This window comes from Homarus americanus, unplaced genomic scaffold (assembly GCF_018991925.1).
Source record: "Homarus americanus isolate GMGI-L3 unplaced genomic scaffold, GMGI_Hamer_2.0 scaffold41027, whole genome shotgun sequence".
Classification (NCBI taxonomy): domain Eukaryota; kingdom Metazoa; phylum Arthropoda; class Malacostraca; order Decapoda; family Nephropidae; genus Homarus; species Homarus americanus.
Genome location: NW_024745073.1, coordinates 6,794,538 through 6,866,626, shown reverse-complemented (window position 1 = coordinate 6,866,626; position 72,089 = coordinate 6,794,538). Strand labels below are relative to the sequence as shown.

Here is a 72,089-nt window from a genome sequence, read left to right as displayed (position 1 = left end):
TTATTATTATTACACACATACACTTGTTACTCTGTTACGCTTCACTAACCCTCAGACTCGGTGATGGCCTCTTAGGTGATAAACCTTTTATTTTAACTCGGTATTGTCTATTCAACAAACATTCAGTTTCTAATAGCAGAAATAACTAGGGTTTATACTAATGTTATTACCCACCAGATGTGTTGAGGTGACGAGAGAGAGTTGTGTTGGAGGTGAGGAATCGTGGTGACTTGACTACTGGTTATGATTGGTGATGTTAATGTACCTGATACTGAGCGGTGATGGTATAGGTGTGGTGATGTGACGTACGCCAGTAATGGTGACGGTATGGGTGTGATGGTGCACGGTGTGGGTGTTTGTGTGATGGTGTACGGTGTGTGTGTGTTTGTGTGATGGTATGTGTGTGTGATGGTGCAGGGGTGGTGAGACAGAGGCAGGACACTGGCATGACCGGGTATGAACAACACCCTCCCCTTCCCGGTCAAGAACAAGACAATGACCTTCACCCATCCTCCACGATACAAAAAACAACTCACCTCCCACCACAAACACACGCCAGGAAATACCCCACCACAGCATGACAACAGGCCTACCACACCACCACCATCATTATCACCAACACCACCACCACCTCCTCCCCACAATAATTCATGACTGAAGGGTACACATTAAGTGACTCTCAATCATGGAAGTCATCGCAAACGAGTCAATTGTTCTTCCCTCTTATACTTAATACCAGCGGGAGCGGATAATATATTAAATGTCATACACGAGTGACGTGCGCCGCGTTTACTTCTTGGGGCAGACAGCCAAGCACCTCCTCACCTCAACACGTATTTACTCGACTCCTCAGTAACACAAGTAATACACAATACATAGTAGATCTCACACGGTCGTTATTATATTTATATAAAAGAAACTCATTGCGTGGCGGGACGAAGGTGAGTGTGTGGAGAGAGGAGGACGAGTGCCCTTGTCGAGTCAGCTGAGAGTGAGGGCAGGTGGGCAACAGGTACCACTCTGCTGCTTCGGGAAGTGAACCTTTTTTTACACCATAAAACTTTACATTTTGTGTAAGACTCAGTCGGCCGGTGTTGTGATGCCATGTTTACTGTAAGCACGAGGTGAGGTGAGAGACGAATGGGGATGTAGTACTAGGTGTGAGACGTATTGGGAAGGGGGGGGGTGTTGCGCATCAAGACAGGTCTCTTCAGCTACTCATTACCTTCACTCTTCACTATATTGGGGAGGTGGGAGTGAAGTGTTGCGCATCAAGACAGGTCTCTTCAGCTACTCATTACTTCACTATATTGGGGGGAGGTGGGATAGAAGTGTTGCGCATCAAGACAGGTCTCTTCAGCTACTCATTACCTTCACTAGTTCCCATGAGGATTGACGTAGGGACACGGCCAACACTTCCGCCTCCCCCAACCCTCTTCACGATTTACTTCATGTTTCAACACTTTTTGGTGAGAAAGAATATGCAACGCAGCTTTACCTTAACGATACATAATTTCGGATCAACTGAAGATTAACCACCCTAATGCTAACCTTACCTAACCCAACCCCCATGCTTCGTTAGGGTAGTTAATCATCAGGTGAAAAAGCTAGAAGGTAAATTTATGTGATGCAACGATTCTTCATGCCCTCCCCCACCCCTATCCTTACGTGCCGTATAATCTTATCTCTGATGAAAGACAAAATAGTTACACCTAAAGGACTACACACACACACACACACAAGCTATTAACATTCGGTATTTTAATTATAAAACTATAACTCACGACCTCCACCTGTCCACACACACACACACACACACACACACACAGCACTATTAAACCACCACCACCACCGTCGCATCAGTTACGCACAACAACAACAAAAGACAAGTAGCTAAAGCTCGAGCACACCGCCACAATACACAAGATCTCCTCCTCCTATACAGTCGTCAGTTGTAAAGTGTCGTTCAACCGTGGGGTCTCCAGCCACACGTAATCCGCCAACAACTCAGATAATATCGGCAGCTGGCCAGACGAGGGTACGGGTCATCCTAGTTATCTGCCTCCCTACCTCCTACTCTCTTCCCTCCACTCACCCAAACATTAGCTGCTCTTCTCGGCAACTAACACCGGCGTGTGTGTATCCAGGAGATGGTACTGCCTGTGTCAACTTTAAGATAACAATGTTTATGTCAACTTTAAGACAACACGGACGGACACTTGTTTGTAGGAACTGAGGAAGCCAGGGGTTGTGGGTCATGGCTATCCTGGTCAGGGGTAGCAAGGTCGGTGGTACTAATACTCCTAGATTAACGGTCACCTGAGATTGTGAGAGGAACCAAAGCGGAAAATGAGAGGCGGACTAGCTAGGATTGGCTGGTGGTGGAGGAGGAGGAGGAGCCTGCAACCCTAACACGTGAGGATAAACAGCTTCACCCTGACCCCCCTTACAGAACCAAAAACAAGCGCCGGCACTAACACCCCTTCCTCACCTCACCCATCTCAACACACTGGCCAAATTATTCAAAACAATGTGAGCTTCTTTACCTATCGTCCCCCTTGACCACACCAACACAGGGACCACTCATGCCTTGGCTTAATAAGTTCTCATTTTGAGGACAATATTAACTTAAGTTTGTATTGATGGTGTTATTTTAGATTTGGGTGTTTTAACGAGCTACCAGTGATGTTAGATTGAAATACTGGAAAAACCACAGCCAAAATAACGAGGTAAAGAACCACACGAGTACGATACTATGCTTAAGTTACTGTATAACAAACACTGTCGCTGCACCTTTTTCTGAGTAAAGACTGGAATCTGAACTTCATTCCACACCTTTCAGATTGCAATGGAGCTAAGTTAGTCATCGTCCACTAATAAACTGTATTTATGATGTCGTAGGTCAAATAGCACCAGTCCAAACAGGTCTCAACTACACCGAATCAACGGGATTGGGACCCACTCGGTCTGTCCCCAATCCTAATGGACCAGCCAGCCACCCTTGTTATTGACGTGGAGGCCCGCAACACTGACCAGAAGACAACCACAACAAAAACACTGGCCAGTCTCAGAGGTCCATGACGAGATACGAGAGGCCACGGCGCACACCACTAGGGACACGTCCCATCCCAAGCTGGGTAATCCCCCCCCTCACCCTCACCCTCCCCAGTTCCCCGGCCAGCTGGTGTACAGCCAGACAACAAGAACAGGCCGCCACAACCTGACCCTCACACACACTCCTACCCCGATCGCACAAACACAAAACACCCCTACCCTCACCACCACACCCACACAAACACCTCCCTCACCACCACACACACAAACACCTCTACCTCCACCACACACACACACAAACACCTCTACCCTCACCACCACCACACACAAAACACCCCTACCCTCCACCACCACCACACAAACACCCCTACCCACCACCACACACACAAACACCCCTACCCTCACCACCACACACAAACACCTCTACCCTCACCACCACACCCACAACAAACCCCCTACCCTCACCACCACACACAAACAAAACACTTCTACCCCCTCTGACGAATCAAGGAAACAGTGAAATAGGTGCAACACGAGTAATAAAACAGGTAGACAGGAAAGGAAACAAAGATGGAACAAGGATGGAACAAGTGGACAGGAAAGCAAAAAGGAGGGGGGGGGTAAGGGGGAGGGGAAACAGTCATGGAGGCAGAAAAGGGCGCAAACATAGGAGTCGGAGGGAGACCAGAAGGGGAAGGAGGTACTTGAGGAGAAGAGGGGGGAGAGATTAATAATTCTACGACGGGAGGAACAATGAATAGGCAAGAGACACAATCAGAACGGAAGACAACACAGAAAAAGTCAGACTGAGATATAAAGACAGACACACACACACATACATAAAAATCAAAACCAGGCTAGGAACACAGACATATATATGAGAGATTGGCAGGATATGAGGTACACAGGATATAGAAGTCGTGAAGCTTACGTGGACTCAGGATACAATAAAAGGCAGGACGGGACGGGAAGGAACTCACCAGTGGAATGAAAAAGACGTAACACACACACACACACACACACACACACACACACACACACACACACACACACGTTATGGAACAAATGTGGAAATTGGATTAAAACTAGATAGGAAAAGACAGACATTAAAATTAAAGCTATGTACAGTATAGATATAAATCAAGGTAATTTGGGAAGGACGGGACGGAAAGGAAGGAAGGAAGGGTTATAACTGGAGACCTAAGACAGGGAGGCACAGTGAGGTAAACAAGCTTCCAAACATGGAGGCTGAGTAGGAAGTGACGTAAGAGAGAGGAAAATGGAAAAGGTCGACAAAACATGGACGACCAGCAAATGAGCCAATATGTTAACAAAAAACACAGAGCGAGATGAAGGAGGAGGCGGAGGGGTAGTAAGGAGAAGGAACAGCAGGAGGAAGAAGAGAGGGTGGGGAAGGAGCAGCAGGAGAGGGAAACGGAAGAAAAGGGTGAGGAGAAGGAGGGGAGGAGTAAGGAGAAGGAAAGGAAACAGGTAGCTACAGACGAGAGAGGGTTGGATGAATGCACGGCTCAGACAGGTAGGAAAGGGGCAGACAAGGGAAGGTGGGGGGCCACGAGGAAGTAAATAAGATACAAGAGTGAACTACTGTACTGTGAGGTGGGACACGATCAGAGAGTCGCGGGGGGGTGGAAGTGCCTAGTCCAGTCAAGGAATGTGGCTGCACTCTGTGTGATAACCCCAACGGCCCACTGTTGACTAGCAGCCCGGCCGCCCTCCCTCACTCCTTGCTCCGTCCTCCCTCCCTCCCTCGCCCTGCTGCATCCTGCCTGCTGTGTCTTCCCTGTCTGACTCTTTCTCCTTCACTCCCTGACACCTCACTGACACCCTGCAATGTCCTGCCTTCATCTCCCCTCCTGCCTCCATTTCCCTCTCTCTCCCCATTGAGCCTACTTGCCTCTCCCTCACTTTCTACTACGTCCTGCCTGATTCCCTGTTCAACCTCCTAGCAACTCCCTCCCTCCGTGTTCGTGCCTTTACCTTTCCCTCCATCCACTCTTTCTCAGTCTCTTCACCTCTCTATCTCTGCCTGAGTCACCCCACAGTAACTCTTTTCCCAGCCGCTATTCCCTACACCCTATCCCCCTCCCTCTTCCCTTATTATTTATTTATTTGCTGTCACCTCTCTCCCTCCCCTAAGTCTTCTTACCTACTGCGCCTCTTTTCCTTTCTCCCTCACTTATTCTACTATTTCTCTTCCTACCTCTCTTAGTCGGGGGAGAGGGCAGGGAGGAGAGGAGGCAACAGTCGGAAGGGGCCAGGCAACAGTAGGGAAGAGAGAGGGAACTGTAGGGAGGGACCAGTAGGGAGGAAAGGAGGAGGCAACAGCAGGGGAGGCGGGGTGGGGAACGGGGAGCAACAGTAGAGGAGGAGGGAGGAGGGAGGAGGGAGGGAGGGAAGAGTAGAGTACCCAACATAAGAGACAGCGTCGGCCTGGTCGCTATGACAACATGCTCAGCCACCCACCTTCCCCTCCCACTACTCTCATTCTGACGCACTTACCCTCAACACACTCTACCTCGGCTCATTCACAAGCATCACGCCCACGACCGTCACATACCTGGGGGAAAAGACGAGAAAAACCCTGTTATTCATTGTATCTCCCACACACACAACAAATACACGTGTCTTAGCTGTTTACCTCTTGGTTAACAAAGAAGAGACAATATACATTATAATTGTGTGAAAATACAATATACAGCCGGTATATAATTATGTGAAAATACCAAACGATTTTCAAGCGACTAGAAACTAACTTTTAACTCCACAAATAACACAGCCATTGCCAGGCACACCTACTGTACTGTATAGCATTTGGTGTTTTAGTGCGATGTCTTTCTCGACTTTGTTTAACCCCCATCCCCCTCCAAGCCTTCACAACACCAAGCTTTTAATAAGTCAGCGTGTAAAATTACAGGTTGGGAGAATAACAACATCAGGAATTACAGGAGTACAAAATATCAATCTATATCCGTGAGACTTCCAGCCGTGTGGTATAGACTTTTCCTCCACGGCTGTGTCCCGTCGCCAGTGAGACTATCATTACTGTGTCACCGCCTCTAACATTAACAACTTCCAAATTCTCTATTCCTGGCCCGATGCTCCAGAAAGATGATAAATTTTAAAAGACGTGGAGCAAAACTCGGAACGTACACAACACCACACCGCTTCGTTTATTGTGTACACTGCAAGCTTGTGTCACATGTCTACTGTATACAATGAACACCTGTGTCTATATTCATATTTTATTAGGTATACTGTTTTGTGTTACCTTAGGACAAAAGTCTATTGTTCACTTAAAACACACACACACACACACACACAGAGACAGTGTTCCGGCTACAAATACATAACACATGATAACTGGTGACAATCAGGCGTCATTGCTGTGCGTGAGTGTACTGTACACATGCCCGACCCTTGTCAACATAAAGACCTCCTCAATACACTTTAGTAGAGTAATGGAAGGCGATAAATACGCAGTTGTAAATAGGAAGCCTTGTGTGTGCTTGTGAAATAAAGGAAGTGTGATACGGAGCATGACGAAGTTCAGTAGTTAGTTACAACATAAACACAATAAACCCGCCGAAGGAATCCTTATTAGGGATTCTAAATCGGTGCGACAATGTGTGTGTTTAAAGGGTCAAACAATGAACAAAATTTGAGGTGGTGGGGTAAATATATGTCCCGAACACACATGAATATTTGTACAAGACATTCATACTTTGACACAGACACACACCAGAATAAAATAAATGCCCGGTAAAAAATAAAAAAAACATGGTGCCGACTTTGAGCCCACTACTGTACATGCTAACACAAGAGACGCCGCGACATGAGATACCCCAAAGTACTCAATAGGTAACAGAGACAATTACTGAACGCACCAGTGGTGAAGAAATGTCAACAGTGTAAATGCCAGCAGGTACCGCCGCCGCTACTGAAAGGTCAGATGCACCAGCAATAGTGGTGGTGATGGTGGCAATGTGAGACACAAAGTGACCTGGTTGTGGTCAGGTGTGACGTAGGTGGCACAATTACAATGGCTGTGTTGATAACGTGATTGTAGTGGTGTGTGGTAAGGAGAGGCAGTATGGTTGTTGTGTGGTTGTGACGTAAAAGGAAAATAAATTGAGGAAATAACACACGGCGTTCTACTGAACCACAAAAGGCTCCAGCTTAGCCTCCGTTTCTCGCCACTCCTCTGTTCACCCCATCACAAGAGTCGGCTATGTATTCATCAAGCCAGATGGTTACTACCTTAGGCCGTGTGAATTGGCCACAGCTGTCTACCTCCAGCCCTCACTTGTCTCGACGATTCTCATAGGTTTAATTGCATTAAATCATGACAGACTAACTAACAAAACGCCAACTTGGCTCACAACAAGCAATGGCTGTATATTACATCACCATAGCTGTTGTTTCGCTTGTGAGTTTGACGCATCAACATTCGTGGCTAATTGACGACTTTCCCGTTGTGCGTCATCAAGCCCAAGTTGAACGGACACGGTAGCGCATGGGATAATTTATGCACACACGCCATGAACAAGCACGTTTTTACTACTCTTATAGAGGAAGCATAAGTTTAATTGAATGTTTGAGAGTACTGTGAGTAGTGATTATTCGAAGATTAGTGAAGGGCATTGCGTCACGAGGGATGGTTGTTTAGCTGCCAATAATACCTGGCTGTGGTGAGAGAGCGACTAATTATGTGCACAACTGCAGATTCCTGAAAAGCAGATCCGAGTACGAAAGCTTAATCCCCTGAGTAAGATGACCTAACCCCTTGAGTACGAGTTTAATCGCTTCTGCACGTGAACCTAAAACCCCCTAGTAAGACAATCTAACCTCTTGAGTACGGCGATTTGTTCCTCAATGACCGAGTCGTCGCACTCAAGAAGCACAGAACTCCCCAACCCTGCAACATCATTATAACAACACATTACAACACCTTCAATAACCGCAACCTTAGTCAAATTCATTCCTATACATCCTTACAACACCAACAAAAAACCTGATCACAACACAGCGATACTTTACTTAACCTTTGTGGAACACGACCCGGCACTATATACAGTATGTCCGGTTGATTAAGTCAACTTTAAAAAGAAAATAAAACTACCAACCATCGCACAACCTAAAATACAACGAATACACGGAAACGCTATTATCTAAAGCAAGTCTTATTGACGCACGTTATACTATGTTGTAGAGAGAGAAAAAAAAAAGAGAGAGAGAGAGAGAGAGATGGTACTCTCAATTCCGCCCTCGATAAAAAATAATAAAAATACCCAAATTAAAGCCAAAGACGCAATTCCCTCGGTTTTCCCTTATTGAGAAAAAGCATATTAGGTCATCCCCAAACAAAATAGGTCAACGACGTCTCTTATATGTCAAGTAGATTCGGCATTGAAGGGTCAGGTCACCCCAATAATACCGTATGATCGTGTTAAAGAGAACACTACTTATTTTGTTGAAGTCACCTGAAGATTCGCGCCCGTCCCACCAGCTTCCCTCACCTTTGATTAAACTCATACCAGTCTAACCTAACGCTAATATAACCTCACCTAACTAACATAACATAGCCTAACTCTAACATAACCTAGTATAGCATATCCCAATGCTAACATCGCATAGCATAACCTAATGCTAACATAACACTAACCTAACCTAGCACTAACGTAACCTAACCAAGTACTAACATAACATAACCAAACCTAGCAGTAACACAACATAACCTAACCTAGCACTAACATAACATAACCTAACCTAGCACTAACACAACATAACCTAACCTAGCACTAACACAACATAACCTAGCACTAACATAACATAACCTAACCTAGCACTAACACAACATAACCTAACCTAGCACTAACACAACATAACCCAACCTGGCACTAACACAACATAACCAACCTAGCACTAACAACATAACCAACCGCACAACACAACATAACCTAACCTAGCACACACAACATAACCTAACCAGCACAACATAACATAACCTAACCTAGCACTAACACAACATAACCTAACCCAGCACTAACACAACATAACCAACAGCACCAACACAGCATAACCTAACCTAGCACTAACACAACATAACCTAACCTAGCACTAACACAACATAACCCAACCCAGCACCAACATAACATAACCTAACCTAGCACTAACACAGCATAACCCAACCTAGCACTAACACAACATAACCTAACCTAGCACTAACATAACCTAACCAAGTACACACCACCCCAGCCAACACACCAACACTACAAACATCCACCAAGTATAACACACACCTGCACAACAAACATAACCCAACCTGCAACATAACATAACAAAACTACACAACATAACCTAACCTAGCACAACATAACCCAACCAGTACAACACAACATAACCCAACCTAGCACCAACACAACATAACCAACCTAGCACTAACAAACATAACCTAACCTAGCACAACACAACATAACACGCCAATAACATACCCAACCATACCAACATAACCCAACCTGCACAACACAACATAACCCAACCGCACAACAAAACAACAACCTAGCACAACATAACATAACCAACCTAGCACTAACATAACATAACCTAACCTAGCACTAACACAACATAACCTAACCTAGCACTAACAAAACATAACCTAACCTAGCACTAACATAACATAACCTAACCAAGTACTAACATAACCTAACCTAGCACTAACCTAACCCTCCCAGGTAGTGTTTGTGCGTTTAATCAACAGGTGAGATAAGCTAGGTGGGGGAGCGAATCTCCTGTACTTCCCACTTATTAACTATACCTTGCCCTAAATCACCTCGGGGCCACGGCTCTCTTTATCTCGGTGTTTAACTGACTGCCTGAGAGATAATGCCTTGTTGCATAAGGTATCCACACACACACACACACACACACACACACATCACCCCCTACAACACATCACCCCCTCAACACCCACACATCACACCCTCCAACACCCACACATCACCCCCTCCAACACACATCACACCCCCAAACACCACACACACCCCTCCAACACCCACACACCAACCTTCACACCCACACACCACCCCTCCAACACCCCACACACCACCCCTCCAACACCCACACATCACCCCTCAACACCCACACACCACCCCCTCCAACACCCACACATCACACCTCCAACACCACACATCACCCCTCCAACACCCACACCCACCTCCAACACCCCACATCACCCCTCCAACACCCACACCCCCCTCCAACACCCACACACCACCCTCCAACACCCACACATCACACCCCCTCCAACACCCACACACCACCCCCTCCAACACCCACACACCACATCCACCAACACCCACACACCACCCTCCAACACCCACATCACCCTCCAACCCACACAACCCTCCAACCCACACACACCACCCCCTCCAACACCCACACCACACCCTCCAACACCCACACCACCCCCTCCAACACCCACACACCACCCTCCAACACCCACACATCACCCCTCCAACACCCACACACCACCCCTCCAACACCCACACACCACATCCACAACACCACACCACCCTCCAACACCCACACACCACCCCCTCCAACACCCCACACACCACCCCTCCAACACCCACACACCACCACCTCCAACACCCACACACCACCCCTCCAACACCCACACACCACCCCTCCACCCACACACCACCCCTCCAACACCCACACATCACACCCTCCCACACCCACAACTACGTATCCTCAATATTATAAAATAAAGTTGGGAACAATGAACAAGGGCAGCAAATACCACCTCCGCCCTCGTCCGGGAAAACGCTTGTTTACACCCACTCCAAAATACTACAGTGTGTAGATCTAGTTCATACATGGCTCTCTCCCTCACTCTCTCCCTCCCTCCCTTAATCCCCTTGACCCTTATATACTTCAACAATAACGTGACCCATCCCCCCCCCTGGTCCACGAGATAAACGGAAACCTTATCTTACCCAACCATTTACTATCAAATTCAGAGTAAAAAAATAAAAATAAAAACGTTGGATTGTGATAGATTAGGTTAGGTTAGACCAAGTTGGGTTACTTAAGGTTTTATAATGGGTTAGCTTTTAGTTGTATTTTAGGGACGGTTAGCTAGCGTTGGGTTGTTCATAATCATCAGGTGAAATAAGCCGTGGTGCCTATCTTGAGGTGTTCCGAACAGAGTTAGATAGGGATACCAGACGCGTCATTAACACAAACAAACGTAGGGGAGTATACTTGTTGATAAGATGGAGGCGGTAACCTAAGACTTTAATTGAACACAAAACTTCACCCATATTACAAACACCAACACGGGAGGCATATAGTCTAAAAACAACCGCCGTCCATGCAGGAAGCGAGTAAGACCTGCCTCCACCTATTAATACTGCTACACACACACACACTGCCACGCACCGAACGAGGGGCTCTTTATCATGTCTACACCCCTTAATAGGAACCAACACACACACACTATACTGTAAGCCTTTATATTATTCACGTGTTTATCGTTAAGTCACTAATAATACCAATGCTACTACAACAATCACTAACAATATGAAGGTTATTGAAGAGCTGATCGTTTATATATACATGATCATAGTTTACCAGCCGCAGTATTTAACTATAACTTTGAAATTCGCTTTACCTAAAATGCTATTAGTTTCGAGCAAGTATCCCGGGTAGTGTCAGGGGAAGAGCGCCTGTGTGAGCCCCCACCGTACGGACCATAATCCCCCGCGTACACCTAGCCGGGAGCAGATCAGCTGACAGTGACAGGATCATACGCAGTTGCCAATTTGTTAAATAATGCAGGCGTTCCGTTCCGTCTTCGCCAGTGAACAAAATGAAAAGTGGGGCTGATTTTGGCCACGTTAACAAAGAAGGACAGAGATAATGGGGGTTGGTTAGGAAACATGGGGAGGAATATGAGACGAAATGAGGGAGGGGGAGCTGTTGGTGTAGTGACCAAGAGGGACGGGTCAAGAGAGGCCGGGTTACACCAACGTGGAGGTGAAGGTATTTAGCTCAGCGCTGACTGAATCCCAGCCAAGTATTTATAGAGAGCGGGGTCCACCCATGCCGCCTCCGTCCTCCCCTCACAAGCTCCCTCCCTCTCCCACAGCCCTCCCCCCTCTCCCACATACCCCACAACCTCCCCACTCTCATATCACTCCCGCCAGGTCCCCACTCTCCCACAGCCCCTCTCCCACAACCTCCCCCACTCTCATATACTCCCCAGGTCCCTCACTTCCCACAGCCCCCTCCCACAACCTCCCCCACTCTCATATACCCGCCAGGTCCCTCACCACATATTCCTCCGACCTCCAGCATTTTACCACATACACCTTTACACACCACATGCTGCCCTTGCCTTCACACACACACACACACACACTCCCGGTAACCTGCCAGTAGTACATTGGTGCTTCTTTTGTTTATGGAAGCCCTTCTAGACGCTACCTAGTTTGTCCCCCCCCCTCCCTCCACCATACTTGTCACTAACACTTCACCTCGTCCCAAACCGTTTTCTCCTTCTCCTCCTCTCTCTAACACACACGAATAAAATTATAAAATATATAAAACAAGAGAGGACGAACATGACGGTGCAACAGTAAATACTACCTCAGTCCCGATACGTCACTTCAGATGGGTGGGCGAGGCAGTTTGGACTTGACTGCCCTGACCCAACCCTGCCTCCCCCCTCCATGTTGCAACTCACCCGCCCAACACCCCGGTTTACTTTACCCCACACTGACACTCACAAAACTACAATTTCTGCCCTATTACTCCCATCAAGAGGGGCGGTGTGGTGGAGGAAGGGAGGGGGGACTAGGAGGAGGGAGAATCATGGACAGCCTGTTGGTCAAGGGGAGACGGGAGTTGAGTGGTGGGTCCCCAGGGTACCAGACCTGACTCTCCCCTGCCACGCCGTCCGTCAATCAACCACTTAGCTCACTGTGACTATTTCACACCCACCATTTTCTCTGCTGCTGGTCACTACAGCCTCTCCACACCGTCCCACCCCTTCCTTCCACAATACTTCCCCTCCGGAGATCCACCACCCTACCCCTTTCCCTCCACTACATCACCCTTTCCCTCTGCACCACCCCTTCCGGAACTCCCCATACTTCCCGTCCCGCCACCACACCAACCCTCCCTTCCCACCCCACGTGTTTCCCAGTCCAACCATAAAACGACACAAATTACAAGTGAATTATACACTCCCCGGTCATATGTACCGGTATACAGTATAATGATCACGGAATCTCACGAATATAAGAATCCCTCTTCCCGCTCACTTCACCTGATGATTAAACACCCTAATGTTACCTTAACCTAATTCTTCCATTTGACATTGGGGTGTTTAACCATAAGGTGCAATAAGCGGGGAGTAGACACCCGAATCACAGCGAGAGCGGAACTAAAACACCAGGGCACCAGCGCTGAAATACTAATAATATCCAACCTAAATCTACAACTAATAGTAAAAGCAATTTGGGGAGTTTTCCACTGGTCTTACGGTTGGTACCTGACGCCCGACGGTTAAGGTTAAAGAGAGGGTTGGAAGGTAAGGCCCACCCCAGGGGACAGTGACACAGGGACCAATACTGTACCCCCCCTCCCCCCCCCCCTCCACAAACAGCCTTGCCTGAGGGCGGAGGCGAACCGATCAAGGGACCCATCACCGCGTAGCGACACTGATACATTAATTAAACCTTTCCTTTACATGCCGGCGGCGCCCCCCCCCCTCCCATCAACGACCCATGTTCACTGCCCCCATTACCCATTCCAACCAAAAGTTTTACTCCTAGACAATGGAGAGGGCAACACTAACAACACAAAGTCGGCGAGGAATACGATGCAGGAGCTCTACCACACACGCTGGTCACTTCTCACATAATACTTCGCCTCCACGTTAGACTGTCATTCATAGTTCAAACTTAAAACGCCAACGTTCCTTCATATGAGGCTTCCCAAGTTTTACGTTATCGGGCATTCACCTCCCACGTTTCCTCATAAAACAGACGCCAAAATGTTCCTCATAACACACATGCTAACACGTTCAGGATGACACAAGCCAAGTTGCCCATGACCCAGAAGAACACACAAGGTCACCCACAACTCAAGATTCTCAAAAGCCTGTACTGTATATAAGTCAAGTTTCCCGCGTAACTAAACACCGAACAAAAACCTCTAAATGGCCCAGTTTAAAAGTATAACAAAAATCCAAGATGGCTTCAAAATTACACCAAGACTTTATGATAAACAGTGTGATTTTTTTTACAATAGTTTGCATATTTCTCGTCCAGACAGCTAATAGCCCCACTGGTATGATGTCGATGGCTGCTGCAAACTCTCCCTCGGTGGATTTTTTAAATAAAATATAACTAGGCCACCACCACTCAACTAAGTATCCTTCGACCCCTCTTCTTATCACCTACCCCTTCTCTCCCCCACCATGGCCACTATCAATTCCCCCCCCCCTCCCTCCTTTCTATCATCACAATCATTACCCACTGCCCCTTCCACCTCTTTCTTTCCCTCCATCTTCTCTCATATCATTATCACTATCACCCTTCCTCCATCATCCTCTCTTCTCTCATCATTATTATTCCTTCTCTCGCTCATCTAGACCACCCCGACCAGCCTGTGAGTGATTCCCACGAGTGTTGCCTGTTAGTCATGTAAATCTATCTTGATGTGATTTTCTCCGACGCTCCTCCTCTTCTCCCACCTGCTTGCCATCCTCCCTCCCTCCAACAGGCTGACAGATACCACTTGCCCCACTGGTTTTACGACTGCTCAAGTTACATTATTCATTGGATTAGAAGAGACCGTGAACTCCGGCATCCTTTTGAGAATTCATCTGAGGAGGGCATATTATGTACACATCAAAGAAATTAAAATATATGATAGAAATTGAAAGCAATTAATAAGAGATGATCGCCCAGAAAACAAATGTCGATATTCACAAGTGTTAGACCTGTATCGCGACCTCAACACACACACCTCAAAATAACATGCTACAGCCTTCTGCACCGAGGCCCAAATTTGGTGGCCTTCCAGGAGGAAAATCTGGTGGCTATCCGGACAAAATCTATTGGCTATAAAGACAGAATCAAGGAGAGGCAGGAAAAAAATTGGCTAACCATCCACAAGAGATCAGGTGGCCAACACGTGGGTGACCTGACTTATCACGACACCCGCCACAGCCTGTGTGATTAATAAACCTTGACCTGACCATCCTCAACATTAGCGTCGGAGACCCTTAACTAATCTTCCAGGTAGAAAGGCGATTCATAGAGGCAGTGTACTGACTACCACTCCATTTACGCGAGACAAATATAACCTTAAAGGATTTGAGTCAAAGAATCTTGGTGGTTACGGTACAAGCATAACATTATTAGGAAACAATGGCGTAAACAAGGAAAAGAGATGAGAATAAGGAGGAGGATGGGTGAAGACGAGAGAGAGAGATACAATAAAAAAGTCATGCAGAGAAGAGAAAGACGGAGATGAAGAAATAATGGGACTAAGAGCGGTACTTACTGCATCGAACACAAATGGAACCAACTGGTGGCTGCGATGGGTAACCTCTTCCCAACACAGTCAAGTAATAAGCCGAGAGGCCTCACCCCGCTGTAACAAACCCGAGCAACATTTTGCGCAATAGGACAAATTACGACGTACCTCATAAATTATAACCATAGAGTTTTAAAATGAGGACAGTGGATAGCGTTGCATGATGGAGCTATATTGTCCTAGAGCTATAACGAAAAACACTGCAAAAAAAATCAAGAGTTATGTACCAGACAGATGTTACGGGAGAGCACAGTTTAGCTTTGTACTCTTATTGGTCAGATCGGTGTACAAAAGTCTGTTTGTTGGATAATGGGCTTGATGCACATAATCACCAGTTGCAGCCAAGCTAAAACTGTCTCCTCCATACCTACGACGGAACACCTGCACCAAGAACGAATCACCACGGGGACTCACACAAACAACTATAGTGCATAATACTGTAGTTCTATTTACTAACAGCGACAAAAGCACCATCAATAGCACACCTCTAAATTAAAAACGGAACCTACAAAGTTATCAAGAACACCAATATTCACCACAATGCTAACTTGAACTCGAGGAAAACTAACACCCACAATCAACGTCCATAGCTAACAATATATAATCCACTGCCGTTATAGTCATGGTGTACCGGTAGTTAGTCACACAGCTACACGTAAACTAGGTGGTTCATGAGTCACTCCATTACTATGAGATAAAATACATAATATTCTACATGACACATAATGAAAAGTGCATTAAAGCCATAAAAAATAGAGGCGTCTTAATAATGGTGGGTGAGTTTTTTTTAGTGATGCGGAAGTTCTATACCGATGGCGGCAGGGAAACTGAACAATGGAGCACCGTCGTCGTTTTAAATATGGCCAATACTACAGAGGATAATGCCGTGCAGGAGGTAATGCCCCTTTACCGCACAATACCAGTCAGTAACGGTTGATATACACTAGAGTACGAGGACGCTGACCCAACGAGGCTTGTCCATTCATCACACACACATACTTTTCCCAATCCCCCCCTCAATATATATAAGGATATCGTCACAAGAATGGTGTTGGGCCAGCTCTCACCCCCTGCCCACAAATCATACTTTACAGGAGGCACCAAAACTCGCGGCGTGGTGGAATATCGATGGGTAATTTATTAGCTTCAATGAAGAAATTCCCGCCATAAAACTACAGGTAAGTAGTATTGTATAATTACTCGACAATAACATCTACTTTAGTCTAGTCATCAGCACAACCCCAATTAATCACGTAGTGTAACCTCCAGGTCAATCACACTTAATCACGCGTAACCTTCAGCCAAATCACAGCAATTAAGGTCAACCAAGTACGACCAGAGGTTACTTCATCTAGACCAGCAGCATGAACACATACGTAACCTAATAAATGAGTTATTAAAACCACTACCTCAAGTTCATTTACTTATGTCAAACCCTGTAAAAAATGGGGGGGGGGGGGCGCTAGGCGTATATGACTCACCTGATCATCTCTGGTATACTAATAATTATTCATAAATGCGATGGTAGTTTTTGTAAGTTGCCTTGGTAACTGTATTATTTATAAACTCAACACCCTGTAAGCCTGGAGTACAGTACTGGTTATTAATCTATCCTCCCACTACAGACGGATGTTGTGTGGTGATCGCCTAACTTAACGTAACCATCATTCGTCACGGCTGCTCTCCCCAACCTATTCAACACTGTGTACTTTATGACACACTAAGCTATTCTTTTTTATACAACGTTGTCACCTAACCTAATTGATGATAACAGCGAAAGATGACTAATCGATACACAATAACCTCACCTAATCGAAACCACACACGTGGGTTTAGCAGAAACACTACTTAAACTTAACAATGCAATTTCCCTTTTATTATTACTATACAGTATAAACTACCTTAAAACGAGATTTGGTTTAACAAGGCACATCAAACGCTCCAATCTGAAGTTCGGTTATCTCCCAATTCATATAATACTACTGTTACTAGTAAAAAAAAAAAACTAATGTTCATGAATGTACATAACACTAGAGAGTTGTCACACAAAAACTAAACAAACGTAAAATCCCTGTCATCACACAGGATATCCGGAGGACATGTTCTGAGCACCAAGACTAGTTACCACCGCTGAATAATCTGGAACCATCTACATAGAATAATTCAAAGTGAGTCATTTGTGAACTAAACCGAGGACTACAGTGTGGATGTTAGGTGTGTGGACAAAGGTGCATAAGTGGGTAAGACAAACACATCAGGTGACGTCTGCCCCAAGAACGTGCTCACAGTCTGGCTTCCTCGGATTTACAGCCCCTAGGCTACACTCAGGGTTTTCTTTGGACCTATGTAATGGGGAACTGCCCTATAAAACAATTCTTTTGTGCTGTGATGGAATACTGTAATATGATTTTACATTCCTAACCCTTCTCTGCCACCTCAAGGTACAACCATTCACCATCTATGGTTCTTGTGAAAGCTTTTCTCATATTTTTACAGTGACGGGATGTAAGAACCAACAGAGTAGGACAAATCTATCCAGAGCTTTGCAACAAAAAAGCTGTTTGGGGTTTGTTTCAAATCTATACAATAAACTACGACATACACCAGTGTAACTCATCACTACCTGTCGAGGTTCATTCTGAAACATGGAGGAAGTAACACCTGGCCTCCTACGCGATAAGTGGAGGGGACCAGGTGAGGATGGACTCGGGTCATGATGAGGGTGGCTGCATCAGCCACGCTCTCTATCACCCTGCTGCTCCACGCTCGGTCATTTACGGCATACTGTACTTTATATAACAATTACCCTTCCCTCTACTCTACTTCCTCTCGCGTGCTATCCAGGTGTTAACGTCCTCGCAACGCTCCAGTAACATACGTAAGAACATGTGTGAAATACTACGTTAGCTTCATCTACACGTGTGAATTACAGATCAGACCCATTGAATAGGAAGAACACCGTTGTTTAATATCGACAACAGTAACAGGACAATATGAGGCAATATAACATGGAGACAAAAGTAAAATGTATACTCTGTATATTCTTTTAATGGATAATTAAATAAACCACGCTTGATCATAATTTGACAATCTCTGTGAATTTTTTTTCCGGACAAGAGAATTTCCGGCAATTTGTGACTATCCCTCTGTTTCACCACGAGCAGTAGGAGGAGCTTAACATTTAAGCAGGAGGCGGGAGCGTTAAAATACTCGGGAATTCATTTGTCGCCCGGGTACGTGACTTCAAGATGTAATGTTAAGAAGTTAACCATTTCCATAAGCTTGGTCATGACTTCAAATGTCATTTTAATATTCAATAGATTTAATAGCAACAGTCCTTTTAGTATCAGTGTTGATAAAATCCCCATTGCCAATAAAAATCACCTGAGGCAATGGTGACAAGATAAATAAATTAAAGAAGACAAAATCCCCAGGGCCGGATGAAATTTACCCTCGAGTTTTGAAAGAGTGTAAGGAACAGATTAGCGGACCCCTTGTAAATTTATTTACAAAATCATTAGACACGGGAGTTGTGCCAGGCTTGTGGAAACAGGCAAATGTAGTACCCATATTAAAAAAGGGGAGACAGCATCAGCGTCAAATTACCGGCCGATTAATTTGACGTCAGTGGTGGGGAAATTTCTTGAATCAATTATAGCAAATAGCATTCGATCGCATTTAGAGAAAAGCAAATTAATCTACGACTCTCAACACGGGTTTACAAAGGGAAAATCTTGTCTAACAAATTTGCTGACATTTTTTAGGAAAGTCTTCGAGGTAGTAGATAATGACGATAATTACGATGTTATTTTCTTAGACTTTAGCAAAGCATTTGACAGAGTACCACATCAGAGAATTCTGAGAAAAGTTAAGGCTCGTGGTATCAAGGGGAAAGTTTTAAATTGGATAAAATCGTGGCTCACAGATAGAACACAGAGAGGCAGTGTAGATGGTGTTAAATCTGAGTGGGGCTGGGCAACCAATGGGGTCCCAAAGGGGTCAGTACTGGGCCCACTCTTGTTCATAATCAACATAAACGATCTAGATACTGGGATCAGCAGTGACATAAGCAAGTTTGCGGATGACACCAAAATAGGGCGGCAGATTAATTCAGGGCAGGATGCAAATGCACTACAGGAGGATTTAAATAAACTGCAGGAGTGGTCAGAGAAATAGCAAATGAAATTCAACACCAGCAAGTGCAGCGTACTTAATATTGGTAGAACAAATACTGTCAACGTATACAGCCTTAACAACGTCAACCTAGAAAGGTCGACTTGTGAAAGAGACTTGGGGTACTTGTAAGCCCGGACCTACGGCCTAGAAAACAGTGCGTTAATGTTCGAAATAAGGCAAACAGAGTACTGTATTAGGTTTTATATCTAGAAGTGTAAGTAATAAGAGTGCAGAGGTCTTATTGCAACTATATCTTGCGTTAGTCAGGCCGCACCTCGATTATGCGGTTCAGTTCTGGTGCCCTTATTATAGAATGGATATCAATTCACTGGAGTCGGTGCAGCGAAGAATGACGAAAATTATTCCGGGACTTAGAAACCTTCCATATCAAGATAGGTTAAAGAAATTAAACTTGCATTCCCTAGAAAGACGAAAGTGCAGGGAGATATGATAGAAGTATTTAAGTGGGTGAAAGGAATAAATAAAGGCGATATAGATAAAGTTCTTATAATATCCGAGCAGGATAGGACTTATAGCAACAGATTTAAGTTGGATAAGTTTAGGTTTAGGAGGGAGATAGGAAGGAACTGGTTCACAAACACGGTGGTGGACGAGTGGAACAAGCTTAGCAACTTTGTAGTAAGTGCTGAAACGCTGGAGAGTTTTAAAAGGAGGCTAGATAGATTCATGGATGATAGAGTGGTAGAAACTCTTGACAGGAGCTGCCATGCACAGACCAACCGGCCTATTGCAGACTCCTTATTTTCTTATGTTCTTAACTAACTCAAACACAATACACCGCAATGCACAAAGCAAAGGTGACATTCACTTGATCGTCGAGATACTGTCCCATAGCAAAAAATCCATTTCAACAATGTCCACATTTGAGAGTAAATTGTCAGTGCCCATGTTGTGTTATTAGCTCCCGAAACGGACAACAGGAAGTAATATTACAGCAAAAGATATGTACAGTATATCGCATGATACAACTGCGTTTCAATCTAAACTAAACCGACTGAAGCATTGTAACTCACTGTCCCAAAACTTTAGTCTTGAAAAAAAAGGCAGGCTTAGTATACAGTAGAGTATAAAAACAAAAAACTTGACAAACTGATTTAGCGTTCCCTGGTCGGGTACCTATAAATCCAAGAACGCTTACGTCAAATGATGTTATCTGGATCGCGCCATCGAAGCCGATAATACTGTGCTGTACATTATTATAACGTCTAAAACAAAAGACTAAGCCCACAATGATAATACACGAAACATTTGTCATCTCCCAACTTGCCTAACACCATCTCCCATAAATACGTAAACATTGTAAAGTATTTTACTAGTCACAGTCATTTAGTAAGCGACCGAAGCTCAACTAGGTACCTACGCAGCAGAACAAATTACCCTAGACATTATCAATTATTTTAATCAGTCTGTGAATGATATGTAGTAATGTGAGTTTCCATATGTTTAAAGGAAAGTACTAGATCACTTGAAGACCAACCCCCCCAATTATTTCATCTTAAGATTAACTGTCATAGCTTAACTCCAGTGTAGTGTATGGAAGTTTTAATCTGGTGAAATTAGCTAGGGGTAGGTATCTAATCTTCATGAGATCCCCACTTCCAAACATTGTAAAGAAAAATCTCAGTTATCGTCAGTATTAATACGACTAGAAGCATAAACATATTAGTAATATATAAAAATTTAATGATAGTCTTCTAGAAGTTGGTGTCTTATGTAGAAGTTGAGAACAATATTTAAATACACATGGCTGCCGAAACAACGAAACATTAAAACAACTGGACAAGCACTGAGCACACCAGCAAATAACCTTAATGAAATCCAAGAGAAATATTCTTAATGCCACAACTTTTATAACACAAATGTCCCAGACTTTACCTGGTCCACATATGACCCTTTCTAGGCCCTATTAATGATCAATACACAGCCCCAACAAAATTAATGATCTGTTTCTCTCTAGCCTCCATATTACCCCATGCAGCTTATATTTTCTTTTATGGAAGTTATAATCAAAGAATTCTCACGCTGTCACAATCACCACAAAATGCATTTTATATTTTTTTTAAATATACACAGTAAATCCTGTCATCAATTTTCCAGAAAATAAATTCTTGCCATTTAACATACAAGTTCAAACACTATAATTCAAGTTGTCGAGCCGCCAGGCGGTACAATAAAACAATTACCCAAGCACAAGGCCCGTTCTGGTAGCGGAAGAGAATACGTACCTGAATTATACCGACTAAATACGTACAGTACAATCTTTTTCTAAACTAGTAGTCACCACCCCAACTTAATACATTCATGCAGTATTCTTGGAGAAAATGTTCCTTTGAATATCATTGAAAACACAAAGTGAAGGATCTACCAATTTCAAGAAAATGTTTTGTAAAAATACCGGTACGTTACAGTAGTGCCCTTGGGAAAATACACACCTGTTTTAAAAGAAATAATCCTTTATGTCATTACCTAAGAGGTTATCAGTTTAGAACAATTATATAAATTTAAATACTAGCAGCAGCACTTTATTAAATATTTCACAAAGACTTTAACCTTTTCCTTCATGCTAATTCTGCCATGTAATTTCGGCGCATTTTCATATTACAACGTTGTCGCCATTCTAAGTGAACACTATATTTTGGCCGGGTAACAGCATACAAAATCATAACCTGGGGCGACAGTTCCCAGTCTGCCCCCAACTATTAATCGATCCTGACTGGCAGTATCAACAGCTGATTACACCACAAAACTTTCTTCCGAAAGTGTTTCTACAATATCATATGCCGTACCCGCCAATTACACTATATCAGGGACTATGAATTAGTTTCAGTCTATATTATTCTTCAGATTCTCACTAAAAATAATTCACCAAATGCTTAACCACCGAGACACAAACAATACAACATTAATCGGAACAAAGATTAACAATAACAGTATAAGCCATTCAAATCATGTTTTATAACTAATCAAAAATTTTAATCAGTTACTGAAATAGTTCAGGGTACGTTCTCAAAACAGTACTACAGAACATTAAAATCCAGGGAATAAATTATATTTCATACAACATTCCACCGCCTCTGAATTTCCAGTTCGAATCTGGGACTTTCTCTGGCAATATCTTACGCCTGTCTGTTAATTTTCAGCACCGCACATCTGGGGTATTCATTCATTAATCAAACATCCGTGGAGCTTAAATTTCTTTTTTTTACTAGAGACCAACTCTGCACTTTTCCAAAGCTTCAGGCCCTCAGTTATGTATAGCACTTAACTAATATCCTATTTATGTATGTTTTCATCTAGGTTTCCCACTATAAAGGTGAAATCATCTACCAACAACACAGTAAAACTACAAATGTGGGAAATGCACAGACCTCTTAATTTTAATAGAAGTGTTCCCATTGCCGGTTCACATTTTCCCTTCGATAAATATAATCCCCTATAGACTAACAATTGAACGCAGTTAACAACTAACAAGATTCACTGTACTGTATATACACATCTAATGATTCTGGTTGAAGCAGCATATACAGTGACAGCTTATTGGATTACACGGGAAACTTGGACTCTGCCTGTAGAGCAGAGGCTAAGAACACACGAAATTTCAAATAACAGTGTTACCACACCAAAATACAGGGTAAACACAAAATAACAAAACAGGGTCATTAAGTTTAAATCCGGTCACATACAGGTTTACAACTGTAAATAATGTCCCAGGACTGGTGTAGGGTTAATATCAGCCAAAGAGATGCCAGATAGTAATTATTATTTAGGATACAATATGTCTCTGGACGACAGCCGTGCGATAACCCAACTCGGGATCGCCCTCCTGGATCTCTGACAATAAATTGCTGTTAAGTAAACCAAACACTGGTACGTATTATCATTCATCCCCTTTGGAGTGACAATTTTACGCTCCAGGGATGCAGACGTCTTTACCCCCGCACGAGACGAGTGTACTCCGTCACGACTGTACAAGTAGTCGTTGCCATAGAATGTACAGTATTTTGAAAGTTTCTATTGTATCACTTCATGATCTTCTGTTTGACAGTGAAATAAGTAGGCTTAATTTCGTAAGTCTCTTCATATTTCAAATTCCTCAAGGTGGGCACATTAGTTGCCATCGTTGAAAGTTTTTCACCACTACAATAAAATATACAGTACGTACTGTCTACACTACATTATCGCATATAATCAAATACAGTATGGTGTCCAAACTTGGTTCCTGTATTCAAGATTTATTCTTAAGAGTTAAGAGTCACATATAGATTTAAATATTTCTACATCCACGCTTACAAATGTCATCCTTATGAGCCCTATAATTTGAGTTATATTTTTTGTTGGAATATTAGTAAATCTTAAATCCCAGTCACTCGCAAGACTACCTGAAATGTCTTTCTCTAGCTAAATTTTTTCCATCTTTATCACACATTTTATATTAATTTTCAATTAAGCAATATAGTAATAGTATTTCCTATTCTCTTGTAAGGTACTAATGTACAATTCTGAGGGTGAAATTTTAGCAAAAAAATTTCAAATCAATATTTCATTTCATTTATGTATTTTTGCATTTTTAAAGTCTTCTGTACAGAGTACTGTACTCGCTACTTTTCTATTTATTTTTGTATCATCTGGCAACTTGTTCTACATTTAAATTTCTCTAATCTAAAACCATTACTACATGCTCACTTCTGATCTGAGAGTTAAACATAAGAACATAAGAAGTCCGCACTAGGCCGGTTGGTCTGTGTATGGCAGCTCCTGTCGAGAGTTACTACCACTCTCTATCATCCATGAATCTATCTAACCTCCTTTTAAAACTTAACAGCATTCCAGCACTTACTACAAAGTTGCTAAGCCTGTTCCACTTGTCCACCACCCTATTTGTGAACCAGTTCCTTCCTATCTCCCTCCTAAACCTAAACTTATCCAACTTATATCTATTGCTACGATTTCTATCCTGCTCTGATATTATAAGAACTTTATCTATATCGCCTTTATTGATTCCTTTCACCCACTTAAATACTTCTATCATATCTCCCCGCACTCTTCGTCTTTCTAGGGAATGCAAGTTTAGTTTCTTTAACCTATCTTGATATGGAAGGTTTCTAAGTCCCGGAATCATTTTCGTCATTCTTCGCTTCACCGACTCTAGTGAATTGATATCCATTCTATAATAAGGGCTCCAGAACTGAACCGCATAGTCGAGGTGCGGCCTGACTAGCGCAAGATATAGTTGCAATAAGACCTCTGCACTCTTATTACTTACACTTCTAGATATAAAACCAAATACTGTTTGCCGTATTTTAAACATTAACACACTGTTTTCGAGGCCGTAGGTCCGAGCTTTCACAAGTTGACTTCTCTAGGTTGATGTTGTTGAGGCTGTACTGTATACATTGACAGTATTTGTTCATCCAATATTAAGTAAAGTTTAAGTACAGTATCCTGTATATACCTTATATCACCTTCATTTAACACCATCTTCCATTTATTATCCACTCTGTATCTGTATTTTTCTGACTAAATAAATTGTTTCAATATCAATATCCAAAAAAAGATCTTATCCATCAATCTTCATCTCTAAAGAGAAAGCAAAATCAGTTTTCTTATTGTCACTATATGAAAAGTTCCTAATACCCAGGATTAGATTTGGCATCCCCCAACAATTAATACTTTCGAAGCATCTACAGTATATCCATTCTATAGTACTGTATAGTATACGGATGGATACTGAAATGCGTAATCCAAGTGTGGTCTTAATAGTTGTAAAACATCACTACTCCTGTCACTATTGCTCCTAGTTATGAACCCTGTACCCTGTTGGCCTTATTTTGTACAGATTATATATGCATTTCTGTATAGGTTTCAGGTCCATACTTATTATCACCCCTAAATTTGTCTCGTAATCAGGTTTCGATATACTGTACGTACATACAGCCCTGTACAGTATTTACATTCTTCAGCTGATAGGTGGTTACCATAATTCCATTTCCTAGCCTTAGATCTTTACAATTTTCCACATAAAACTGCAACTGCCATTTTTCAATTTACTAAAATTTGTTTAGGTCTTCTAGTAAGTTTTCCAAGTCTTCACCACATTTTATTAAACACGTACACCGCCATCTACACCAATACTTATGTCTTTAATGTAATGTACAGGGGTTATGAACGGGTTCCATTCCCGAGGACGTCCTTAAGTCGGATTTGTACGTAAGTCGGAACACAAGCTAAAGTATGTGCAAAAACCACAATACTTACAGAACAATGTTTAAAATCCCAGTATATCGTAGCCGAAGTCCTTATATACATTTGACATCACTTAATTTAAGAGAAAAGAAATAGAATGACAAAAATACAGTAAATGAAAGTAAAAAATAAGTCACCAGGTAAATAAAATACTGTAAATTTAAAGTTTAACCCCGTTCGTATCGGGAGGGCGTTGTAAGTTGGGGACCCCCTGTACTACCACATAGATATAATAAACAATATTTGTCCAAGGACTGACCCATCGGGTAAACAACTTGTAATGTTTTCCCAATTGGATTTTTCTATCTGTCTGTTAACCATGCTTTAATCCAACCTAGAATTTTCCTTATTAATCTTTTGTGAGGGACCATAACATAGATTTTGCTGAAACTGAGGTAAATTACATCATAGTCGTGTTCACCAATCAGATTCAGAAATGATTTAGCCGACAAATTTTTCAAACATGAATTCCCTCTAGAACAGGGGCACCATTATCCATCCAAACATAGGTTGGATGGATATATGAGCAATAGGGGTTGGGTGTAAATGGGACTGCCCATTATGGGCCAATAGGCCCGCTGCAGTTTCCTCCATTCTTATGTTCTTATGTACCCGTAAGGTACTGGGTATTGGAAGATGGGGTGGTTTCTGACAGTGTTTGAGGCTTTTGTTTTAAGCTACAGTTTAAATTCGAAGTCTAAAAGAATATGTTAGTTATGTTATTGGTGCAAGAGCTAATGGGTGTCAACAGAAATTCATCGAACATCACATTTTTTTTTTCTAAGAAGTGAAGATTTATAGGTATCTGAAGTCATCCCCAGAGATGGAGTAACTTCGGATGGGTCCGAGGTGACTTCAAACAAAAGTGTTAATTCAATGGCTGTACCAGTTAAGAGCCTGTAAGGACAGTCTGGGGGTTGCTTCGGACATCAATGAACCAATATGCATGGATAATATTTGGATTATGCCTCCCAAATAATATTTGAGCTATCAGAAGTCACTCCCCCCTAGTAGAAGACAATTTTCACACACCTCCATTCAAGTCATGTTCTCTGGTATAGACTGTACAGTTTATAGGATATATCAAGCACCCCAGATTGTTTCTAAAGTTTTAAGGTAGACATGTTTTTAATATTCTTCACTACTGTAGTTATATTTTTCTATGCACTCTGGCTTGCTCCTGCCTGAGTTATGCAGCATTTGAGATTTTTTAAGAAGAAAATGGATTTGATTATTGACATCTATTTATTGCTTACACTTTAAACTAGCAAATAATACTCACATGATAACTAGATAGTTAGGGCAACATTTTGATACCAAGAAAACTTTGCTTACTGTAACTGTCTATGAGCTGTCACCCCTTCAACTTTTTTCAGGTACAGGTACAAAAATTTTGTAGGATTTTATTTCTACTCCAACCCACTTGGTTAATGGGATATTGCAGAACGTCAAAGGGCAGACTTCGAGATTCCTTAGGAAGAGGCAAGTAAGTTATGGCATCCATGCCTTTGGTGCTTTGACAAAATACATCAACGATATGATTTTACCAGAACCAAGCCGGTTCGTTTCTGCTAAAACTTAAAAATAATCCAGTGAGGCATTTTATCAATTTGCCTATTAGCTGTTTCCAAAGTATATTTTAAGTTAAGTAGCTTTTTCAGTTCCAACACATCAACCGTTGACATCTATCTATTTTCATGTTAACATTATTATTATCTAATACCAATTTAATTGTAAAAATTTCAGGTGAACTGAGAAGATACATCACTCAGCCAACCTGGACTAACCTAACTAATGTAAGTACTGAATTATAAAGAATCAGAAATAGCAGGTTTCATTATCTGAAATATGATTTCGTTATTTCCTAAGTAAGAGGTTTGGTGGAGGGATTAAATCTAACATAAGGATCCACCTGAAAATTATTTAAGTTTCCTTAGTCGTCCAAATGAATGTTTGGCAAAATAATTGTGGGTAAAATCTTCGACTTTACTTTGACCTTCAGTAATGGTGCACTTTCTTTTCGCCGATTGGGGAATGTACGTGAAACGACAAGATACACATATAATGATTAAAAATAACCCCATATAAAGTTATGTATGCTTTATGTTATAGAGAATAGCAGTCAACATGCACTAAAACAGTAATCTCGAGTTAGCTTCAGAAACAAGGCCACTGTGTTTTGCCATTAATGGAGTTATCTGCAGAACACTACATAAATAATCTTACAATCACAGATAATACAACAATATGGACCGCTATGCCATCAAACTACCACCTCGAGGCTGTCTAATTACAGATATAACCTTAAAAATGTTACGATCTCCATAATGGGTGTCACTCGAGCTGTTATAAGGTATTTCTCTTAAATAAAACACACACCTTTCCTGGAGCAAGATTCAGCAAGAGGTATTATGTGTATATCTAACTGTTCATAAGTGTGGCCTACATTTACTGCCAACAGCTGCTGTGTGCTCAGATCAGCTGCTGTTCCTGGCTGCTGCTACGGTTGGCGAGCTGTGCAGCACCTCCACAACCACGCATGTTTCTTTTCGTTTACCTTATCAATCGAAAACTATACTCTCACGCGAATTAAAATAGAACACTCCATGACTTTATTACGCATCACTAACGTCATTGCCACCACATGGCCTTCTGAAATTTAAGAGCCATTCACTTCTGTCTCACCATTGACCAGCCGCTACTGTATTTACTCCCTATCCTTTCATTAAAATCAAAACTGACTGTGCTTACCTTTATCCGTAAGTAATCCTCTATCGCTGTAAATGCTGAATCCGTCAACTTCACGTGAATATAAGATTTATTTTGCGTCACATTGTTACTGAGCCCAAAACTCCCACACCCTAGCCCCGCCATTGCTACACTGCCTAAGAAACGTCTGCCAACCATTGCCTGAAACATGTTCCAATAATATTCTCGCTGCTGCACCAACACATGTATGCATTTTACGACAAATCCAGATATATTTACGTTTCATACTCAATTAAAAAGGATTTATGAATATACCATCATTTCTGAAGAGAATTATGTATTCAATCAGTGCTATATATGGCCAGATATTTGATTTCAGAGATATTCGTTGACATCTTTTACAGAGAGTTTTAGAGTGAAAATGAGTTTAGAGTATAAATATATTTTTTAAACGTTACAATGCACTAATTATTATAAAATCAATTTTGCTATTCATATAGACATTATATTCTATACAATATCACGTAGAAATATATCTATATTAAAATTACCGATATAAAACATACTGGAGCAACAGTTGGATTCAAAGAAAATGGAAATGAACAAAAGTCCGCATAATTTCAATACCTATTTCACCTTTCCCTGAACAGGATTTACCCTATTTATTTATACAAAAAGGAACTATTATTTGAGATAACTTAAGTACAGTATGTTTAATCTGTCTATTGCTGAAACACTTACAAACTAGTGAACTAAACACCCGTTAATCGAATTACAGTCAAGTTTAATGACAAGACAATCACTACATTTTACAAACTATGCCCAGTAAGATGATATTAGTAAATACAATATACAATCAAAACTTTAAATAAAGTTCGAGGCATAAGTAAACATGTCTGCTCACGAACTGCAACTGGGAAATCATGTTTTACTTAATATATGACAATAACTGAACCATAAAGTTTATTGAAACTATATAATACTCTTATATATGACTTATATATACATTGAAGTGCAGTAATAACATTATAACGTTAGCATCAACAATAGTCAACTCCGTGGGACTCGTAATTTGGTTTATTTCCATATTTAGAGTATAAATAAAGCCTACATCTACAACATTACTCCTCTATTAATTAATCTCCCATGACTGGAGATCTAGGAGCACTTTCTAACTGGCAAAGTTATGATAAGATGTAAAGATGGAGTCCACCCAAATGCTGACGAAATTGTTTTGGAACGTTCTCTTAATCTCAGCAACAGTATACAACCATAAATAATGGTAAGTTTGGTAACAGAAAGACATACAGAGAGATAAGAAAAAACGTTAAATTCTAAAACAAATATTAGTTTAAGGGTTGAGTAAACAGTATACTATTGTCCTTTTCATTGCCAACATCTCTCCCACAAAATAATTTCCTTTTGTTACTTGTCACTACCGGATTTCATTTAGTATAGGTATTGTCAATTATCGTGACTGTAATTAACACTGTGACCCTTACCATAATTAACATAACTAAACCATTGTTAACTAAATACGTTTACTTCAGAACAATTACTCAGTTTTGAGTAAAAAAAATTAAGGTCGAGAATATATCCTTATTATAAGTTAAGAACATCTGCGTGATGATTCTATGGAATTTTCCTGGTACAATATTCCTCCCCTATACATTGAGATGGACAACTTTACTATCACAGTCACTTGAACTAACTCTGAAGTGCATCTACCAGTCTCACGATTTTTTGTTACACGTTATCATCATAATCAATAATACTCATTATCATCCGCTTATCTTTAACACCATGTGTGATAACTGCGACAGCCTACCCTCACAAACATGTACAATAACATCATGATCAATGTATTTTCTCTGTGTATATAATTCTCATTAAAAATATTTAACGATGTTGTCTTTTCCAATACTAGTATTTTTTAGTGGATTTTACCAGACTATGTAGGGCACATATCCACATGTCTCTTAACCCCCTTTTTTTTGCTGATTACTGTTGACGAGGACTTGATAATTCTATTTTATTTTTCTAGTGTATTCTACCACTCATGACTAGATAATTACCATCACTATATCACGATAATTATTTTTACTTGTGATGTTACCACGTTACGGGCCAAGGGGGGGAGGGGGGGGGGGACATATACTCATGCATGCTCCGAGCCACTGGTACCTAGACATATGTACACACTTGAAAAGCCTATTTAAATAACTGTGCCGCCATATTTGAGAATATACTGTATAGCTAAACGACCCTGGATCCAGATATTCCATAGTTTCTTCGTTTAAGCTAAACAACCAGGACAAGTGAAAACAAAACTGGCTCACTGTATATTTGTTACTGTACAGCTCGATTTATGAGAATTAAGCCCAAGTTTGTAAGGTAACTAGATATTTACTCTCATGTATTATTGCATATAAAAACTTAAAAAATCGAACCTAAAATGTAAGTGGAAAATTTGGACAATAAAACTGCTTCCGCAGTTATTGATCTTGTCAAACAATGAAAACAAGCCAAAAGTTAGCAAAACCCCTCTGTCCCAGACAGGGTGCAAGAGGTCATTGTCAGGTGTACTGGCGATAATGTTACTGAGCGGTGTATCAGTGGGCAGCTCCTGGTGTTTACTAGACAACTGTCTGACCAGGTTACACATTGCCTGACTTGATGTTCCATTGTTCGGGGTCGAGTTCTGTTTACAATTGTAAAAGACATTCTCTAGGCTCTAGCTGTTGAATGTTTATCTATGCTTTATGGTAATTTGATATACAGTAGTCTATATTCATAATAAAAACACAACCGAAAAGAGAAAATGAGCACTTATACATTATAACTAAAGAGTCAAAGACACTATTAAAATAGCTTTTAGAGACTGGGACCCTGAAGCTAGGGCTAGATTTCCTGGTGCATCAGTCCGGGCTGCTGGTGTAGAGTGAAAAATTACAGTACTGTATACAGTACTGTACTGTACACCGAATATGATGATACTCAATAGTCGTCAGATGCTATTAATTTATTGGTTGATTTTTGCCAAATAATCATAACTAAATAAATGACAGGCCGTCTCTAATATCACCCTTTGCAAAAATCTGTATTATTTGCTTACAGAAGTTTTCAGGTGTGAGCAGATGCTGTTATAAGTTTAAAGGATATAGCTTACTCCTGGCTGAATGACCATTGACCTGGTGACTTTAACCTTCAGTCAAACTTTACCAAACAAAATAAAATCCCCAAGTCATAATGTCTCCAGCTTAAGTTTTTGGGTGAAGGTCAGAATCTAATGTGAAAGTATGAAAGCAATAGCCTAAAGTTGCCTGCATGACCTTGACCTTCCACTGATCTTGACCATAAGTAGGAAGCTTCCAGCAATAACCCAGAGAAGCTAATCTGTGTTAATAGTCAATGACCTTGAAGTTTTACTAGTGTCAGAAAAGTTTAATGTTGTAACTACCGTAGTCTATAAATCAGATGGAAATACCTGTAATTAAAACATTCTAGCCACCTATACTAGTTCCCTCTCAGGACTTGCCCTATCACATGACCCAGAGTCATTTATATTGACCAACAAACGAGCTTGGAAAAATTTGGGGGAAGTCCTGAGAAGAGTTATCCCAATGGAGAGATGTGCCGATCATTGAGGCCTCATAAAGGCAATGCAATACCAGGGTTCAATTTTAAGGTGTTCAATATGCCCCAACACACTTTAGACAATATAACTTAGAGCTGTTTGGTGTAGGTGTATGGAAGAGCTTGTCTGAGCAGGTGTTTGGAGCCCAATAATGTGCTAATTTTCAAGATCAGACATCATGTTTGACTACCGCACAGTCCTGAAAATACAATACATGTATATCTGTAAGGCCACAAGTCTGTTAGCTGTAGCAAAAGTGATATCCTAAAACAAGATGAAGGTCTATATATAAAGAGATCGGTACTTCTCATCCATTATACCGCTGAGTAAATTAAATACAATAAACATTATGAATATAAAATTTGGGGCCAAGAGTCTTCACAAAAAGTAAAAAAAAATTCCCTGTATATTAATTATCAAATCTTTCATAAGGTCCCACCTTTGAAAACTACCATTACAAAGTACAGTACAGTACCTTTGAAAACTATCAGTACTGTATAGGTTCCCAAATTTTTTAAATTTCCACCACAGGCTCCAAACATTTAAAAAAAGTATCTTTATAGGATTCACGTCATCTTTAGTCCATAGAATACTGTACATGGATTTTACAGTATACTTCCCTTTTCGGTAAAATTTAGTTGAACCACATTAAGGTTTTATTTTCAAAACTTGCCGAAGAAACAGGCAGGGGAGGTAGAATTTTATATTACAAGTAAATAAAATACTAGTCTCTCTTATGACCGCATTTCTTGAGAAACTAATTTTTTTTTTTTTACAATGGTCCATTTCAGCTAAAATGATAATTTATTGATCATATATTATGCTTAAATTTGTCAGTGTGTGTGTGTGCAGAAAAAGTAGCCTACTTTATCTTATAGTTTTTATACAAAAATACAATAAATTATACCACCCACCATATGTATATAGCAAGTAAATCACTGCATCCTCTACGGAAAATTACCACAGCAATAGCACGCCTGCCTCTCACCACTGCGTCACTAGATGAATCCCAAGTTTGGATGTGGGAAGGGTGTTATTTTTGTGTGACCCTACCAAATATTGCAGGTTTACTCTGGGGACTCCAGTTTCCTCCTGCACTAACACAGGGCAATGAAGGCTGTAACAAAGAACAGACCAACCACCTGAACAGTTAGTGAGCTGAAGAGTGGTGCATATGAAAAATGAAAATCGAGTTTACATTAATATTTCTAACCTTTGCCACCTGTTTGTGTTGAATAATTAAGTGGCGAGTAATTCTACAAATGGATTTTGCAAAAAATTAACATTATGGTGGTTGAACTATCATAAAATTTTATGAGCATTTCTTAATAAGAATCTTTAAAGTCAACTCTCTTCCACTTATAAAGTTATAACATAAACTGGCTACATAAATACAGACTTTTGCACAAACAAATAAACAGATGAGAGAGAGAGAGAAAACTAGCATGTACACTATTTTGGAATAAGAGTCTCATATATGGGTACTGTTTATTGGCAATAGTATATTCCAATGATATCTTAAAAGCTGTACAAATGACAAGTGAATGACTAGCAGAAAAAAATTACATGCCACCGAGTACTTAAATTGTCTAGTAGTACTTCATAAACAAGGTGGATATCATAAGACGTATTACATACTCTAATGGAATCAGTTAATTTGAGAGACACAATTACTGTATAAGTGAAAAGATTTCTGTTCTATGACAACTTTTCTATATTAACCTATCAATCACACAACTGTAAATAACATGCATTTGTAACTTTAGATTATCCATAGTTTTGTGTGTATATACACGTTTAATTTATAGCATTTCTTCTCTTCTAATTACCATATGTAATGAAAGAAAAAATACAATACTGTACTTCCTATCATTTCTTCCTTAAAAAGGCGCCAGCAGCTGCATCATTAATTTCAATATTTAAACATATTTCAAACTAAAAATTTTTCACAAATCTCAAAATGTCTAACAGATGTGATTTCATTAATGTTGACCAGGACCACTGGAGCTGGATACTGTAGTGTCTGCTAATGTAGAGACAAACTGTGGAAAACACTCGAGTGATGTTCACTACAGAAAAAACAACCAGAGAATAATCTCAACACCATGCAGGTTAAACTTCATCCAGAAGCTACAATGTAGTTAACAGGAATAGAAAAAATACAAATGTCAGTAGGAGTTGGTATTAATGGAAGGCAAGGACGTCATCAAAACTACCATACTCTGTGCATAATGGTTTGGGGATAAACAGGAATACTGTCCCAAATGGTGTATAGTTCCATCACAGCACATGCTGATCTGAGCTGAAAGTTATATTCCTGAAAATAAATCTCAATCAGGCATACAGTTTATCATAACGGCCTTAAGTACACACTAGTACCTCAGTTTAATTAAAGGAGTACATATTCACATGCAGGTACATTATTAACCTTAGAATTGAGAATCCTTTCCTGAATATAACCCCATACTTTATTATCATTTCAATGAAAATCTACCACTATATTAAAGTTTAATGAAAATTCACCATGTCAATTGAAGTTAGCAAGCTCAGCTCAGCCCAGCCAAAACCTAGCATCTAGTTGTCCTTTTTCTAATCTACTTCTAGAAAGTTCCTAGATACTAACAATCCAATTGGTTAATAAACTCTCTGGAAAGTTCCCAGTACCAAACTGCACTCAAATTACAGAGCTATCACCCATGGTCAGTTCTAGGTAACGCACCTTTTCCAGGAAAATTTCCCTTTCACTATGGATTATTATTTATGAAAGGACATCGGGAACTTAGTCATCTGGAATGAAAATAATTATGTTTAGAAAGGGACAAATTACTTAATATATGAGACAGGGCTTTAGGATTCCAAACAGTTAGTTGAACTTTCAGTTACAATCAAAATTCACTACCAGTAACCTTAATGAAGTAAAACGTTCTCAACAATCATCCATATATCCATATGCAATTTTACTCATGAATCTTCTAAATCTGACTCAACAACATTCTGCTTGTCATTCACATGAAGTAAAATATTCAAAATAAATCCTCTACGTGTAACAAATATCTACTGTACCATTCATTCGTCATATAAAAAAAATATGTATTATAAAACATTCAATCACTCACAGTCTAACTCCTGCATTATGAATTCCCCTTATGTTCTTCAACTGATCAATCAATCATGTGAGAAAATATTTGCAACTTCACAACAAGGCAAACACTTCTAATTATAAACCCTAAAGTCTGACTCATGGGGAAGGCAGTAACAGTGATTTAATCAACCCCTTCAGTTATATGTTTGGCTGAGGAAGATTCATTAAACTGGTTCTTAATTTTATAGTTACTGTACACCAATTTACATTGTGTTTATCAACCAAAAAAAGTCCATGATTTGTTTCTTCTAAGTCCCCCTGGAGAAAACATAACACACTACAGGAGGGTTATACAATCTTATCCTGCTAAGGACCACCTTGTAAACCTTAATATGTACTGTTGGTCATATATAGTGAACCACATGATAAATATCCAAAAAATGAACCAGGGGGATGACTCTATCTTGCAAGACATGGCTTACAAATCAGCTCACTAGGAGCTTGTTCAAGATCCTTTACTACAGATGCAGAGATATACAGTATTTGGAACATGAAACATGCAATGATAACATGGTTCAAGAGTTATAACATTGATAATGATTCCACAGCCAAATAATTTCAGCAGTAACAAGTTAATTATGATAGGGTAGCGGTTCTGAAAACCCAAACGCAAACTGAATTAACATAAATCACAAGCCTTTTAACATGGGTTCCAATGGGATACGTTTCTGGCCTGTCCAACAGACATGTAACACAGAAAAAACGATCCTACACTAATTAAATTCCAAACAATTTAACAATACCCACTACATTAATAATTACAAGCCTGCCACATCGTCTCCGAGACACGGTCTTCCTCGAATCCTTGCCTTTCCCAGAGGTGGGAGTCAGCAGGATGCTTATTAGCAGTTACTGTACACTGATCACTTCACGATCACCAAAGCAGAAAAATCTGAATAAAATTTTACTCTCACCAATAATGGTAAAGTTTCACAGCGATCACAAGGTTATACAGCGATTAATAAAGATAACGTTTGTTACATGAGTGAGGGCAGATGCGATCACATTTAAACAGAGCGTGGGACTGTACTTCACATAGTGGCTTTGAGGCAGTGCACAGGTAGGTGAAGTGTGCGGAGGATGGAAAAGCAGTTTCTGTGCATATCAGCCATCTTGGATTTGACAGTGAATGGAAAGATGCTCTTCCCCGGTGTTTATATTCCGCATCAGCGAGTTTAGCCTAACATAAATGGCAAGAGGGTGTTAAAACTTAATGAATTTTAATGTAGATTATTGTAAAATGGATGATCGTAAATAGAGGGATACCTATAATGTATTATAAAATTAAAATTGCAGTGCTTAAGTGCAGGTGACTAAAGAATAGGTTCCCCATATATAGGTACATCTACAAAAACAATTTTTGGCTTTTAGGTATCATTTGTACAGCATATAATATACATGTATATACTGTACTGTGAAAAGGCTGAGAAAGGATGAAAGAAACTTTTTAAGAATTTTCAACGTGATGGCAATTCTGAAATACTGTATATCTCGATGAACACTAAAGCATTATAACCAGTTTCCTTGTACTGTACTTAGTATATATTATGGATATTCACAACCATTCCATCTCCAGTGGCCTAAGTGCGATACTGTATATGCAGTAATTTCACTGACCATATGAAATTCACTTTAATATATTATGGAATAATGTGCATTTAAGAGCAATTCTTGTCTGGCAACATTGCACTGGCAGGGTTAGAGTATTCATGTCTTGCGTAGCATTAAAAAATGAAAATGCTGATAGCATAACAAATTCATTGCAAGCTTCCAATTCTCATATAATTAAGAGTATTTAGTTTAAGGAACAACTGTTTTCAACGATCTAAAATATTAGATACTTTGCATTTCTAAATTAAAAGGAATCTGGTATAACATGATCTGGAAATGTACTCAGACACTTCATATGTAACTCAAAGAAAGTGAACAGTGAAACTATTAATTATGGTACAGTACACTGGCATCTGAGCGCTGGCATACTGCAGTTATGTTTAAGTTCTAACTTTGATGTCTATGCATATGATACTTGTCTGATGGCCCAAAAATTAGATACGCCCTGGTATCTCTTCTGAAATTGAATGGGTGCAACACAAAATTGGGCTTTCATGCATTTCAACCATCTCTATATATTTCTTGCTTCTCATGCTTGTATTAGCTCATTTACACTACATTCTCTATTGATAACTACTGCAGAAGTACAACTATGATCATTCATATCAATGAATTCACTACAAATCAGACAAGCACATTTATCATTCATGAGCCATTCTTAGTACAGTATAGTACACAGGTTAGCAATAAAGAATGCATAAGGATATTCCATGTTATCATACATGTACAACCTCATCAACAAGGTAATTAGCATGAATTACTTATTAATCATATAGTACCAAGAATATTTAAGATCTGTCAACTGGGTAATGTTACTGTATGACTTGTATTAATGAAAACACTGTACAGAATTAGCTTTCCAATGGGAGTACATTACAGGGTATAAAACTCGTGAATATTACTCACCAAATAAAAAGGCTTTATTTTTTCTTGATATTTTATATCCTTTGTGAAATACTTATTACTTCGGAATATCATCACTGATAAAAATCATGCATACCCCAGAGTCTACAAATCAGTCACCACACACTCCACATCACTAGTAACTAAAATATAATCTACAAAGTGGAAAAGAATCCTCCAGTAATGTAATCAATAAGAAATTTACTTGCAAGGAAAAAATAATTTGTGATTTTTATAAACTTATAGTAAACCATTGGTTAATTCTGAGTGAATATCATGATCAGCATGTGCCTTGCTTATACTACTGGGGTGTGGAATAATTATAGTAGTTTCTTGCTTCTGGCAAAAAATGATGAAGGCATAAAGTAATATCATATGTGTAAAGTACACATTAAGGTTACACATTATAAAATAAATATCTTTTAGACAATAACCTTCTTTAGTAAGTGAAAGAATTTAACTGAAATCTGACCAAGTGTAACCTATTACTTTGTGAAACTTATATCACTGGATTGAGTGCATTACTCTAATAACCTAACGGCTTCCCTCCCAGAGGCAATAACTTGAGCTACCCCCTGAATATACTTATGATAAGGTAATATACATCTAAAAGCATAGAGATACAATGAGTCTGATGATACTGGTTAACGGTAATAGGTTTTTCCTGTTGCGCTAAAGTTAGGAATGACCCACTCTCGTTGGTCCTTCCTTTTATTGTACTTATGATGCCCATGTCCACCTCTTCTTCTCTCCTGCTGTTTATGGTAATAATAATCATCATCATCATCATTATCATCATCATCCTCATCAAATCTTACATAACGCCTACGAGTCTCATGTTTCTCGTACTTAGTGTGGCCATACGTGTCATGATCCTGCAGCCTGTCTTTTTTATAATCATCATGCCTCAAATCCTTCCTTCCTTGTGCTCGGTCAAACTGCCAGTCTGCCTTGTGTTCCCTGTTTCGTATGTTGTTCCTGTCCTTTGCTCGTTCAAACAACCAATCAGCCTTATTACTCTCTTTACGCTTATGCTCACGACCTGTTGCTCTCTTAATCACCCAATCCCCGTTGTAATGTTGTGTGTGATTCTTACCACGTCGCCGGATAAATGCTTTCTTAGGCCCAGTGTATTCTCTGGGGTAATTCTTCTTAGGTGGCTTCTGCCAGTGACGCATCAGTCCTTTTCTTTTACGGTTGTCGTCGTCATCATCATCATATTTCACAAAGTGTTTCTTCTTATAACTGTCGTCATCGTCGTCGTCATCATCATCATCATCATCATATTTTTTCTTCTTGTAGTGCTTTCTCTTATATCTGTGATCATCATCGTCGTCGTCATCATCATCATCATCGTCGTCATCGTCGTCATCGTCGTCGTCATCATCATCATTAGTATGGTGCTTTTTATCATACTTGTTATACTGTCCTTTGTAATATCGTTTGTTTTCTTCCCTCTCCTGTATATTTCTATCTTTTCCATTTCTCTGGTAGTGACCACGAGATTTATCCTCATTATCTTTATTTCCATTTTTCTTATCTCTTGACTTGGAATTTTCTTGATTATTTTTATTCTGTTTTTCTTTTGATTCTTTTTCTTCATTCTCCTTTTTCTGTGCATTCTTTTTCTCTTTCTTCTCCTCCTTTTCACTGAGTCTGTTCCTTCTCGATCTGTGCCGCTTGCCTTCGTGCTTCTTTTCTTCCTCCTTCTCTTTCTTCTTTTTAATTTTCTTTTCCTTCTTGTCATCTGGTAATTTCTTCTTATCTCCACCTCTTCGTCCTCCATTTCCTCCCTTCTGAGACATAGTTGCAGCACTAGAGGGCCCAGATGATGCAGCATCTTCCTCTTGAACAGCTTTCTCTGGTTCTTCTTTCCCTTCTAATATTTCCCCCCTAACTTTTTCAGTGACTACTTCTTCATCATCATCATCATCTTCCTCCTCTTTGGGTTCTTCTTCTTCTGCTACTGTTTCTTCCTCAACTTCTTCTGCTACTGTTTCTTCCTCAACTTCTGCTACTGTTTCTTCCTCAACTTCTTCTTCATCTTCGACTTGTTCCTCATCTTCCTCCTCCATCAGTTTTTCTTCCTCCTCATCAGCAGTTACCTCAATTTCCTCTGGTACAGCTACTAACACTTCTGGTTCTTCTGGGTCTTCCTCATCCTCACCAACATCCTCCTCATCCATAAGTTCAGGATCATCTTCAGTTTCTTCAACCACTTCAGCCTACAGTAGTGTACAGAGATGTTTATATATTACATAACCCCAACAAAATTTCCTACTTGAGATATACTACATCCAATATCTTTGCACTAAGCAGTACAAAACCTATTCAAATTTGCACATAACCCCTGATGATACTTAGTATTCAGTCAAGCTAATTCAGGACCCTCTTTTAGAAATATTTAAAACTTTAGGGATAAATATGTAGTGCAGTATTAATTGGAAAAAATGAAAACATTTTAAGAAAATGTAGTGGAAAAGTTATAAAAAAAAATGGTTTAAATAATATCTACAGGAGAAGCATAATGTGGTAAGAATACCTAAAGACCCCAGTAGGTAAAAGCTGTGGATTATACAAGCAAGGAAGGAGAAAAGATGGTATTTTTTTACCTCTAAGTCTTTCCAGGTCTTATCAAACTGAGAGCCAAGAGCTGTAAGGTGTTCTGCCAACGTGCTAATGGTTTTCTCCACTGAAACTTTGCCACGTTTCATAATGTTTACTTGACCAATCTCCTTCATCTTGTTCACAACATTAACAATCACTCGGTTCATCTTGGTGAGGGTGTCACGACCTACAGCAACTATTTTTCTTGGATGGCTAAGTTCCTTGAGCTGTTGAAATACAATTACAAATAATATCATCACTACATTATAGCATTTCCTGATAGAGATGAATTATGAGTAAATCCAGTGAAACCCTCTTTAATATAATCACAAATGCTGGTGGGAAAATATCAGTAATAATAAGCTGTAATTGATATAACAATGAGCAATAACCTGAATTTGTCAACAACAGGAACATTAATCTCTGTCTGTGCAAAAATTATGTCCATTAATGTTTTAGCTGTTAATCAATATGAATTTGAGTTGATTAACAGGATACTTGATAAGGATGTATCAGAAGCCAGTAAAGGGTGTTCTTTGTTTTGTCCACTAACTGGCCCACATCAAACAGACATGAGATGTACATAAATCAGTCCTAAAATATCACCAGAAAATTTTCTTTACCATAATGGTGAGTATAAAACAATCTCACCTTCTCCCACTTTCTTGATAAGGAGGCACGAATCTGAGAGAACTTTGACCGCACAACATTAAGCTTCTGTTGCACCTATAATGGAAGAGAACACAAATTATCTTTTATCCTTCATAAAATTAAAATATTGTTTTAACTGAAGATATTTTTTGACCTGTAACATGCAACTGAGGTAGCATTACCCATCCCTAAGGTTTATATAAATGACACAAGAACTCATTAAAATATCTTTAAATGCCTGGGATGAAGGTCTAAGATGACCATTGAGCCAAAGGATCATAAGAACCCATAAAACAGTAATAAACTGTCTATAGATTATAAAAAGGATAAACCATTTTGCCATAGACCATATACAAAATTTTAGTAAACATTAACATTGCTGTCAAAATGCATAAAACCAATGTACATCTACAGTATCTAAATTTAAAGCTTATTAGTGGCTGAGGTGTTAATCAATTTGCTTGTAAAAATGAATTTCCCATTTAAAGATAAACTTATGTGATCCCAGATATAATGGCCGTGTAAGTGTTAAAATTAGTTTACAAAATAGTTACTAGGAGGCCCCATTACTCTGCCACAGAGCAACATCACCCTAAACACTACAAATTAGCACATGATGTCAAAGTATCTATCTATATTGCAGATCTGAAGCAAATCACCAGAGGAATTGTTGAGATGAAAAGATAAATGGTTCCAAAAATAGCCATCAGAGGGCAACATCTTTCAAACAATGCAACACAATGCCTGATGCTTTGGTGTGTTCTAAACCACTCAGCAGCTTCATATATGACATTACTGTACAAATAAACTGTTTCAATAACAATAACTAGGATAGCTACGAGTATGTATAATGAGGGTCCCACAATTATTAATCTTCATTATAACTGCACTTATTCTATTATACTGTATGAAATATTGTAATAGTTTGTACAATTTGAATAAAAAAAATGCTGCAACCGTTTGAGATGGTTCACTGAGGAACTTCCAAAATTCCTAATAATATGTTACTCACTGGGGAAGAGAGTTTGACATTTCCAGGTATCAGATCCTCAAAGACATCTGTGGCAACATCTATCTTTTCTGCAAAACTTCCTTCGTCAAACTCATGCAAGGTTTGAATAGCGGACAAAACCTGGAAGCAATTTGTAATAGAAGTAATTTGCCTAAAAACTAACAAAAATAAATCATAATACATTTAAGATTTCATTTACATATTCAAAATTTGCCTATGTAGTATCCATAATACAGTACACTATTTCATATACTGTAGTGAAGTGAGGTAATTTATGTAATTTCCTACAACTATTATGGATATCATATACAATGCAGTGCAGTGCAGTACAGTACAGTAGACCCTTGCCATTCGCAAGTTTCCAATTCGCGATTTCGACGATTTGCGGTAAGCAGATGGTGGCTAACTTGCAAGCCTTTTCCCGTAGCACAACGAGTCGCCCCACGCAGCATCTCATGTTGCACTCTCAAAACTTTAGTGTTTCTGTATGAAATGGACCCTAAAAGACTGCCTAGTGTCAGTGCTGGTGGAGTGAAATGTAAAAGGCAGAAGTCAGTGATGACCCTGACAAAGAAACTTTTACTATTAGATAAGTTAAAAGAGGGGATGAAGTACTGCTGGGGCTGGTCAGTTGTTTAGTATAGGTATATAGTTGTGCACTAAACTAGTATAAGTTGCTATTCGCGGTTTTGCCAATTCGCGCCATTTCTTGGAACCTCTCCCTCACGAATGGCTAGGGTCTACTGTATACATTCACGCATCAATACACAACACCAATCCATTTGGCAAAGTATTTCCTTTCACAGTCTCTTCCCACCAAACTCAATTGAAATATTTTGTCCAAGATATTCATATCTTTTTGGGTTTGATATGAGTGCAGAAAATATGAAATACAGGAGAGCAAGGCAGCAAGCAGTTTATGAGGATGTATAGTCACCCACAAAAGTCCTGTTGCCTCTCCTGCCGTTTCATGAACACTGAGATAAAGACTTGTAAACCCGAAGCAGTAGACACTGATGCCTTATTCGGATTCATGAGCCTGAATCTCGGGGTTTGTGTTTCAGGAGGAAAGGCAACTAACCTGCAGTTAGGTGGGATGAAGGTGAGTGAAAGAAGTCTTTTAGTTTTATTCAAGTCCTGCTGTAGATTGTTGGGGAAAAACTTGTATAAACCTGGGAAATGTTTGTGATTAACCTCACTTGTAAAGATGAACAAATGGAAAAGGCAAATACTAAATGCCCACTGTTGAGGGTAGTGGGCATAAAAAAAGGAAGATATATAACTGGCTACCCATCTATTTTCTAACTTAGTTTGAAATGTAAATATTGTCACATCAACTGACTTAGTCTTTGTTGACACGGAAGCACTACAGGTTGACAACCCTTTATCCGAAATTCCCAAAACCGAAAAGCTCTCAAAACCGAAAGTTTTTGTGTGGAGCAATTTTTTTTGGGGGTAACAACCCACCCGAGCACAGGTCACTGACCCACATCGGGGCCTGGGGGGTGAAAATGTAATAGTAATAATAATTATAATAATAATAATAATGATAATACAGTAATAATAATAATTATTCATAGTAAATAAAATTTTTAATAAAAAATAACCAAAAATAAAATAAGAATGATAACAATAATAATAATAACAATAATACTGTAATAATAAAATAATAATAATAATAAAGAAATAAAAGAATGAATAAAAGATCAAAAGTGAGAAACACGACCTAGACCTATGCATTATTATTATTATTATTATTATTATTATTATTATCATTATTATATTTTAGCCCCCAGGCCCCAATGTGGGCCAGTGACCTGTGCCCGGGTGGGCTGATCCCTGTAAAAAAAAATACTGGGTGGAGTTATTCACTGCTTTTCAAGCCCACATTAGGTAACAGACAACAAAGCAGAACTCTCTTACTTTATCCTTCACCTCTGACTTAGTGTCAAGCACCTTAATTCAAAATACTGTAGACAATATGAAAGAAATACTGTGGGGCAAATGCTAATATAATGAAACATAATAATATAATAAAGTGTGAAAATCAGCACATTCATTTGAGACGATCCACTAGAGGGAGCTGCCTATGAAGATCCAGACATCAGGTTCAATGTTGGGGTTTAAGCATGAAGTTCCTTCATTCTGACTGCCTAGATTATTATTAGGAGCAGGTGAACCTTCCCAACAGTGTTTGTCCCAGTGAACCTGAAGCCTAAATAGCTCTTGATACAACCATAGGACTAGGCATTTGAAATACGGATTCAATTCTGGTTAGACAGGTGAGGAGCTTCACTGAAGCAACTTTTATTAATCTATTAAGACAGTGTAACCTGCTACTAGACCAGACAAAGAATCCCGAGAGAAAGCAGAATCTAAAAAGTGGCATTCTAGCTGATACTATCTCTCTGGGCATTCATTAATGATCTGCATACTATAAAGTGACAAATTGAGTCTTTTATTAAATTAATCATAACATGAATAGACTGAAAAGAGTAAGTGAACTGACTGAGTATATATTACCATAAAAAACTTTAAAACTGAATTTTATAAAATAACCCTTTCGCTGTATTTCCCGCACTTGCCATTTTATTCAGCTTAGGGTAACCTCCCACAGCCAAAGGGCTAATGAAAAAAAAAAAAAGTACCTGTCCCTGCACGCTAGTCAAAGACTCCTCACCTGAGACATATATGAGATATAAGATTTTGCATTGTTAAGGTTTGGTGGCACATTTCTCTTAAATGAAGCTTCCTCCACTGTTTTCTTCAACTTCTCTAAGTCTCGGGCTAAAGCGTTCAGCTCTTGAGGCAGTGGTTGCTACAGAGGAGAGATGAATTTATCAACAAATGTCATCTTACAATAATGTTTCCACTGCGATTACAACATATACAGAAAAGTTAAGGGAAGCAACAGGTTTTAATTCATGACAACTAGTATTGGTTATGGATATGACAATGTTATAAGTGAGGCAGTGAGAGTGTAATACTTTCTAACTACCCTGGAGTAGTTTACTTATATCCATTTAAAGTAAAGCAAAAAAAATAAATACAAATTTAAAAACTGTATTATCAAGATAATCAGTAAATAGTTAAGAATAAATTTTCTTAACTTGTTACATGACTTACAAGGGCAACCCATTTTAGGTGGAATTGGTGAAAAACTAACTGTACAAATTTTTATAAGGAACATGTAAAAATGTATATCCAGCAACAACTACATTTACTAGGGGAAACCCAATCCCCCACTTGTTCCACAGAGCCATATTGTTTTAGGTTTTGTTTCATGAATACTGTACAAGGTACTATTCAAGGGCTAAAGTGCTGTGTGTTTAATTTGCATCAGTAACTCTACAATGAAGCCTTATGGTCACAAATCCTTGTGTTACAAACCCTTGTGGTCATTAATTATCTCCAACAATACTGCAGTTGGAGACAGATCATGATTCTCCACTTCCTATATTATAAGAATGAACAGATGCTTTTATACTGTATAAATAACAACACAAAATCTAAAAAACTTTTACCTGCTGATAACGAAGTTTACCAACTTGAATCTTTAACTCTTCATTCTCTGATTGAAGATCGTTAGCCGAAACTCGCAATGCATTTAGGTCAGGACCGAGATGACTGTAAAAACACTCTAGTTGAAAGAAGTGAACAGCCTCATTTGCAGAGGCTGTACAATACAGTATAATTCAAGTCATTAATTTAGATTAGCAAAACTTTTCTACCAATATTTTAAACCTTTAATTTTGTTTATACACCTTTAAGGCCTTTTCGCACTATGATGCAAGTTGGCTGGAATCAAAAGAAAAAGTATGTTTATACATACACACAAGGTAATATTTTTATTAATTGTTTTTATTTTTACTCTAAAACTACAGGGAAATTAAGTTTAAGTTGGGTAACAAATTTTTCATGAAGCAGCTAAGGACAGTACTGCATTATATTTTTTTCTTTTTTTACAAATTCTCAAACAACAAACTTGTAGGCAGTCATGATATACAATGTTCTCTCCAAAAAAATGAAACCTAAGCTATTCATACCTAACTTTACTTAAATAAACTACCAGGCAATTATCTAATAAAAAATTTATTCTAATCTTTTCTTCTTATATAGTGACTGAATAAAGCTTAGGGAGTTACTGTACTACCTTTATTGATGGCAAGGGGACCTTCCTTCTGCGTGAAAGGTAAGATGTATGCAACTGGTGTGAGAGATGTGATGTTGTATGGCAGTGAAAAGTGGGCAGTAAAGAGAATACATACACAAGTCTGAGCAAGGTGAAATGTGAAAGGTAAGGTGGATATGCAATGTGACACTGAAAGAGACGAACCCCTTTCAGAGTTAAGAGAGTGGCTGGGTATTGAAAATATTGGCAAAGTCTTGAGTAGAGGCAGGCCGAGATGGTTTGGTCATGTGGAGAGTATGGAGGATACCAATTGGGTTAAGAGATCCACAAGTTTAAATATGGAGGGGAGAAGAGCTTGGGGTAGGCCAAGAGTGATATGGGGAGAGGTTAAAAGAAATTATTTTAAGAATTAAGAGCCTTACAAGAGAGCATTGAGAGCTGCCATCAGGTTATTGCAGCTAACCCACATAAGAGTAAAAAATTTACTGTAAAATGTTGATTATGGTGGTGATTGCAATACAAAATGAACCGAGACCTGTATCATTTATTATACAAACTCCAACAACCCAACCTCAATGCATTTGATCAAACAAAGGCAGAAACCTAAACCTGAAGTCAGTCCTAATATTTTCATAAATTATTATCCCAAGAACATGAGCAATGGTCAAAAATAAAAAATTAAGTAAAGAAAATATAGTACTGTACTGGCAAAACTTACGTGAGTTTACCAACGGCAAGTCGAAGGTTGAAGTTCTTTTCAACAGCAGAAGTGAAAGCATCAGGGTCACCATCAGGCAGGTTAGCATACTGAAGCTTACCTATAGCCAAGCGCAATTCTTCATTGTCCACTACAAGTCGATTGATTCTTTCTCGTAAATCTCGAGCATACTTGCCGTCCTTGCCACGTACTGTTAAGAGATGAAGAAACATCAAATGAGAAGTAAAAATACAAAACAACAGAAGAATTACTGTATAAATACTATAGTAAACTGAGATAGAGGGAATTTTCATGGAAGAAAAAAGTGAAGTAAAAGCTAAAATGGCAATTTGGGTAAAATGTCAAGCAGACAGGCCATAAAGTATACAGTACAGTGAATTGGGGCAACTGTCTTAAATCCTGCACTTAGACGGGCCTTGCAGGCTGCATAAAACATTTCCCAACACCTGGTAATGACCTGACTGTGACAACTGACCTCATTATTGGATCAGTCTTAAACCTATAGTCAGAGTTAGGTCGTCTTTGTTGTAACAATGTTTTTAAGAAGGCAAGTTTTGCTCAGATTATAAATAAATCTTTATGGGGGCCTGCAAGGGTTGACTTGCCCTAAGCCACACACCACCTGATGCCAGGTGACTCTGTTTAAAAATTTGCATCTATTAATCCACATGTGGATTCTCATAAAATCAAAAAAATTTACGCAATACATTTACTGTACATGTATCACCAAGGTAAGTATCTTATTTATTTATATATATATATATATATATATATATATATATATATATATATATATATATATATATATATATATATATATATATATATATATATATATATATATATATATAAACAAGAAAAATTAAAATACTTATGTTTCAATTTAAACTTAGAAAAAAAAATCACATGTAAGCTTTTTAATCTAAACTGTGGGATGAAAACACTTCTAACAGGTAGTAAAGTATTCAGTGCATAATCTTTCATTCAATACAAATTTCTTACAGCTCAGTTAAGAGCAAGAGAGGAAAGACAACTTAGTTATCCTGAAAAATTACCAACAAGGAAGCAACTGTATGGTCAAGTGTGAAGGATCAGCTGATCAACACACAAGTTAAGATTACAGTAATGTTGTATAATGAAGGGGGTTCATAAGGTATTATGGCAACTTTGTGCACTTACCAATTAATAAAGGCATATATCATTGCTATAACTTCCAAAACTTACTCTTAATAGGTGCGATGTTTTCCTGTTGAAGCTGAATAACTTCAGATTCTAAATTTTCGTTCTCAATGTTCAGGGCCTCAAGAACCTAAAAGGAGAGTACATAAAATTAATAGAGAATCACTGGCACAGTTTTCTCACTGGAGACATTCACCACCATCAAACTTACCTGAGTAAATGGCAAATAAAAGGGAATTTTTGGTGAGAATACAGCAGGAAGATCCACACAAATACGAATTCAAACAGCTTTCTCAAACTAAACTGCTATAAATATGTTCATTTCTATTATAGTTTACTCCATCCCTTTATTACTTACGACTTACAACACTCACCTGTCCTATACACATATAATTAATGTCTCCTATACATATAAAGACCACCTGTTGCTGGAGGTCCGGGTATGGCTTTACCCGCTGCGAGTTACCACACTTACCTGGGCAAGAGCTTTTTTTCTCTTGGCAACTGCACCCATATAAGTCATAGCATCTTGATAAAAAATATGGTAATGTACTGATTTTCACGTCTAAAAATACTGTACTTATAACTAAAACCTTGTACTGCAACAATACCTCAGTTAGTCACCAAATAAAACAAGTCATACAAACAAAAAGGCTGTTAGTCACACCTGCAACTCATCTACTATAGAAGAAGGTAACACGGTAGCCAAGTCCTCTTCCACTTCTCCAGACAAGTCCTCAGATGACTGGGATGAAGCACAACCACTTGGGAGGGACTGGTCAAGGTGTGGCAATTCAACAGCAGAGGAACGCTCACACAACAAATTAGTGTCTCTGGAGGTTAGGCTTTCAAATGATGGTTCTGTTTCTTCCACTTCTAAGAAAACTTCCACATTTTCTGATGATACAGGAAGTGGAGATGAGGAATATTCTGCATCATTTGCTGCCAAAGTTTCCATGTTAGTTGATACATAAGGATCTGGAATGGTATTTAGTATTTCCTGGATTTCTCTTACAGGTTCCATGTGTTGATCAGCTACCAAATTTGGCTTATCATGCATGAGATCAGGTATGGTAAATGTAGGATCGGTGAGTTTTGGACCATTTGGCTTTCCATGCACAAATGACCTATCAACATTTCTTCTACTTGGGTTAAGAACAACTCCAGCATCTTCTAAAGGCATTATAAGAGATTCTACAAAAGATTCATCATTCAAAACACCATCATCATCTCCATTAGTCAAAACTGGAATGAAGGAAGCACTTTGGTAGTTAGGATTATCCGAATCTGCTTCTGCTTGATACTGATCCATGATTGATGCAGAAGAAGTATCAAGTGAGAATTCTGGGGCTGAATGTGGGGAAGCCTGGAGGGGCGTGTTCATGCAAGACACCAGATCATCTTGGAGTTCACGCAGCCTACGTACCTGGGCCGAGTTCAAACTTTCTTGCCATACAGTGCGGCTGGACCATCCTGAAATACGTAATGGGCCTTCAATAAGTAACAGTAGCTATTCTATCCCAATACCTTTGTAACCTATCCTTTTAGAAAGTATAATGGGGAGATTAATGAACAATACTGTATACTCCCATCTAGTATTACTGGTAAATGAAAAATTTTACTTATATTGCATCAAATTAAAAGTAGTACCGCAAAACTGGAAATACTATAGAAAAAAAGACAAGTCACAACTATATACTGTGTCTTGTTGATAAGTGGAGGCACTGCTAATGATTGAGCAAGTCAGCATTTATGCCCTTACAAAAAGAATTAGTTTCATGATGAACTAAGTATTCAAAGAATCTGTAGTTTAGATGTACTATAGCAAAACCTAAAGTACAATATTGGGATAATGCACTATTATGAAAACTGATAGAATTGAGTTTGATAACATAAGCAAAGAAAGCTTAAAAAAAATGTTCACTATGGAATGCTCTAAACTGAACAACCTGCTCATAACCAATCTGGGAGTGAGCTCTTCCTTCTTCTTTTAGTTGAAAGGTCATAATGTTTCATTGAATTGGCTTCATTGTATGTTAGCTTCAAATCTTCATTTCTATTGTTAGTATAAACTATCAGATTTGACAATTTTATTATACAGTATATGTAAAAAGGTACAGTATACAGGTACAAGTACTACAATTTCAAATACTACTAACTAGTTGCCTACTAAAAAAAAAAAAAAAGTCTTAACCTAGGATCATATGCCATGCAAGAACAGATACAATATACCTAAGAAACTGTAAGTCTCGTGAGAGGTAGATTTAGGGGAGGCGGAGATGATCAATGTTACCGGTGGTAGTATCAGTGGTATGTGGTAGTGTGTGTCTGTGATGTGTTTACACTCACTCCAAAAATTATCTTTATGGAAGGGTCTGACAAATTTCAAAATGAACACTGCAACTCTTGTTGTCTCGGTAAGGTTATCTAAATCCTTTGTCTGCCGTGTCAGATCGTCACACAAAATCGTAAAGATACTTTTTGGAGCAAGTGTATATAGTTTTTTCTTCTTCTATTTTTTTTAACCAGCAGAGAGTTAAGTGTTATTAAATAGTAGGAACATTTAAATTAATTATACAGGGACTATGCTGAGAGATCTTGAAATACGGTAGATGATTCAACATATAAGTCAGATGTAGAATATCAAAATACAGTACTGTACAGTATAAAAAAAAGTGTTGTTATACATGTAGTGAAATGTGCAGTAAAGAACACACACAAGGATGACTGAAAAAAAAATCACTCAAACATTTAAGATATGCAACTACCTGTACAATAATAGTACCAGATAAAAACTAATTGAGATAATAAATGTGCCAATTATCCAACTTTACTTTATTATAATTAAGGCATATTTTCACCGAGACTGCAAAATATGGTAAAAAAAAAAAAACGGTAACAACATCCGATACAGTTAAATCAAAAGTGAAATTAGTATATCAAAATCTGTGTGATTGTACAATATACTGTACATTAAAGTCTATATTCCTTTTCACAATTCAAACTGCCCATACTGAAGGGCAGAATTCATATAAATACTGTACTGTACTGCTAAAAATTATTTCGTTTATTTAAGAAATCATTAAACACTATTGTAAAACTAAGTGGCAATGATTCACTTTGTATAGTTCATGTACAAGTTGAGACTAGGAGCAAGTACAGTATGAGTGGATATACCCTACATATTATTATCCTTTCCAGTGGTTTTCTTTATTTATGTTGCACTAATCTCCCCTGTTCGTTGAAGTTGCTATACCCTAGATTCACCCAACATAAGGGTAGGAGACACGTAAAAATAAATGTAAAAACAGAAACAAACACTACAAAAATGTAAAAAAGACAATTTACAGGGGGGAATACCTTGTAGAAGAGTATTACCCAAGTACAAGAACTTGAGGTAGATAGAAATACTGAAAATAGAAAATATAATGTGGGTTGGGGATGAGTAAAGATGAAGTGATCAGTGGGTAAGTATACACCTGAAAAAAAGTTGTAAAGACATTGTAAGGTGAAGAAAAATATTGTTTAAGATCTTCCATGAAATTCTTCTTCTTGGTTTCATTGGTTTAAGGCGTATGAGAATAGGCCACGGGAGGGGGAAATAATTACAAACCTCGGAACAGATTCACAGTTTCTCGAGATGAGTATACTTAGAGCCTGAAGATTTATGAAACCACCTAATTTAACGAGTATACTTAGACTGTACCTAAATTAGATATAATCACTAAACTATTAGGAGATTCACTTCAGGTAGATATTCTTATTCAAAAGAATCACAACCACAATTTTATCTCCTAACATGAACATTTGCTGTTTGACTGTATCTAGTTAAGGTCAAGTTTCTTTATAATCTTTAGGATATTTTTGGATTTAAGTGTATGTTGTGCTTTGGTTTCTGTAAAATAGTTAGACATCATTACATTTTCAGTTACAAGGAACTTTCATTATAAGGAACTTTGAGAATCTGAAACCATAAGTGTGTAGTTTTGCCGGTTAGGATTTACTGGTATATATGACTGTGTCGAAGTTTTAAAAGCTAGATGCTTCTGACTTACCCTGCTTATGGATGAACATTGATGTTATGAAACCAAAATTAGCTCATACCTCAGGGGCCTTTTTCCCATACTCTACAAGACACTGTACATGCAACACAAACATAATCCTGAGATGCATGTTTGCAGGAAGAACTAAACAACACAAAAGGGAAAGGTGTAAAAATCACAAATACAGAGATGATAGTTTTTACTTCACCCTCAACACATTAGTACTTTAAAAGCAACCAACAAAAGGTTAAAGAAGAAGGGCTTAGGTGAACTTAAATGTAAGTTTCTTGACAAAGAAAAATCTGTAAGTATGTGCAATGAACACCGATTCATCATTTGTATATGTATATACTGTACAATGCTTTAAATGTTCAACAACTACCTACCCAAGATTTGGCTAAACATAACAGTACACTAAAATGAAAATTAATTCTCATTTTAATGAATGTGTAAACAGAATGTGATAACTTTGCCTAAAAAAAATATAGAAATGTAAACTCTTGAAACTGTCACAAAAAGCAAAGGGTGTGTGCCTCTTCTGCTTCAGATTCTGGGCTGTAGAACAGAAATGTGTTAGGTGTTGTTTCAGGTAAGTATATAAACTAGTTGTTACTTCTGAGAAGAAAACATTGTCTCCTGCCCTATCCTGACAGTCAGCAGGAGCTGATAATTTTATGTAAGAATTGTGAATATCTTTACACCTCCACATAAATTTTGGTTTGGCTGTGACCTTTAGGTACTGTATTTACATATTTTGGTGGCAAGCTTCCTGTTCAAGTAAAAGGTCCTGACCCAAAATGAAGTGGGATTGTAAGCTTATATCAAAGTGCCCACACTACAAATGCAGTCTGGCTATGACCAGTAGTTGTTAACATGATCTATTGACAAGCCTTCTAAAATCCAGAATGACTCTGAATCAGGTCCTGATGATGAATGAAAAGAAAATTATATGTAAAGTGATGTGAGGGAGGTAGAAGGAGTGATATGAAGTAATGATGAGAATGAGATGGAGAGGCGAGGTAAAGAAAATATGTATGGGTCTTAGTTTGCAAGTTTATCATGCAAAATAAAAATACTCAAAGGGGCTAAGTATGAGGGAGTGTCAAATATTGAGAAGAGAAAAAACAGGAAGAATACCTTACAGATGTTTATTTATAGGTGTGTGTGAAGAAATGTTGTGAAGAGATAGAAATACCTAGAGACTGCATTAGTAAAATTGAGAGCAAAATGCAGCAAAGAGACAGTAAGGCTCAAAAGAGGTCTAACATATGTCAGTATTAAACAGTGTGAACAGCAAAGCAATGTAAAGAGACCAGTAAGATGATCTACACCAGCGCTTCTCAAACTATCTGATGTGGCGGACCGGCATGGTTTTTTCAATGTGCCACGGACCGGCGAGCGAAGCGAGCCAATCCCGGGGCCTATAGCCCCCCCCCCCCAGGAAAATCTTTTGAGATATGTCCTATTTCAGGGGCATTTTGAGACTATCTGTACTAAACATGAAGACATGATGTCTTATTCATTCTAAGGCCAATCATCATTGACGTAACAAGTCATGTCATGTCAAAACCTTAACCTTTACTAATGTGAAGAGTGAGCCTGCTTCTTCCTTGTCAGCTTATCCAATCGTGGTTCAATTGAGGACAGTGCCACGCGCAATGGAGAATGAACATCCATACAATTCCTGTATTTTGTCTTAATGACACTCATTGTTGAGAAGCCAGTCTCGCAGAGGTAGGTTGAAGGAAAGGGGAGAAGAGTTTTCAGAGCAATTTCACTAAGCTCAGGATATTCTGCTTTCACTCTTATCCAAAAAGATGCAATGACTTTTAACATGAGCGAGTAAATGAAAAATATAGCCATAATAAATATAAAAACTACAATGAAAATGTAAAAAAAAAAAAGACCGAGTCAGATGTCCCGGCAGTGTCACGTGGTGTGGAACGTGACTATCGTTTCTTTCTTTTCTGAAAACTCTCCGCGTACCGGCAGACAATGGCTCACGGACCGGTACCGGTCCGCGGACCACACTTTGAGTAGCACTGATCTACACCTCACCCTGCTGGTCAGTGGTGGAATATAGATACACAGAAGGATATACACAAATGGTAAAATAAAAGTTAACGAGTGAGAAAAAAGATACCAAGAAGTTTAAATGATACAAATAACAGAGAGACCATATGAGAACACAGCAATATGTAATGGGTATTGTGAAACTTGAGTGTATGATAAACTACCAAAGAATAAAGAAATCATACAGTTAAAAACATTCCATTACTTATCAACCATTTAACTCATCTTTATAAAGTTAATTTTTTTAAGACTGACTGTTCTATACTTGGCATTGCTTGCCATTGGAAGAACTGTAGATTTGATTCAATATTTTACAATTAGGGTACCTAAATTTATAAGCGTAACACTATAATATTATTCATAATGCCCTCAACGTTTTCTTTCAGCAACCAAGTGGGTTTTTTCGATTCCCTCATGTTTAGAACTGTTTTTAAAATTCAGAGTACTGTATTTACACAGAACAATTAAAATTCAGAAGCTTAAAACACCTGATCCCTTTTTCTTTAATCACTTTACTTGAGAGAGCCCAAGAAACAACAGACAACATACAGTACAAGTTTTATTACCTTTGAAAAAGGTCAAAGGACACAGTGGTACTGTACATAAAATCCATTCCAGGAAAAGTAAATATACACAATATTAATTTCCCTGTAAAATTTGTTAGTAAACATGACAACAGGTACACTTTCAAGCCAAAATGTTGCAAACCTTCTGATTCTTCATCCACTGATAGAGCCATTAGTCCTGTAAATCAATTAAAGATTCAAGTTTTTTTAATAAGTTTCTGTACACTGCAGACAAAGAGTAACACATACAATACAATTCAGGAGAAACACGACAAATCATAGAAATATAACAGGTTTATATAAGCATGAATAATCGATATTTACTTGAAACGGAATAATTTAAGGACAGATGTACTGTGAAGCAAACATTTCACTCATGAAAATACAAAATACATATAATGAAATAATACAATAAATGCACCAACAAACTATAGTATTTAAATAAAATTATATGCTACAGGCAGTAAACAAGACATACAATATATATATAAATTAGCACACAGAAGACAGGAAAGAGAAACCTGGTCTAATATGAAGCACCAAATGTAAAAGCTAACAGTAATTACCCTTAAACTCTTGCATAACTGAAGTGAAGACAACCTGCCTACATCCACGCCTTCATACAGATAAAAATAGAGATAAGGGGAAGGGATGATGACAAATGCTCTAGAGTGACAAAACCCTACTCCATAAAGAATACCTTCATAAAAGCAACCAAAGATTCACCCTCACCTTACATCACCATAAAATTAACCACCCTAATGCTAACCTTACCTACACTATTCTAACTTAACCTAATCCCCAAGGTAACATTAGTGTGGTTGATCTTCAAGTGAAATAAGCTGGGGGGAATCTTCAGGTGATACACAACTAGGACTCATCACAACACTGGAACATAAGAATGGAGGAAACTGCAGAGGGCCTATTGGTCCATACTGGGCAGTCGAAATATTGTACAGTACTTAAAGGAGCAGTACTGTATTACCGTTAATATAAACAAGTGTACTGTATCCAGATGAAGATAAGTTGACAGCAAGGGTTAAGGATTCTCGTAACCAGAGAGACAAAATAGAGACATGTGATGAACACCATTCCCCTGGCCTATGGTGGGGTATGAAATATAAACCCTCACACTCCTCATAAGGAACAGAATGGGGAACTATGGTGAGAGTGTTGACAAATGTAAAAGAGAAACAGGCGGTTAGATGATGAGGAATATAGAGATAATGGATGAAGAAAAAAATTATGAAAAGAAAGTGAAGAGGAGGAGAACTTGGAAAAAGATTGATTAAGAAAAAATGTTGACAAATGGGGAGGTTGGTATGATGAGTAAGCAGAAGTGAGTGAGGATACAAATACCTAGAATGCTTTCTGCACTTACCATTGTACTGGAAAGTGGGGAAACAATGTATTGGATGGAGACAGATAGACAGATAGACGGTAATTTCACTAGGAACAATCTGGAATTTTTCCGAGATACATTAGTTTATAAGATATCAGTACAACAAAAGCACATATACTCTTCCTTTCCAATTTGCTGATACCAATCTTGAAGTGATCAATAATAAACTTACCAAGAAAATGTCCTATGCCAAGTCCAAGTACACACGCAAGAGTTAGAGCCACAACAACATTGAGACGGCTGTTGAGGTCCTTGTCTGGGGTGTGGCGGTATTGAGTGTCAGGCCTGCCAACAATAAATTTACATTAATACAGTACAAGGAATATAGGATGACTAAAGTATTACAATATTTAAAACTAAGACCACAAATCATATATAGTTGTCATAATAGTATTAATGCACCCACATTTACAGAAAATTATTACCAAAATACTTCCATTCCTACAACAGTGAACCTTCTCAATGAAAAACACGAAGCTTCCTTTGTACATATTTGTGAACTTTTGTTCAATGTCTAGTAATTATTTAGGAACAGTACACTACTTCCAATATTGCAGAAGAATATTTATTGTATATCTGAAAACTTATATGTTATATTATAATTTTCCCAGGGTGTACATTCTTCATTAATGACTAGGGTTATCAACCAACAAATACTGTGATTAAAAATAGTGACATGTAGCTCAGGGGTTGAGGGTTTCAACCGGGAGAATGGTCAAAGGTTGAGAACTGGGACCACATTATAGTATCATATGCATTTCCTGATGGTGAGTGCAACCCCTTGGTGGACTTGCATCCTATCAAGGGGGATGGATAGTGATACACCTGCCGAGTGCTAGAAATTAGACTCCTCACCTGCTCAGCTACCCTGCATCATAGCCGGATGGGTAGAATATACAGGAGGCAGGGAATCCAGTGACCCTTATTTCACTACTATATTTAGCTTTTATTTTACTACCATGAAATCCACATCCCACATAAAACTGGGATGGGTGTCATGAATGGTGGATTCCGACAGGATTAACTCGTTTTTCTGGCTTACTTTATTGCTGGAAGATCATCTGGGAGAGACGGTGAGGAAGCTAGGGAGAGGTCAGTCTCTTCTTCTACTAGTTTCTCCTTCTCTGCATCCAAGACAGATATGTCAGTGCTTGCAAGACTCTCCACATCTCCCTCATCTGTGAACATGGCATATAACAAAAATTCTTAAAACTTGTGCAAATGATAGTATTTTTTTAATGATAAAGAAAACTAATTGAAATACATCTTATATATAATTTAGAACATGACTCAATATGTGAGACCAATAAACCATCATAATCTGAAAACCAAACAAAGAATTTTCTGAATGAGATGGAGTATTATTATTATTAATATCAAGGAGTCCATCAACAATAAATTCTTTTTTCTTTTAATCTAACAAGACTTTTCACACTATGTTGCAGGGTGACCAGAGTCACGCCCATAAACAGACTCTCCTTTCACTTCATGACAACAGATACGTAACTCAAATATGATACTTAAATGTGAATTGTGATCTATACACGAAAAATATATCAAAATTCATAATGTCAATCACAAAAATATCAGTTCCCAATAGAAATAACATTCAAAAGACGGTTCAGTACATAGCTATGACAACACAAAATACAGATAAATAAATGTATCATGACTGAGCAATTTTTATTTACACGTAAAAATGCTAAAAGAACCAAGAATAACATTGTATATCACTAAGTAATAATCAAACACTGAGGCTGTGATTAAGGACAACAAAAAGCGTTAAAAAATAGTAATGCATACACTAAACAAATATGTTTTTCCCTGCAGCACAACACAAGAACCAAGCTGATAGAAATGTAAGTGCACTAATCAGAAACATATTTATCCTGTACCTGCACATCTAAGGAAACCCCTTCCACATGGAGCTGCTGCAACCCATTGAGCCATTATGGCTTTGTGTATCTTGAGAGGCATCTAAGAGAGGCAACGCATGCATAGAAAGGTACAAAAAGATCATGCAATGGATGGCTGGAGGGTAAGGCATGGAATAAAGCAGAATACTATGAAGTACAGTACAGTACTGTACTGTACCGGAGTGTTTGACAGCAATAAGCTTTTTACTGTATTGTACAGTATATCCAATTCTGGCAACATAAAATAGAGAAACCGATAAATAAACTCAAAGATCAAGACCAACTTGATTATTTTTCATTTATTGCAACTGACTGAGCAATTAAAATCATAAACACTGTACTGCACCAACACTCCACGCACACTTTTACAATATACCTGTACAGTATATCCTGACCATCACATGTTATATCCAATATTAAAAAAAATAAAGCCACAACACAACCAATATAGTAATTAGCTTATTAGATATCCAAGTTCCTGTTCCAAGTCATTAATTACATAACAGCTGTACTGTACTCATTCCAAGTCAAACCAAATTTCTATTATAATAAGTGATCATTTCATACTGATTTACTGGTATATGAGCAATACTTTATCCAGGTCACCATATACAGTACAGTACTGTACATATTCTTTGCATTTATGAATCATTTCACTACCTATCAGCTTATTATCCAATTGGGCAATTTGGTCTATTCTTTGGTTAATAATAATTCAGAACATAAGAATTCTTTTCTTCTTGTACAGTAGGTAGTGTTTGGATTAACTGTTGCAAGTGGAGAAACATACTAATTCAGAATGTGGATACAATATCTCTTTTTATCCTTTCAGTCATTTTTATTCACTTGAAACACTTTCTCCTGCACCACTTTCCCCTACCATATACCGTACCCCCTCTTGTTGAGGCTTCTCTCTTGATTCACCCCACACAAAAATGGGAACAGAATAAAGATTAGAAAAGATACTGTACATTAAAGGATGGTGCAGTGAATATCTGTAGTATTTATCTGCCAAACATACTGGACTGCTCTTGTTAATGGTGATTAAAATGTGGTTAGGAAAAGTCATCTCATAACTGTTTGAGAGAAGAAAGAATTTGGTTCTAATTCTCATAAATTGTACAAGAATTCTTCTTCTGTTGTGTTTCTTTCATAGCAAATGAAATTATTCAGAATATTTCATGATAGGAAAGAAAATAAAGATATTGAAAATAGAAATAACATAGACAAAAGATAATGAAAATATAAGTAAAAAAGAGTAAGAGACAAATAGATATTGTAAATAATAATCCGTAATAATAATAAAAAAACACAGAATACTCTACAAAATGACACGGCCCAAACAGCTGTGGTGTAGAGACATTCTTTACCGTGCAACTCTCAAAAGACACCTCACCTGAACCACCCACAAATGTAAAACTGCATAAGGAGGAGGAGAACAGGGAAGAGTGCATGGAATCGTAGGCCAGGGCGTGGTCTTCATAAAAGTCATCAGAATCTGGGCACTCGAGTGTCTCAATGTCGCTGGAGTCCGAGCCCGAGGATGCTATTAAGGATTAGGAGAAGACAGGGTATAGGATGAGGAACAGACACACACAACTAGTCAAAAGGTTTCTCCATTTTAGTAAAGTATGAATAAAGTATCAAACTAATATTAAACAAAAATATTATACACACAGGGTGAGTTATTAGTTTAGGAGTACACAGAGGTACCGGTAATTCAATTTATTTATAACATCAGATGTCAGTAAGATTCTCTACAAATCACATGCTATTACAAAGTTCCATATTTGAAACCATTTTAAAGAGAATTAGTTTAAGAGTAAATATAAGTGCATTTCTAGGGCATGTTTAGTAAAAGATTTGGAAGTGTCATCCCAAACCATTCACTTTAAATTCTCACTGAACAGTAACAGTACAATGAAAAATAATTAATTACCCAAGTGACCTGTTTTGAGATTTACCTTTCAGCCAAATCATGATAACTAAAGGTTATGAATGAAGCATGAATGTTGAGACCTTGTTCTCAGTAAGTATAATGGATGTGCCACTACAATTGTCTTTCATCGCTCCTGCAGACTCGTGGTAAAGGTATAGGGTGGCCGAAACAAAATCAACATAGTCTCCCTTCTCATTCAGTCACTATTTAAATGCTAACTTGTCATAACCTGAAGCAAACCTAAGTGAACCATCCTAATATTAACCTAATATACATGAACTGAAGCCCTATAAAACCTTAATGAAAGAAAAGTGATATGGTAAGAAGATATGGAACAGTGTTAGTATTACTAGGTAATCTTTCATATATTTAAGCAAGTTATAATAAAAGGGATGCAAATTCTTGGTGCCTTAAACACTTCCAGGCATAAATTTTAATTACAATACTGGAAATGTAAAGTCCCATAGGTCTCATTAATATCTGGCAAATCCCTGACAAATGCTTCAAAGCCATATGGCAGTGATCTCTGTTACAATAATATTCTGATGTACAGCAGCAGCTACCTTTTTTTTTATGAAGGATGAAATTCCCAGAATTCTACAAATGACCCTAATTATCCAGGTAACGTAGGAACTTGGATCCCAACATATCAATAAAGTGAAAGACCGTGGAATAAATAAAGATTTTTTTAAGTTGGCATAACTCTGATGCTGTAAAAGAAGACTGGAAGGTGTAACGGATTAAAACAAAAGATGGGGTGAGTTGGAAAGATTTAGGAGTACCGGCATCTCATGGAATTGTTATGAAACAATTTAATATGACATGATATTAAACTACATTTATCTAATTTTTTTAAGAGACATTTGTGTACCTATTTCATCTCACTAAGGTTGATATATCCCGTACAGTATAAAAAATATAAATATTCAATTCAAAACAATATACATTTGAAACACAAAAGCCAACATTACTACCTGCTAAATCACAATGGACAAACATGATTCTAAACGGATGTATTCTGGACATAGCTAGTTCAGCTCAGAGTGGTGTGGCTAGAATCTAAGTCAGTCACCATAATCATAATACGTACTGTACACACATCAGATGGTTCTGCAGTTTACTTCTACAACTGACTGACACAGTTTAAGTCACAATACAAAACAATGAGATACATGGATGTGGACTTTTACTTCGCTACGACAACTGCAGCAAGTCAACCATCTATCTATATTCCAGTTCATTCTTGTCAAACCTTTAGAGAAGTGAGGGTTGGAGACTGATACTAGAAAGGCAGGGATTTTCTGAGATATCCTCTGATACCGAATGATTAGAGATGCTGAAATAACCAAAACACTTTTTTATTTAAGTTTAGTTACGTATTCAAATAAGTGACAAACAATTGACTGAAAATGTTTATGTTAAGATAATCAAATACAAAGATCAAATATCACTAGCAAAGAGATACAGTATGAAAACCAAAAGTTAATAATGTATGAAAACCAGAAGTTAATAATGTATGAAAAAAAAGTTAAATGGTAGCGCAATGTGGTCCCCAAATTATCTTAATCACTGTTGGTTTCATTTGCATTGTCTATAATGACTCTTGAGTTAATTGGCATTTATGGTACATAAGGATTAGAAAACTTAAAAAATAAAATAAAAATACTGTACAATGATACAAATTAAGGGAAAGCAACATTCCACAATGAATAGGATACAGTACAGTCGACCCTCGTTAATTCGGACCCCTTTAATCCGAATTTCGGATAAATCGGACGAAATCTGAACTGTCCATATCAAATTTCTGGTTCTGGGATTGTCCCAGTTGCAATTGGGGTTGCAATTTCAAATTCTGTGTCACTACTAAGAAATAACAAAGTCTCTAGTGCACTCTAAGATGAAGAGAAAACGGACGACTCAGGCGTCCTGAAGTGAGAGAAAACGGACTTCTATGATGGGGCACTCAAATAAAGAGACATGGCTACATGTTTTGTGGACTACTCTGTACAGTCTCCTTTTCATCACTTTGTAATAAACCTCGTCATGCCTATGTGTTTCTGATAATTACCATAACATTTATTTATATATTTAGCGGTTGTACAAACACAAGGCCTCACACATGCCATTCAGACTGACAGACTTGACAAGTTTTACCAACCATAAAGACAGTTGAAGCTTTAAACATCACTCACAATGGATCTTGAATATCCAACTGATCAGACATACCTAAGTTGCCTCAACAATTGCAACCCCAGTTGCAATATCAAATTCTGTGTCACTACTAAGATATAACAGTCTCTGGTGCACTCTAAGATTAAGAGAAAACGGACGACTCAGGCGTCCTGAAGTGAGAGAAAACGGACTCCTATGACGGGGCACTCAAATAAACATACACATAGCTGTATAATGCAATATTATGCAATATTAACCCCCTTAATCGGTTAATTCGGACAATTGGCTAAAACAGACACCCTTCCCCCCCAATTAGTCCGTTTTAACGAGGGTTGACTTTACTGTATTACTGACAAAAATATTGTCTATGGTATATCTAAAAGCCAGACATAAAACAAAAACTGGTAAAAATTATATGATGTAAAAAATCAGGTCTTATAATTACCAAAAATAAAAAATCTCAGGCTAAAAAAAAGAAGTCAGGGTGGTTTTAGGTAATGGCACTTGCAAATTAGGAAAAAAAATTGTACACTGAAAATATTGAACAGAAACTTGAAGGGAGGAAGAAGTTTCTCGCACAGATATATCTCATGTTTGTCAACCTTGGATAAATAATAATTAAGATCTAGAAAAATTAATACAGTACACATCAAGTGGTGTGACTAGATGAATAAGAAAATTAAACCTGTGCATAACAACACCCTGAATGATAAGATTGCCAACTTCATGACTAGAACATACAGTACCGTGCTGTACTTTAAATTGAGATCTGTGTGTAAAAACTTGAGTTCTAATACAGGGGATCCCCGAAATATGTTGGGGTTAAGGACCAAAGTAGCGTGACTTCAAGCGAAAAAACTTAAGTGGGGAGTTTTTCCCCATCAGAATAGTACATGTTTTTTTTATATCTTAACAAAGTATTCTTATTATTCTCATCGTGGTTCTTGTTAGCTATAATGACATTTTTAATGAGGTACCAATAGGAGTCCAAATAGATATGAAAATAGTACCTCAGTAATCTATCGGACAGCCAAGGTCAACAGATGGGATACAGGAACAGGTACAGCCAGGATGCTTTAGGGTTACAAATGCCAGAGCCACTCACCCTTGACGGACTCACCCTTGATATCTTGCACCCTCTGACCCATTGACACGAGGTCATCTGACAGTGCTTCCTCGTCTCCACCATCCTCTTCTTCCTCCATGCCACATCCAGATTCTTCCTCATCTACATCCTCTTCCTCTTCATCTACCACAACAGCTCCTGCACCTTCCGGAGCGACATTGGAATCTGACCCATCTTCATCTTCTGCAACAGGATTGGAACCAGTCAGTAATTACTGTACTGTCTAGTTTTCAATTCTTGAACTTGTTCTTACATGATAAAATCTGCAACAAGCACACTGAAGAGATAGGAGATTATACAACCAGTCACTTATTCCAGGCATTCATCCTTGTATTGTACTCATAAAAATCTGTTGCAAATTAGACACCCTGATGGTAACCTAACCCCACACCCCCTAGGTAGCATTGGAGTGTTTATTAATGAGGTGAAATAAGTTGGGGTGCCTAGTCTTCTTGTGACCTCTAATGTCTACACCTTTTCCAGAAGTACACTGCAATGGTTCACAAAAGGACTCTCTTTCTGCCATAAAGGAATTATCAAGTAATGAGCATCAACTGAAAAGACTGGCAGTTCTTAACATGATTCTTAGGATTTAAACCAATAACTAAATTATTTACCTAAATTATTCATTGCAATATCTGTATTTCTAGACCTACATGGATTTATATACAGGCTTAAGTACCAACTTACAGTTTACAAACAGATAAGTAAAATCAAAGCACAGGTACTGTACTTGTACTGATTTTTCTGAATAAAGACTTAAATATGAAATACTGTAAATGATTTCACAATGATGTGATAGAAAGTCAGAAAAGAAAAAGAAAACAGTGCAACATGTTCTCATAATGACAAATTACTGTACCATGACAATACTTACCATCTTGCTGTGGGCCATCACCAGTAGAGTCTTCTGGTGTTCCTTCTCTGTCTATCAGTGTCCACCCAGTCAGTGAGTCCCGGTCGCTGTCCCTATCACGTTTGGGATCAGACATCCCGGAACTATAGTTAGAGCCTCTCGCTCTGCAACATGATTGAAATAAAGAGAATGATATTAATGCACATTCGAAAATAAATCAATGTTAAATACGATCATTTGCACCACCTGTCAATGAAAATACTTAATAAATTAATCAATAAATAATCATACAACTGACTTACAGGTACTGTACTGTAATAGCAACCAACACTGTAATGTACAGACCAATAAAATAAAGTAATCAACTACAAGCACCACACAGAAGATAACCACAGAGAGACATCAGAATCACAACACTACTAATAAGCACCTTGGACTCAGAGACCCTTGCCTGGAGTGACAATGACCTACAGAGAATAGACTTAGCTTATGTAACTCACAACACATTTACTGTTGATACATATGTGTATAAAGTTTCACCCCAAGGGGGTTAGGTTAAGTTGGGTTAGTTTATGTTGGGTTAGGTTGGGGTGGGTTAGGTTAGGTTAGGTAGGGTGGGGCTAGGTTTGGTTGTGACATTAAGGTGTTTAATCATCAAGTGAAGTAGGCTGACAGTGTTAATCTTTATATGATCCAAAAAGAGAACACTGAAACAGCAGACTTTTAGGAGTGAGACACAAGTGTCCATTACAATACTGCACAGTACGGTACAGTATAGTCAAAAGACAAATAAACACAAGAGGAGAAATAGTCAGCATCACCTGAGACTTGTGCCAAGTGTGTGGTGCCGAATATATAAATAATGGAACATATCTCATCTCATTATACATACACTATTAAAACAAGAAATTATATAATACGTACTGTATATAATAGCCTAATAATTTAAATATTTTTTTTTTAAAAAGACAAGGGAATATGTTCATGCACTGTATCTGCAAGTTGCAACAAGTTCAACACAGATGTGGCAAGCTGTGTACTTCACCTCTGCCAAGTCATCTACAAAGTGTGTGAGCTAAGCTCTTCAAAAAGCTTACTTTGCACATACAGTACCGTACACAGATATTATGGAATTGCTTATTACTCGTATTTGCATCACCTCAAATTGGGTAATAAGTTTTACAATTTAGGAGAATAGAAATTCACATACAGTATACAGTACTGTTATTGTACAGTACTGCTGCTTCACAGAAATGTTGCACAGTTTGTGAGATCTGACTACCTGTACTAAATATAAGCCATTATGCAATTACTTGGTACAGAGTACTATTTTATTTTTATTTTGGTACAGGTATCCTAAAATCAAGTAATGTTGTTAAATTCTTAATTACTGTACACTAATTTGTGTGAATTAATTAGTAAAAAAAATTTAAATCATGCAATAACAATGAACATGCATAGTATCAAAAACAAAGGGAGGTTATGTAAACACTGATCCTTTTTTATGATATCTAATATACTATAGGACTAGCTGTCTGTCTGTCTGTTCTGAGCAGCCGAAACGACACAATCGTTTTTCATCAAACTTGGTGGAAAAATCGCAAAAAATTCGTAGAGTGGAACAAACCTGGTCCCATGTCGATGGTTTCTTTAGGAAGGCATTAATTAACCATTATATTTACGATGGAAAACGATGCAAGTCTACGGACTTGGCGCACCCTAATTAACCATGAAAGTCTACGGACTTGGCGCACCCTCATTCGCTGTACGCTAGCCAAGCACGAGCGTTCAAACTTTCACTGGGCACGAAGGTACTCGCGATCACTTGTAATGACTATAACATTACAAACACTGGTATACATATAAATAATAATAATGGATGCCCCTAGAAATCGAGGATGGCCGGCCTTAGGGCCACCTAGGCATGAATTTGTTTAAGGTGTAGAAGCTGTCGCCAACACAACAACCACACCCTAAGTTAACGAGTTGCATGACCCAGTGTCAAGGGTAGACAGAGGCAAATGACGTAAAGAAACTTGCCCATAGTTTCACACTGCCCTAGGATCGAACCCGGGTCCACTTGCTTGCGATGTGAGCATGCTGACCATTACACCACAGGTCGCCAATGGTATACATAGTGACAGGTGGTATAACAACAAATTCCCAAGTAAGATATAGTGCCGATTAACAAGATTATGTGATCCTGTTGCCATGTGCTCTGTGTTTTCATGATGAAGATGTACAATGAAAGACAAAAGTAGTGTCATGAAATTTGGTGAAAACATATGCCGAAGGGCTAAACTTTTGGTGTGCTCTGCCTTGTGGTAGGGGGCTGTCATAATGTTTCACGAGTTATATTTAATTTTTGGACAAAACCGCGACACGACTTTTGTCTATGATTGTACAGCACCTTAGTTCCTTTGCTACAGATAGGCCTACACTGTATAAAATACTGTCGACTTAATACACTTTTCTAATCGTAATCATGAAGAAGAAATATACAGGAGAATATAGATTTATACTGTGCCAGTACTTTGTTGTATATGTACAGTACTGCAATTCAATAAATTTCTATTACCCTATTTCACAGTTTAATTCTCACAAAAGATAGATTACAAAATAAAAATAGATATGAAGCCTTGTGAATTAGATCTTGCAAAGTTTAATAAAAAGGAAAATCAACAGCTAATAATATACATGTGCAGTGGTCCCCAAATGTCCTTGATTCTTACAGTGACAATTTGAATCATCCCTGAACATTTAGACCATAATTTTCATTAAAAGCAATTTCAAACTAAAGTACAGTAAAACCCCCAAAATTCATACTCCCTAATTCAAACTCACTCATAATTCATAATGTTTTGCTGTTACAAAATACTGTACTGTACTTGTACAGAATATGTTACAAATTTTGCAACAATTGGTAAAATTTCAAAATAAGTACGAGACACTTGAAAATACAGCTCCTCCCCGACTTACGACCTACTCGACTTATGACCACCCGCATTTACGACCTGCCTCAGTCGTACCAATATTTTGTCAAATTACGTATTTTTGAGTCCCAATGTCAGTGTACCTGTACTGACAAAATTTTCGTTTGTAAGTCATTTTAAAATGACTGGCAAGCTTAAAAGTGAGTTTTGTGGTGCTGAGAAGAAAAGGAGACACCCATTTTAGATTTTCTACGTATCATATAAGCATTTTTTACTTACGACCTGGATTTGGGTCCCTAACCCCGTTGTATGTCGGGGAGGAGCTGTACAGTACTGTACTACGTATTACGATATCTATATTACATTTTTCGTAATACTGTATTTGGTAATATTTAAAACTATGAAAAACACAGTATTTACAAACTGTATGAAGTACTTGTTGCCAAGGGATGCAGCTGCCTGTCTCAGTGTAAACAAGTACATTACTGTATACGCGTGTCAGTCAGTTCATGTGTGTGTTAGTCGTGGAGTACAAGTCTACAGTCTGCCACACAAGCTTTTTTCACTTGCTTTTCTATCATTACCCAGTGTTTGAGCCATTATATCTGATAACACTAAATGTGGAGCTGTAATAAAGAAACATTTAAATTTTGATTGGGGAAGATAATGGAAAAGTACCATTGTTTTGCTTGTTTTTCCCTCGGGAGAAGATGTCCCCCATAATTCGTAAAATTTTATAATCCGTAAGGGCTACAGCCCCTATTATTGTATTTCGAATTATAGGGGTTTTACTGTACTGTTCTCATAAGTCTGTGACCTCTGTCAGGAGTACATGAGGGGAACTCTACCAATCAGCAGCTGCAGCATATCCTCTAAACACCTGAGTGTCACAATCAATCAGAGTCTGGCAACTGTTATTTGTTTACATTTTAAAACAAAAGGAAGTTGTCAACTTGTGTTTGCAATGATAAGGTCTCCCAGTTCAATGTATTTTATTACAAATCATCATCCTCGTTTTTCAAGATGTCGTCTCCTAGTTAGAAACATAAAGCTGATGCTTTGGCAATCTCAAGCAAGAAGTGACACATGAGGAATGCCTAACTTAGCTTCTAAACAAAGATAGAATTGTTGTATCACCTGAATAAGACTGTTGCTGGCAACGTCCTATACAGTATCTGTTTATCACACTTAATGTGAATCATGAGTATATATGTCATGCATTTGTGAGTTTACTTTGTAAGTAAAACTATACCCCATAACTACAGTATAGTATTGTTAAAAATTTCCCTTTTCGGAGAATCAACGAAAATTAGGGAGCCTGACAAGGGCCGTATTCAGGAGTGGGCAAAGTGGGCAGCTGCCCAGGGGCCTTCACAATCTGGGGGCCTCCACATATTACAATATTTTATTTATTTGTTTATTCATTTGGATTATTTTTATTTTCATTCTTTAAAATTCATGTTTATCTATTCCATCACGTAAAACTATGTTCAGCAAGAAGCGTAATAGAAATTAGGCTAGCTACTCCTTGAAATTCATGAATACCTGGTTTTCCTATGAACAGTATATTTTTAATATTTTTAATATAACTGCATATGGCTTCAAAATTCTCCAAAGAAGTGTTCAAATTTCAAAATTTTCCCAGCGCCTCCCGGAACTCTCAGATGTTTAGGCTCGCTTCACTCACCACCCCACCCTCTTGGGTAGTTATAATGAGGGGGGCCTCCACAAAGAGGCTGCCCATGGGCCTCCACAGGTCTAAATCCGGCACTGAGCCTGACCTCTATTCCTCTTAAGTAGTTAACTTTGATTCATTGTGAACTGGACTATCTCAGTCCCTTTTTGTTACCTAACCACTGATTCTTTGTATTTAAAACATACATACAGTACTGTACTGTATAGTATACAGTACAGTATTCAATATTTGGCGGGGATATTTCACTTTTTACATTTGCAGATTTTCCCACCAGAAATTTTGATAAAAGTTTAGTCACATTTAAGGGTGTAATGGTTCTTGAAACAATGTACATACAGTAAACTACAGAACCGTGTACTATATTTGCAAAATAAGTGTAAACTTGTGAAAATAAGGGACAGTACTGTACTGTAAAATTCTCCATATGAAATACAGACATCATACCAACAAGGGGAAGGCTACAGCATAAATGAGTTACAGTATAACTACAGTGCACTATGTACATGCAACTAGAAACAACATAACATACCCGATCTACAATCTTTCAGTGCTATTTTTTATGTTAGGTTTTAAATTAGATAAGGATGGGTCATGTCATATGGAGGTTTATTTACAGCGACAGCAGGGCTTTAGTTGGAGAACTGCAAAATATTTTCAAGAGGTTACACTTGTTTTGGTTATATCATGTACAGTAATACATTATTGTTTAACCTGACAAGTATACACCCCAACACTACCTAGGGGGGTTATGCTAGGTTCTTACATTAGATTGGAGTATGTTAGGTTAAATTAGCATTAGAGTCGTTTATCTTAAGTTGACATAATCTGGGGCTTCCCTTCAAGTGACTGAAACACTAACAGTTGTTCAATAATACACTGTCAGTACACATGACAAAACTTTAATGTCACAAAATTTGTGCCACTACATTGATACAGGAAAATGATTTCTATTTTAGTTCATAAGATCGGATGTTCTAGTCATTTGAGTAAAGTAGAGATATATATAATAAAACCTATCATTAAATGAAACTAAAACCATCAGTGTTAACCACTTGCTAAACAAAATCGTCTGGCATTAGCCAAATAAAATATCAAAAGTGGCATCCACATAATGAAGGGATTAAGAATTATATCCCCAACTCCATGACATGTGTAGAGAGTGACAGGTGAGGTTTGGGTTAGGTTAACAGGAACTAGAAATATTGCACACACTTTCTATAATCAAATCAAATAAAAACTTCACCTTATCAACCAGTTATTACATTTTCTTACATTAAGTCTAGTTGCTTGGTGATGTCTGCCATCATAAACAGTTTAGTGCAGAATTTGGAATAGTTGACAGAACTACACACATTCTAATATTCTAATGTGTGGGTACACATTAAATTTTGCCTCCCTCCCCCATTTGCACTAGTGTATGGAATAAAAACGTTCTCTTGAAAAATCTATGAAATAAAGTAGCAATCTTCTCCTTTACCTTTGCCAAAAGTAAGTGACAATTACTGAGGTCATAATATACAATATGGATTTACGATTGGTACAGTACATGTGAAATGTGCTCTTCTGAGTCTCTAGACATGAAATAATTTCATCATCCACCAAGTATATAAACACGAGATCATGGCTTACCTTTCTCTAACTTCACCAACTCCATACACGAACACCATCTTTTAGTAGAATAATGTATGCTCTACAGAACATCGATACAGCATACGAGTTAAGCAAGTACCTGTACAGTAATCTCTACTTTGGCTACTAGGCACTAGAGAACTAAAGCATCCTGCTTCTACTGACTACTGCAAAGAGACTAGTGTGCTGGCACAGAGTACCGTACAGGCTGACTCCTGACCACCAACACATGAACAAACACACCAGTATAAAAAATATACTTTACACTCACATTTCTCTCATTTTTCCACCTTATGGCCAACTTATTCACCAGTATATTTCAAAGTTTCACTTGGAGTGACATAACTTTTTGTGTACAGATATTACTTATTATTGGCACACATAACTATGCAGCCAATTAATATCAGATACTAAGAATTAGAATTTTCGACACAAGTAGCCACTGAAACAACAATTAACAGTAGGGAGATGACAATGAAGGGAAGCGGAGAAGAATCTGGTATATGTATTAGCAGCTCTGAGGAGGAGACAGAGGAGAATGTCACGGATTGGTCTACAGTCTTGGCAAATGCATGAGCCCCATCCCACATACCAGATGGAAGAAAACGTGTCACTAGTGGTGTGGCCAAGACCAGTGGAGGCGCTGCCTTACCTGCCCCACTAGTTGGCAAAAATACAGTTAAAAATAGATTGAGAACCTTCCCGCTCAATGTCACTTACGGTAGTTGAGCTGCGACGTTCACTTTGGACACGTCAACCTCGGCTATGAGGTGATGACTCATGTTTCTTCTTTTGATTGAAATGTTAATCGCTGGGGATAATAAGCTAAACCATATCTGCATTTAAGTGTACACACGGAAACAGTGAGATAAAAATTAATACGTTTAAAAACTCACTTTAATGATGAAACACCCAAAAGGGTCCAGTGTTTGTTGTGCTCTCACAGCTGCCACCTGACGGTCACGCCTGGAGTCTCTTTATGACGTCACCATAACAATACTAGCATGTCTGACCACTTTCCCACACATGCAGTGGTCTTACTGAATTACTTTATGCAACACACTCAATGTCTTTCATAATTGTAGACGGCTGGCGTCTCCTAGTATTCAAAGCTCTTGTAAGTTGCAGGTAATGACATTTTTTCTAAGCTTCAGAGGCAAAGTCATAAATTTCCGTGCCTTGCTTCTCAAGGCCGAATCATTAATTATTTTTTTATCTTATTCTCCAAAATTTCAGAAATACAAATTGAGGGCTAATTCATTTGTTTGGTGTCAATAGTCAGTCTGACACTAAACTGCATCTTACATAGG

At 38.5% G+C, this 72,089-nt stretch overlaps 1 protein-coding gene across 15 annotated transcripts; it reads right to left on the bottom strand.

Annotated features, from left to right (window-relative positions):
* Positions 1 to 33,949: 33,949 nt before the first annotated feature.
* LOC121878557 (MATH and LRR domain-containing protein PFE0570w-like) lies at positions 33,950 to 71,803 on the bottom strand. 15 transcript variants are annotated; one of them, XM_042384881.1, is made up of 17 exons: positions 71,500 to 71,639; positions 64,543 to 64,685; positions 63,645 to 63,848; positions 59,825 to 59,974; positions 57,555 to 57,690; positions 56,685 to 56,797; positions 55,253 to 55,288; positions 49,096 to 49,901; positions 48,474 to 48,558; positions 47,250 to 47,439; positions 45,924 to 46,026; positions 45,080 to 45,217; positions 42,400 to 42,519; positions 41,388 to 41,462; positions 40,742 to 40,963; positions 39,226 to 40,354; positions 33,950 to 35,260 (listed from the first exon to the last, which is right to left on the bottom strand). In XM_042384881.1, the coding sequence occupies exons 1-17, from the start codon at positions 71,619 to 71,621 to the stop codon at positions 35,253 to 35,255; spliced, it is 3,780 nt and encodes a 1,259-aa protein (XP_042240815.1). In that variant the 5' UTR covers positions 71,622 to 71,639; the 3' UTR covers positions 33,950 to 35,252. The 15 variants fall into 15 exon arrangements, with proteins under 15 accessions (XP_042240815.1, XP_042240811.1, XP_042240806.1 ...); XM_042384877.1 differs by lacking the exon at positions 71,500 to 71,639 and adding an exon at positions 71,676 to 71,803 and having other exon boundaries at positions 33,950 to 40,354; XM_042384872.1 differs by lacking the exon at positions 59,825 to 59,974 and adding an exon at positions 61,620 to 61,703 and having other exon boundaries at positions 33,950 to 40,354.
* Positions 71,804 to 72,089: the final 286 nt, after the last annotated feature.

Coding starts and splice junctions, on each gene's coding strand:
- LOC121878557 (XM_042384869.1), bottom strand. CDS start 71,621: ATGCAGATATGGTTTAGCTTATTATCCCCAGCGATTAACATTTCAATC. Junction 63,849..64,542: donor TGATGGCCCACAGCAAGATG/GTAAGTATTGTC, acceptor ATCCTGTTGCAG/AAGATGAAGATGGGTCAGAT. Junction 46,027..47,249: donor CTTGCCGTTGGTAAACTCAC/GTAAGTTTTGCC, acceptor GTGTTTTTACAG/TCATCTCGGTCCTGACCTAA.